The sequence below is a fragment of the Coffea arabica genome, chromosome 5c, assembly GCF_036785885.1.
Source record: "Coffea arabica cultivar ET-39 chromosome 5c, Coffea Arabica ET-39 HiFi, whole genome shotgun sequence".
Taxonomy (NCBI): domain Eukaryota; kingdom Viridiplantae; phylum Streptophyta; class Magnoliopsida; order Gentianales; family Rubiaceae; genus Coffea; species Coffea arabica.
Genome location: NC_092319.1, coordinates 33502889 through 33574977, shown reverse-complemented (window position 1 = coordinate 33574977; position 72089 = coordinate 33502889). Strand labels below are relative to the sequence as shown.

At 36.5% G+C, this 72089-nt stretch overlaps 1 protein-coding gene, 1 long non-coding RNA gene and 2 pseudogenes across 2 annotated transcripts; 1 reads left to right on the top strand and 3 right to left on the bottom strand.

Annotated features, from left to right (window-relative positions):
- Positions 1-7410: 7410 nt before the first annotated feature.
- Positions 7411-8002, bottom strand: LOC113689299 (ribonuclease S-4-like; annotated as a pseudogene).
- A 29305-nt stretch (positions 8003-37307) lies between these two features.
- Positions 37308-38096, bottom strand: LOC113690299 (ribonuclease S-2-like; annotated as a pseudogene).
- Positions 38097-40631: 2535 nt separating this feature from the next.
- LOC113689298 (F-box/kelch-repeat protein At3g23880-like) lies at positions 40632-41234 on the bottom strand. The gene has a single exon (XM_027207090.1). The coding sequence runs from the start codon at positions 41232-41234 to the stop codon at positions 40632-40634; it is 603 nt and encodes a 200-aa protein (XP_027062891.1).
- Positions 41235-43710: 2476 nt separating this feature from the next.
- LOC113689862 (uncharacterized) lies at positions 43711-45788 on the top strand. Its single transcript, XR_003448250.2, has 2 exons — positions 43711-44070; positions 44447-45788. It is a non-coding gene; the product is annotated as an uncharacterized lncRNA (long non-coding RNA).
- Positions 45789-72089: the final 26301 nt, after the last annotated feature.

Here is a 72089-nt window from a genome sequence, read left to right as displayed (position 1 = left end):
TGGTGACGGTTTAAAGGCTGAGATTTGGAGTAAAAATAGACTGATATAATGACTCAAAAGACACTAACGATATGCTGAAAATTTCCAGATTTGTTGGCTAAAGACAACTCAAGAATTTGGAAAGTATTGACTTAGATAAGGAAAACTCAAATTAGGAAACTAGTGACTCAACTTAGGAAACTTTATAGACTCTTGGACTCCAAGCTGATTTGGACTCTCTTCGGAACCTCTTAGATATGATTTATAGACTAAAAGGACTCAAATGATTGGAATATAATGGCTGGAGAGATTGATAACCATGGCTGGAACAACAAACAATTGGCAGAAATTTTGAAAGCCTAGAAATTACTCTACCCGCATGTATGTGTGGCTAAAGTTTGGAAACTTGCTTAGGTGACGACGTCTGGAAATTTGTTTTGGGCAGCAGCTTGAGTTCACTATTGGAAAGCAAGATGTGGTTTTTAGTAACTTTCCTAAGTGTATGCTTGTGCAGCTCAACCCGAACCAGATTGCTCAAGGATTGATTGACTAGTTTTGGTAACAATCCAAGTTAAGGTAGGTTTGCAATTGCCAGCTGTTCTTGATCCGTTTCCTTTTTCTTCCTTTTTTTTCATTTTTTTCTTCCTTTTTTTCTTCTTCTTCATGAATTAAATTCTCTTTCTTTTTCTTTTGTTCAAGCTCGCTCAATCAAAACACAACAACAGTTGCATGTTATCAGCTTCAAGAAGATGAACCAAGGTTCAAGATTTGGAGAGTTTATGTTTCAGATATTCAAGAACCCAAATAACAGCCTAAAATTTTCAAGATTTTTCTATAAATTAGTCATGACAACTCAAGAATTCAAGATTATTTTCCAGATTTTAAGCACTTCAAATGACTCCCAAGAAAACAAGCAAGGTAGCCAAGGTTCAACAATAAAACGAGTAACAGCCACGGAATTTCCCAACAAGGTAATGACCAAATTTTTTTTTTTGATGCTAAATAGTTTCAAGACTCAAGAACAAGACAACAAGACACAAATAAGGCCATGAAACACGGCACCAACAAGAAATATGATTTGGACAGCAAGTAAAGAACATGGATAACAAAGGAAAAATTGCGGACAGTAAGGAACAACAAGAAACCCTAGCAACACAATTTTTTTTGACACAAGAATCTGAATTGGATAACAAGAAGATCTGACTCAAACACAAAAGCAAAAAGGGATATAACCTGGTATTTGTCAACTAGCTTTGCTTACTAGATGATACGAACCCCGTCGAAGACGAAACCTGTATTCTCAAGCCCCGGACCTAGACGATTAATACCGACCGACGGCTGGGCAATGGAAAACTTGACCCTAATTAACTCTAGAAGTCATGTACAATATTGATACGATCTCAACCTATAACTAATCGAATTAACGAACCAAAGTTGTAAGGTACAGGAGCACCACAATCAAGGTGAATACTTGATTGATAAGTTCAATTGAATACTCTCAAGAACTCTCAAGTATTCAAAAAAGGCTCTCTTGGAGAGAGAGAAAGTGAATAAGTTCACACAATTTCTGTAAAATTCTCATTAACTAAAAACATTGGAAAAGACTAGGCTATTTATAGCCTTACAATAACTCAAACCCTAATGCTATTTGGACTTGGTAACCCTTAACTAAGAAGGCAGATTTATAGCCTTCTTAGGCAAATTTATAGCCTTCTATAGCCTTCTTAGCCTTAACTAAGAATTTAAAAATTCTCATTAACTAAAAATATTGGAAAAGACTAGACTATTTATAGCCTTACAATAACTCAAACCCTAATGCTATTTGGACTTGGTAACCCTTAAATAAGAAGGCAGATTTCATCCCTCAACAAGAGAACTACACTGGCCGTCTTTTAACACCTAATTTAACTAACTAAATGACTAACCAAACAACTAGAATCTCGGCCTTCATGAAGTCAAAGTTGGCCGATTTATTACTCAACACAAATCAGCAAGAAAGAAATGATAATTAAGCCCTTGCTCTACAAGACTTTAATCAAATAACTAAATTAGCTATCAAGGTACAATTTAACTTGCTTCTAATGCTTCATAGATTGAGAAGGGAGCCAGCTTTTCATGTTTACATCATCTACTGTCCTAATTCCCAAGGTAGGTTCTCCTCAAGATTTCTCACAATAGCGACTTATTAGTCTTTGTACCTTCATAAATAAGATTATTTCTAAACTATTGGCGAAGGTTTTGCCGCTTTTGATTTTAGATAACCAGAGTGGGTTTGTTCAGGGTCGGCAAATCTCGAATAACTTTCTATTGGCCCAAGAACTAGTTTCTGGGATTCAAAGGGCGAATAGAGGAGGTAATACGGTCCTTAAGTTAGATATGGCGAAAGCTTATGATATGGTCTCCTAGAATTTTTTGATGCAAGTGATGTGTAGATTTGATTTTGGGGAGAGATGGATTGATATGATGTGGTGGCTAGTGGCTAATGTGTGATTTTCAGTGATTATTAATGCGACACCAAAAGGGTTCTTTAAATCTTCAAGGGGGTTGCGTCAAGGGGATCCCATCTCTCCATCTTTGTTTATTTTGGGGGTAGAGGCTTTGTCCCGTTTGCTAAATACTGCTTTACTAGGAGACCAAGGCTTTGCTCCTTTCAAAGTTCCCAGAGGCAACCCTAACATTTCTCATTTACCTTATGCAAATAATGTGATGATTTTCAAAAGCGGTCTAAGAGCTCATTAAAGATGGTCATTCGCTCTGTGGAAGCATATTGCAACGTGTCTAGACAATAGGTGAACCTCCAGAAAAGTTATTTTTTAGTACATCGAAAGCTTAATTCAACAACAAAGCATGTCATCTCTCAAGTTACAGGCTTCCAATAGAAGTCGTTCCCCATTAAATATCTTGGTTGCCCACTCTCCGTTGGAAGGGGTAAGATGTACTACTTCTCTGGTATTGCTGACTCGGTGTCCAAACGGGTGCTTTCACGGAATAATAAGATGTTATCTTATGGTGGGAAGCTGACTCTTATTAAAAATGTGCTTGCCTCAATATCGATTCATATATTGGCAGTTGCGTTACCCCCGAAGGGTCTGTTTCAAAGTCTTGAAAAACTCTTTGGTGAATTCCTATGGGACAGCTCCGAGTATGGCATGCGGTTCCATTGGATTAAATGGACTCCATTTGTAAGTTGGTGGAGGAAGGTGGAGTGGGGATACGTTTGCTACAATTGGTCTATGACGCACTTTCAATGAAGTTATGATGGTTGTTTTGCCAAAATACTTCCTTATGGGCACGCTTTATGCAGGGCAAATATTTGCATGAGGGGTATCCTTGTGAAGCAAAACAAGTTCGGGTCAGTCCCCTATGGCGAAGGATGGTGATGGCCAAAGATCTAGCGGAGAAGCATATTAGATGGGTTTTAGAGAATGGGGAAATGGATTTCTAGCATGAAAATTGGATGGGGCCTAGTCCTGTGTGCAGTAGAGTGGAGAACTTTAGGGTGCGTTCAGTGGCAAATTTTGTAGACCAAGATCAGTGGAACATAAGTCTATTACAGCAATGGCTACCACGTGACATAGTGTTTGACGTCTTATGTATTCCTCCACCTACATCTCGGTGGCCGGATAGAATGGTGTCAAATTTAAGCTCCTCGGGTTCATTCACTGTGTCATCTGCGTATCAAGTGGTAAGCCAACCTATGCCTAGGTCATTTTTCTTGACAGTATATGGCACTCACTGATTCCTTCTAAGGTTTCCTTCTTTATGCTACACTTGCTGAAGTCCCGCCTGCCAGTTCTGAACATTCTTTACCATTTTCAAATACATGGTCCATCTCATTGTTGGTGTTGTAAGGAGCCAGACGTGGAGAGTCTAGATCATATATTTTGCACTGGAGAGCTCTCCCGACAGGTTTGGCAGTCTTTTAAAGGGATTGCTAGAGGCTTCACTCCAGCTTATACTGTGCGACATGCGCTGGCTAAATGGTGATTACGTTACAATGAATTTCAATTTGAAGCTAGTCTATCAGATTCTTCCTTGCCTAGTGCGTTGGCATCACTAGAGGGCTAGGAATTCTATGCTCTTTGAAGGCAAAGGGGTGATGGCGGACTTTATTCATTTGTGTATTCTAGGGGAGCTGCGAGGGATTTTGTGCGGTCGATTTCCTAATCTTGCTAATGGCGGTTTCTCTTGGTGTTCATTTTATGAATTGGTGGTCAAGAGGGGCAAGCCTCATAAGCTCTCCTGGCAGAAATGGAGCAGGTCGCAGCTATTAATTCCTAAGCTGAATGTTGATGGGTGCTCTAGGGGTAATCCTAGAAGGTTAGGCGGGGGTGGTATTCTAAGGCATTTTATTTTTGCCTTCTTTCGTGTTTTTGGGGTAGCTAATAGTTTGCAGGCAGAACTGAATGTGATGCTTGCGAGGGTGAGGCTTTGTGTGCAACAAGGTTTTTTGGCTGTGCATGTGGAGTCGGATTCTTTACCTCTGATTCGAATGGTTCATGGTGAGTTAGGGGTCCCTTGGTGGCTAATGCGTGATTTTGAGGAGCTATTAGTTTTCCGACATCATGTGCAAGTGATAACAGACTGTTTTTGTGAGGCAAATAGTCTGCTGATAGTCTAGTTGGGTTTGGCATAAACCTGGGTGTCAACAATGTGTACGAGTCATTGGATCAACTCCCGCTAGAGGTTAGATGTTAGATTACTATGGAATGGTTAGGTATCCCTTCTATTAGATTTGAAGGGTGATATCCGGAGATAGTTCAATAGGTCTTGGAAGTAAGGTGTAGCCCACTCCTTGTATTCTGTCATTTCCCCATTATTAATAAAAGAAAGTAGGATCTTAAAAAAATCTAGATATTATAAAGGTGGTTAAAAAAATATCTAGATATTAAAAAAAAACCTAGAAAGTTGGATAAAAATATCTTAGATATTATGAAGCTGGTTAAAAAATAGAAAAATCTAGAGAATATACCATGAAATATTCTAGAATATACTTCTAGAATATGGTAGGAAGAATGTGCATAAGAAGAATCTAGAACACATATTTTATGACTCCACCTCCTCAAGACTACTATAAATAGAGATGGAGACATTGTAGATATGTGATGAGCGCAGGGTATCCATATAACAATTAGGTTCAATTTACAGTCAAGTTTTGTATTTATAAAATTCTAAATATCCCACACGTGATTTCTCACAAGTATACGGGTCAATATTGAGTACAGGGTATTAAGGGTCGAACCCATAGAGAAGAATAGACAACTACTGGTACTACTGAAGTTTCTCTATTATTTAGACAATCAACAAATTTAAGAAAATAAAACTAAACTAAATTATGCAAGAAAATAGCAAATGAAAACTCTTTAGGCTATCATATCCTAACTATTCATGCAAGTGCAATTTTTTTATCATTGAATACTACTATTTTAGTTAATTATGGTATAATTTTCTCATGCATGTGAAACCTACTCGCGTAGTAAATCAACTATACTTATAACTAATCCATACCTACTTTCGTGGTTATGAAATTAATACAAGTCTATTACCTTTATGAAATTACATGAAATAAATCACTAAAATCACAAAGGTGCACCTCTACCCTCATAATGTACTCTCTAGGTTTAGCACTTCCTGAACTAGTGTTAAATCCCAATTTTCATTGAAGCAACAATACCTTTAGATAATCACAATTAATGGTACCAAGTTAATCATGATTTAGAGGAACAAAAGTGCTAAATAATTTGCTCAAAATAATAGCATCAAATAGCCAAGAAATCAATACAATACATTCATAGAATGTTCAACCAAAATCCAAGGTATAAACTTTAGAAACACATAATGAACAAAAAATCAAAAACCTGCATATTAACCATGTTTAAGAATCCAATACAAAAGAGAAAGAGTTAGAGAAGAGATAACCCCTATCACTTGAGTTTCAACTCCTCATTCTTTATCTCCATCTTCATCCTAATCTAGCCAATATACAAAAGTGGATAAATTAACTAAAACTAAACTATTCTATACTATTCTAAACTAAATAGCTAAGAAACTACATTTTTGTGGTGTTTCTTGTCCCTTTTCTTCCCACCAACCTCTCTTCTTATGATTCTTACATATATAGTAGTAAAAGAGTCAAAAAATGCCAAATGAAATGACATAAAGTTTCCTTTGCACTTTCCTAAAGATTCTTGGGCATGTGCAGCCGAAAATTTGTACTGAAAGTGAGCTGGAAAGAGGTGTGAATGCATGGCAAGTTGCAAAACAAGTTGCAAAAAAATAGGGGAGAATATGCGACCTATGAATACGTGACCCGATCCCGCGTATTCAGAGGTCACATTTTCTCTTCAATCGCATTTCCTTGTTTCGTTTTTGCTCCAATTTAATACTAAGATCACAACCAAGGTAACCATGTTCTTGTTCATGCGTTGCACCAATAATACTTGCAAATCATGTCCACATTTGATGCTCTTTTACTTTCCAAATCATCGTTGAATCATGCACTAAACGAGTTTAAATAAATCCGTCTCGATCCAACGTTAATAATTCTGCTCAAATCTTACAAATATAACCAAATTGCACATTACATTGCTTAAGTGAAACTCACAAAATTTAGAAGTTTAGAGAGCAAGTTACACTGTAAAAACCCGATTTTATACCAAAAATAAACACATAATACCACTAATAAATATATATAATAAACACTTATCAATATGATGTATGAAGAGGAGTGAAGAAGTTGTGAAAAAACAAAGTGTTGTAAGTGTTGAGTCATATAATAAAAGTTTTGTTTGTGCCTTCCAATCTCTCCAAAAAGAGTTTCTATAGAGTCTCCTTTAACCTCTTCATAGTTATCATCAAATCATCTCCAACAAATAAGTATCAGAGCTGGTACCATTTTTGAAGTTGCAAAGATTATGTCAGCTTCAATGTTTCAAGTTCCTAGTCTTACCAAGGACAACTACAATCGATAGAGCATCCAAATGATGGCTTATCTTGGAGGAGAAGGTGCATGAAAATTTTTTGAAGAAGGCTATCAAGAGTCCGAAGACATATCATCTCTCACTCAAGTACAAAAAAAGGATCTCAAAGAAAGTAAGATAAAAGATCAAAAGACTTTCTCTATCATTTTACAAAGTGTTGATGCAACTCTTGAGAAAATAGCAAATGCTACAACTGTCAAACAAGCATGGGGTATTCTTCAAATATTCATGAGGGCATTGATAAAGTGAAGAAGGTATGTCTTCAAACTCTTAGAAGCGAATTTGAAGGTTTACAAATGAAAGAATCCGAATCAATTTATCACTCCAATTGATAATTGAATCAATGAAACCTACAAGTCATGAAACTTTAACCATTTAGTTCTATAGAAATGCAATGTTTCTCCTTTTAACCACAAAATGTAAAACTTAAATAAAAATCTAGTTATTCGACTCAGGCAAAGATAGAAATGAACTTGTCTAGATTGCTGCCTGGATGTATATTGCCCAAGCCAATATAGCTCAAAAGATTATGTTTTTGACTTAGCTTAATAGTCCCATTGAAGTATGTAGCTTGGGGATACATGTTTTTCAAGCATCTCCCTTGCTTTTTCCATTCATGTTCCCAAAATGATTGAAACTTCGGCTGTTAAAGGTTTTCCAAGTTGCAATTGGCATGGTGAGGGTTGGCCACTGTAAGTTTCTGCTATTCCAAGCCTGGAGAGTCTGCTTACAACAATGATCATTACATTAGTGCACATATATAAGCAGATATTTCATTTACAAGACAATTGAAAATATTACAGAAATTACCTGTAGTACAGTACATCGAGAACCTGGGCAACTTGGCAAAAATTTGCGTGAAGTTGCCTGGCCAAAGACCATGGATTTTGAAAGTAGTTGGTATGGGGTTTCTTTGACATTTGGTACGATCAAAATAACAAAAGCCGTTCAGCCATTGTTGCGCAAAAGTAAATACAACTGCAATTGATTCTTACGGGACAAAGTATGAGAATCAAAACGATAAGTTTAAACGCTTTGCCCATGATCCCAACGACAATATAGTGATTATACTTCTACTAGTGATAACTGAGCCTATTTATAGAATTGCCGATAAAGTTTTATGATTTTTTCCCCTTCTCTCCACCATCGAATATTAGTAAGAAGTAAGAACATTAATTATTGATATCTCTTTGCTGGAATGGTAAAATGGTTCATGACAAAAAGGTTCTTCAATTGATGTAAAGTTCGAATTTGGCAAAACTTCATTTATGGTATTGCTGGATTTATTCCACATCAAAATTATTGATATCTCTTTGCTAGAATGGTTGATGAATCATGACAAAAGGTTCTTCAATGGATGTAAATTTCAAATTTGGTAAAACTTCATTGATCATATTGTTCGATTTATCCCACATCTAATGAGAAAGGGGCAAGATACTTGATTATAAGTATCTTGATTAATCCCACAGCTAGTTTTTGTGGTGGAAAAATCCCGTAGTACCCAACGTTAATTGAAAGACTCAAATGAAAAGTTGATGTTGGGCCAACCCATTGGCCGATGTGTGAGGAGGGAGATTTGTAATACCTGAGGTTAATGTTGTCACAGCCTAGTGTCCGATGTGTGGTCTCACTTCTTCAACTAATTTGCAATGTTTTAAAACCCGGACCGCCAATTGAACCGGTGAAGTGAAAGGGTGTGACGCCCCGAAAAAAAAGAGTTTGAGAACCCGTAAAAAAACCCTAATCTTTTCCGAGGGTTTTATTTCCTTTAATAGCATGTTTTCTGCATTTCCTGGCTTAGGAAATTTTCCTGAGGAATTTTTATGAGTAATTATAGTTTTTAGATGATTTTTCTAGCCTTGGAGAGTTTTTGGAAAATTAAGAGTGTATAATGGACGTGGGACCCACTAGTTCGAAAAGTTCAGAAAAATTCGGCCAATTAGGTTAAATTCCGGATACTGTGTAAGATTTATCGGGTGTTAAGAGATAAGTAGAGTGTGTGAAATGATTGATGTGAGAGGAAAAGGAAGTGATAAGATTGCATTAATGGTGTGACAAGTGTCACCCTCTTAGTGGTTCCAAGTTAAGATTTACTATTCCAATTTTTGACTTTTTTTGACCAAAGGGTAAATATCTTAAAAATTGCTCAAAAATTCACCATTTCTTCTCCTTGATGGCCGGCCCTCTTGTGCTAAGAAAGGAAGAGAACTTCATCAATTTTCAAGCTTCCATTTGCTTCAATCTTCCAAAACAAATGCCTAAACTAGATTCCACTCCATAAAATTCCTCCCTTGGGTGCTAGTAAGTAGTTTAGTGAAGTTTGTTTGAAGAGTTAAGGTGTCCAACATCTCTACCTCTCTTGTTACTAGGTGAGTGGTGTGTGAATTCCCTCTTGCACTTAATGAAGCTTAAGTTATGCTTATTAGTGATTAAAGTGCTGAAATTTCTGGTTTTCATCTTGGTTTGAAGTGATTTGGTGAAGTTTTTATTTTATTGATGATTTTTCTGGTTTAATTGGATTATGATGGTGTGGTTGTTTATGATAATTGGCAATGGCCTATAATGACACTAGTAGGTGTGAATTGTTGATATATGCAATCAATTTTGGGTTTGGAATGAATTGTGAAAAGTTAGGGTTCATAAACCCCTAATTCTGTCCGGTTTTAGATCATAGGGTTAGAGGCCGAATTAGACTTTACTCAAAACATGAAAGTTGTAGGTATTGATGAATTTGAAGTTCCTGCAAAATTTCAGGTCATTTGGATTAGTGTAGAGTGAGATATGTCTATTTTACTGTTGCTGATCTGGGTTGCTCAGAATGTGAAAACTGCGCTTGTAATCGTTTGTTTTGACTGGAATTGGTTTGGATTTTGTTGTTGGTGTCTTCTGAGGAAATGTATCTGGATGTCTTAGCTAACATATGCCTTTGGAATTTCGGCTTTTGGACCTGTATAGACTGAGTTGTGTTCATTACAGCATTGTGTGATTTGTAAACCTGTTTTTGGTGGTTCTGGTGTAGTATTTGGCATATTTGACCTAGTTGTGCTAGGATTTGGATTGAGTGGCCCTCTACATTGTTGTAGCCCTATTTCATAGCTTCAAAACGGTGGGTCTTACACCCCCATCCGATAATCATAGTGAAATTGACACCATTACCGCAAAATGACGTCAAAACTGTTTTTCTGGTTTTGAGCTTAACCTTCATTTCCGGACTTTTTCCTAGCTTGACTTGTACTAGTACTACTTGGAGCTTGCTGAATGGATATTAGATGAACTTATTTGTGTGACTTTGGGACTGGCTGAAGAAATAATGAAGCCATGATGGCTGGGAAAGTAAGCAAATTTAGGGGAAGTGCTATCCGAAGTTTTAAAGGACTTGTTTGCATTGAGTTTGTGATCTAAGACTTGGATTTGAGCAAGGCAATGTTATGTGATGGATGATTTCTGAGCCGTGGAGGTGAGTGACCTCAAACTACTTCTAAAGTTATTTATGAACCATTTCTTACATTATTTACTTTTGAACTGTTTTCAAAGTTACTTTTGAAATGTTTTCTTGCATATCATGCGTGCTGGCATGTGAGTGTGCCTTGTTTGCTATATTTCTTGACTTCATGACTTGTGTTTTGGTTGATAACGTGTTAAGCGCTTATAATGATTTTCAAAACGAGTTTTCGAGGCGAGTGTGTACTTTATTGCACTCGACCTCGATAAATGTGAAATTTTCGATTGAAATATTACTTGCGCATGAATGTAAGCCTTTTGGGCTGAACTGGCCATTGCCCCTTGTTACCGGTCGTCTTGAGCCAGAAGCGGACTCGGTCAGGCGATGAGGAACTTAGGTGAACGTTTGGTATACTCGAGTATTACCTATGTAGGTTGGTGGAGCCTGGCCAAAAGCCAGGGACGGGGTGAATGAAATGAAATGAATGACTAAATGAGCGAGGAAATGTCAGGAGAATGAATGTATCCTTTCATGAATGTTACTATCGCTTTCCATTGTAAATGTTTCTTGAATTATTGATAATCCATATTTACTGTTTTGCAAATGTTGTAGTTGTTCCGGATTTATCATTTCATTTATGACATCATTGCTATATGACATCATTGAAATGAACTATTGTGAAACCGATTTGATTACTGATTTTAATGGTTACTCGCTGAGCTTCTAACTCACCCCAAAAATGTTTTATTTCCCCCCCCGCAGGGCTCAAGGCGAAGAAAAGCTTGGAGTGCTTATTCACGTGACTGGATGGCTTATATCGTGTACAGTTTAAGTTTGGATCTATTTTATGTATGAGTTGGTCTTGTGTAAATATTTGAAATTGATATGGATGTAAGTATACGTTCCACGATTGGAATCAGTTTCCGCTGCATTTGTAATATGTAATCATTGGAGAATTTGATGTAATTTTGAGATTTATATTGTAATTGGGTTGAGAACTGTAGTGAGCGACTGAGTCCCGGCGAGAGCTGGGCAGGCGGTTCGCCGAACCCTCTGGTTCGCCTTAGGGGGAGGTGGGGCCGTTACAAAGGGTCGAGATCCAATCGGTCGGACCGGTTCAACCCCGGTTCAATAAATAAATAAATATATAAATATATATATAGACACACACACACCTATGCACAGAATAAGATATAAATGCTAAACCACAATTAACATAAGAGCAATATCTAACATGTAACACACACACAATTAACATAGTTATCCAACTTACATGTCCAATTGTGTAAATGTTAGAATTAACAAAAAAAATACAAGTCTAGAAAACAATCAAAAGGTCCAAACAAGTCCAATTTTTGAGGCTTCTATAATCTTTCATCATTCTGGGACAACAAAGCTTAAAAAAAACCATTTTGACAAGTCGTCATTATCATCCAAGACCATTATATGAATCACTGACAAGTGATAAAAGTATAAAATCATATTAGTTCACTTAGCTTATGATTTGAGGACAAACCAAAAATCATAAAAGTATAAAATCTTATCTAATTTGAGGACAAACAAAAAAAAATACATTGATTTAGGCTGATCAGCTTATAATATAATCATTTAGGCTGCTGCTGCAATGACAAGTCAATAAGGATCATATGCCCAACAAACAAATTGTATAATTAGACATTTCATTACCGAACAAACCAATTCATTACCGATATTTCATTTCCTGAGATTGAGTTGGGCATACAATTTTGTGCCCTACAAACCAATTCATTACCAAACAAACAAACAAATTGCATGCAAATTTCATTACCGAATATCAGGAAGTACCGTAAACCAATTCATAGTGAAAAAAAGAAGATAGAAGCGCAGCAGGCGTATGAAGTAAAATACCTGAGGAAGATCGGTTGCTGTCAGTGAACTTCTTTTGAAAGATTTGATGCCAGCTCGTGAAATCAAGACTTCGAGCAGAACCTCTCCTTTCAGTCTAGCTCTCCTTTCTACCCTCAATCAAAAATTATACGCCGGAGAGAAGTACAAGCCTCAAAATTAGCCCCTTCGCACCTTCTTGCTTCAGCTGAAGGGAACTCGGTGCCTTAGTTCGCTTCGCCCCTTCTCTTAGTTCGCTCAGCCTCTACTCAGTGCCTAAAGGCAGGGCTCAGGACTGGGCTTAGAGTTTGGAGTTTGGAAAAGGAATTAGGGTTAAGCCATTAAGTCGGGAGAAGGAAATAGAGACGGCAGGCAAGGCAATTTCGGCAATTGTAGAGGAAGGCAGGAAGCAGGAAGACCGAAGCGAAGTGTGAAGAGACTGACCTGAAGATTAGGTTTAGATAATTTCGGTCAAAATTGAAAATTCAATCAATTTTGACTCAAAATTGAAAAACCGCAGTTTATGGTTTGATCCGATTTCAACGGTTTGAACGGGTTTGACCGGTTCTTGATCCAAGTCAACACAAGCTGTGAACCGGATCGGACACATGACCGGTTCGGGTCGAATCGGTCGAACCAGCCGGTCCGATCCGAGTTTGAAAACATTGCTAATTTGGGAAGGCCTAATATGATTGCCCCCATGTGAGGAGAAATATAGTGGATTTATACCAAATCCTAGTGCTTAATTATGAAGTTGAGAGAAAGCATCACTTTAACTAACCACGTCACTTCAACTAACGTTGGGTTGGGAAGGCCCAAGATGTTTACATAGGCCCAATTTTAGTAAGAATATGCTAGTAACACATTAACTATATTCATGATGTCTACAGAGGTATGTGATTAAGGACTTTTTTTAACTGGGCCGTCCACCAATGTCCTCTAAAAAAAATAAGACGTCTAAAATTAAAAAGCAATCCAACTTGCTTGATCAAGCTATGTAAATCTGCCTTTAGGATCATTAATTCTAGTAGCCATTGTTGGATGTCGATTGATGACGATGCAAAGAATTTATCCACCAATTTCAGATTTTCAATACGCCAGTCTGGGCATCTACAAATCAACAATTTTTAGCATGCTAGTAATATTGTTGCTTTAATGTAGTTATTCTTCTAGTAAATGACATTGCAATGGTAGGCCAGGGTAAGTCTCATGTAATTGATTATCGTCCCTGTGCTCTTAGCTGTTCATATTTTAGAAAGTTCCATTTGGGGTTCTTTTAATAGTCTCTTGTTGAACTTGTTTAGTACCTCATTTACATCCAGCTTAGTACTTAATGTGTGACAGTCCTACTTTCCCCCTAAGGAGTACCAGAGGGTTAGTGGACTGTCTGTCCAACTCTCGCCAGGACTACTAAAACAGTTATACACTATCTAAGATGTATTGAAGTAAAATAGCGCGCTTACACGATTCAAAATTTCCAAGTGAAATGAAAACGAAAATCGAAACTGTAAATGAATAGTGACTGCCACGTCACTATCCAGCCAGACTCTAATCAAATACAGATAATGTTATATAGCTCAGGAGAAAACATTTCCAAACCAAATAGGATACATGAGCATAGTTAGACAGTTTTATACACACACGTTTGAAATTTACCAATCAAAAGGAAAATATTTGGATCAAGGTACATTTAGGGTTTTCCATCTTCGAAGGAGCTATACAAAAGGGGTATTTATACAAGCTCAATACATTCCTCAAAATGATCATTGGTGCAAAAGATGGTTCCCTATAAGGAAAACAAGGATAACAGAACGGGGTGAACTAGAAACTCAATGAGGTACCAAAAGTATAAATAGTAGAAACAGTAGAACTCATAAGAAATTTCTCTTAAGGCACATATGCACGTCAAATATGAGAAATGAATAAACACCACAATGTAAAGGATACAGGTGGCTCTCAGGAGCCAAATCCCCGTTGCAATACTTGATCCAGTCTCGTTGACCCTCCGTCAACGTTCAAATAAAGAAATCAGTCCAGTAGAACACCACTTTAACGCCAAAATCCCATTTACCAAACATACCCTGCACCGGGCCCGAATGCCAAACAGGAACAGGAATGGTAATACTCGAGTATACCGGAATCAAGAGTCTCAATACCCAAAGATTTCCCAGGAACAGGAACAGGTACCCATGGATTGTCAATTATCTTGACCAAGCCCTTGCTGGCTCAATTTAATTAACTCCCCATGAGGTTGAGCTCAAGTTTAACAGGAAGATCGTTGGACACACTTCCAAACGATCTCATAACAAGTTCAAGTACATAACAAGTACATGTAATAGATTCCAATTCATTCAATACAAGCAAGAGAACTAGTGTGATAAAGTACACCCTCATCTCATACAAAATAAACAGTCGGGAAAGACATTCTAATAGCATTTTGCAAGTATAGATAACCAGTTTAGCAATAATTCAGGGAAGCGGTACACTCACCAATTCAAACAAGGATAACTTCAAAAGTTTCCTTCCCAAGTATGGCTTTAATTGCCGGCATTTCCTAGAACAATCAAGGAAAAACACTTAAGACTCGACTCCGATGCTTAGTAAGTGGAAATTGCAGGTGAGATTCGTTTGCGAGTCATATGCCTAGCCACATGAACCATTAATACAACACAAAGATGTAGCTTTGAAGTGAAAAAATAATAATTAGCCCTAAAGGCATGAACGACCTCAAACCCCTTCACCTCTACCCAAAACCATACCCTCAATGCTTTACCAACACCAAATATGAAATGGAAAATGGGAGTAAGAACAATTCTAGGAGAACAGGTTTTTTTTCCAGTTTTGCGCAACCCTAAATGAAAAATCATATCTCAAGCTCCTTAAGTCCAAAATTGATAAAATTTATACCTTTGGCAAATAGATTCAAAGAACGACAACTTTCCAGAAGACACCATTACAGGATTTAGAAAACAAGTCAGTCAAATTCGAGCCTCAAGTTGCTGCTTCAACCATCACAAGACAGAACAGACATGCAGTTTTCAGTTAACTTTGGAAAATCACCATAAATCATACAGACAGAAACAAGGTCTGAAATTTTTACGGTTTGTAGTTCTATGAATTGAGTTTCAAATGCAACAAATGGAACTCAATTCTGACATTTCTACATCAAGATATAGTAAATTTCCCGAGACTACGCAGAAGCTCTTACGAAAATTTTGACAGCACTTCCTTTGTCTTTCTTTACTTTTCCAACCAAACATCAACCCCCAATCACAAGCTATCAAACACCTTTAATTAGAGCCACAATACCCTTCAAAACAACCAAGCAGTAGCTCAACAAAGAAACCCTAGAAAAGCCCCAATTATAAACCCTAAATCTGAAATTTTCCGTACAAAGCGAAAATTTTCCGCAAATAGCTACAATTAACACTCCATAAGTTCATTCTAAGCCATACCAAGCCATCATCCATGGCCAACCAACATTGAACATATGAAAATAGAAAATTATGAATAAAAATAAAAACTCCACAATCTCTACCAAAAGTCATGAAATTCACCACAAAATCACGTAACTAGCCACCACACGTTCTGAATTCACCATTATTGGAAACAAACTATGAATCTTTACACACCATACCTTGGTACCTCACAAAAGGTAGTAGATTAGGTCTCTTGCTTCCAAAATAACTCCACCAACTTCCTCAATTCTACCTAGTTAGGGTTTTTTATGGAGTAATTTCAAGTTTGGATGGTTGGATTGCAAGATTGAGGCAAGAATTGAAGACACAAAATGAAGTCTCTCTATCTTTTATCTCCCTAGATGGTTCGGCCAAGAAGCTTGAAAGAAAGATGATTTTTGGGTCAATTTTGTTATATGGTAAAGGTAAAGTTAAATGGTCAAAGTCCAAGATGATATCACAAGGTGGCACTTGTCACCTTTTGGTTTATAGCTATCCCATTGTCTCTCTAATACTAATCCATCTAGGTAACCTCTAATTATCTCTTAGCACCTAGTAAATTACTCCCTGTACACGAAACTTAACCCAATTGGCCGAATTTTATCGAACTTACCGCACTAGTGGGTTTCACATCCGGTATACACTTTTAAAACCTCATGAACTAACTTATACTAGAAAAATACTTTATTTACTCATAAAATTATTTAGAAAATTTTTCCTAATAAAGAAAATGCATAAAAGGCGTGTAATTAAATAAAATAAAGCCTAGAAAATAAGAAAATTCACGGGTTCTCACTTGCTCTCCCCCTTAAAAGAATTTCGTCCTCGAAATTCCTTATCATCGCCTTTTTCGGAATACAAAAATTTTACTACTTCCTTCTCACGGTTAAATTGGGCATCATACTTAGCTAACCAATCTGTGCCCCAAATCTTACCTTCCACGTCCTCATACGGGTCAGGGACTTGATATTGCTTTAGGGAATACACCCGGGTTGACACCTTTGGTCTATTCTTTTTTCCCTTCGACTGGTCAGGGTTGGTCGTGGTTTGCTATCGGTTTCCACTCCTTTCTTGAGGTCGGGTTGGACAATTAGCGATTTGATGATCTGAACTTCTGTAACGCAGACATTTTCTTCCTTTCTTCCAGTAGATATCCTCCGTGTGATTTGGCTTCTCACAGTACCTGCAGGGGCTACGGGAATCGGAGACTGAGCCTCTCGGTGATGCACCACTTGATATCCCTGGTAGTTGTACTCCCCCGTTTCCCCTTCCAATCTTAGGAGATGTACTTTTATCCCCTTGCTCCGAACTACTTCCAGGAAATCCCCTTTTCTTGGTTTGGAAGTTCTTAACTTGTAACCTCGCATTTTCAACTCGTTGGGCTTTCTCCACAGCATCACTAAAGGTATTGAGTTGGGCCACAGCAAGTCCTTCTGTATCTCAACATTTAATCCTTGAACAAAATGTCTTATCTTCCTTTGCTCAGTCACAATTAGTTTGGGAGCAAACTTAGACAACCTAGTGAACTGGCTTTCATATTCTACGACAGTTTGAGTTCCCTGGCGAAACCTAATGAACTCATCTTCTTTCTTTTCCTGAATTAAAGGTGGAAAATACTTAGTGCTGAACTCTCTCATGAAATTTACCCACATCCTCGGTGTTTGTTCCCTTTCCCATTTCAGTCTTATGATATTCCACCAAGAACGGGCCACTCCCTCCAGTTGGAAGACGACGAATGTCACCTGTCGCTCCTCAGTGTAGTGTAACGCGACAAAGATATCAATCATCTTTTCTAGCCACCTCTCGGCCACGTCAGGGTCTGGTTCCCCAAGGAATTTTGATGGCGAGAATTTCTGAAATCGTTCAAGGGCTCTATCCTCACCCTCGATATGATTACTAGGATTCCCCTGCTGATTAATAGGATTTTGGCCCTGATGTTCTACCACGTGAACCTAAAGGTCGGTTATACGTTGGATAGCAGCAGCCACCTGAATGATAGGATCCATTCCAGGTTCAAGATTAGGTCCAGGTATTGGTTCCCGGTTTCCTCCTTCATTTGAGGTTCCACGGCCCCGGCCCCGTCCACTACAAGTACCCTCCATTTGGCTTAACCAGTCTAGGGTTGAAGCGCGAATACAATATTAAAATAAGGTATGCCGGTACAAGTGATAAAAGCAGACAATATACATATAACATATCTTTAGCAGATAAATCACACAGTAGCAGTCAGTCAGATACAAGCAGAAGGAATCACATAAAAGTCATTAAAAGAACTATATACTAGCTAGGCCAATGGTACACAAGCAACTAACCAACAGCTTTCTCTCTCTAGGCTCTGTCCACAATCTATGAGAATAACACAATTTAGATCTTAGACAGGGTCAATCATCCTTAATGATACCCTAACACATCGCATGAAGTCCCGTAGAATCAAATTCTAGTTAGTCCAAGTCACTTCTAACCTATGCTCTCATCTCTTTAGTAACAGGGTACAAGAATCCCAAAGAAAATAATTCACAACTCGAGCCGGCCGGTCCTAAGCGTAAATCATCACCATTAAAGATTCCTACCCGACATACATATCTATCTTTCGTAAATACCACAATAAGGGATTTACACTTATAATAGACACGATTTATAGCCTACGCCCAAAACAACACTAATTCCTTTACACTTATTCACACAATTGGGACCATAACACCACTTGGCCCAAACTCACTCCACGCAGAGATCACGTGAAATGGCTCTGATACCACCTGTGACAGCCCCACTTTCCCCCTAAGGTGTACCAAAGGGTTAGCGGACTGCCTACCCAATTCTCGCCAGGACTACTAAGACAGTTATACACGATCTAAGACGTACCGAAGTAAAATAGCATGCTTACACGATTCAAAATTTCCAAGCGAAATGAAAACGAAAATCGAAACCGCAAATGAATAGTGACTGCCACGTCACTATCCAGCCAAACTCTAATCAAATACAGATAATGTTATATAGCTCAGGAGAAAACATTTCCAAACCAAATAGGATACATGAGCATGGGTAAATAGTTTTATACACATACGTTTGAAATTTACCAATCAAAAGGAAAATATTTGGATCAAGGTACATTTAGGGTTTTCCATCTTCGAAGGAGCTATACAAAAGGGGTTTTTATACAAGCTCAATACATTCCTCAAAATGATCATTGGTACAAAAGATGGTTCCTTGTAAGGAAAACAAGGATAATAAAACGGGGTGAGTTAGAAGCTCAATGAGGTACCAAAAGTATAAATAGTAGAAACAGTTGAACTCATAAGAAATTTCTCTTAAGGCACATATGCACGTCAAATACGAGAAATGAATAAATACCACAATGTAAAGGATACAGGTGGCTCTCAGGAGCCAAATCTCCGTTGCAATACTTGATCCAGTCTCGTTGACCCTCTATCAACGTTCAAGTAAATAAATCAGTTCAGTAGAACACCACTTTAACGCCAAAATCCCGTTCACCAAACATATACCGTACCGGGCCCAAACGCCAAATAGGAATAGGAATGGTAATACTCGAGTATACCGGAATCAAGAGTCTCAATACCCAAAGATTTCCCAGGAACAGGTACCCATGGATTGTTAATTATCTCGACCAAGCCCTTGCCGGCTCAATTTAATTAACTCCCCATGAGGTTGAGCTCAAGTTTAACGGGAAGATTGTTGGACACACTTCCAAACGATCTCATAACAAGAGCAAGTAACAAGTTCAAGTACATAACAAGTACAAGTAACAGATTCCAGTTCATTCAGTACAGGCAAGAGAATGAGTGTAATAAAGTACACCCTCATCTCATACAAAATAAACAGTCGGGAAAGACATTCAAATAGCATTTTGTAAGTATAGATAACCAATTTAGCAATAATTCAGGGGAGTGGTACACTCACCAATTCAAGCAAGGAAAACTTCAAAAGTTTCCTTCCCAAGTATGGCTTTAATCACCGGCACTTCCTAGAACAATCAAGGAAAAACACTTAAGACTCGACTCCGATGCTTAGTAAGTGGAAATTGCAGGTGAGACTCGTTTGCGAGTCATATGCCTAGCCACATGAACCATTAATACAACACAAAGATGTAGCTTTGAAGTGAAAAGATAATAATTAGCCCTAAAGGCATGAACGACCTCAAACCCCTTCACCTCTACCCAAAACCATACCCTCAACGCTTTACCAACACCAAATATGAAATGGAAAATGAGAGTAAGAACAATTCTAAGAGAACAGGTTTTTTTTCCAGTTTTGCGCAACCCTAAATGAAAAATCATATCTCAAGTTCTTTAAGTCCAAAATTGATAAAATTTATACCGTTGGAAAATACATTCAAAGAGCGACAACTTTCCAGAAGACACCATTATAGCATTCAAAAAACAAGTCAGTCAAATTCGAGCCTCAAATTACTGCTTCAACCATCACAAGACAGAACAGGCATGCAGTTTTCAGTTAAATTTGGAAAATCACCATAAATCGTACAGATAGAAATAGGGTCTGAAATTTTAAGGTTTGTAGTTCTATAAATCTAGTTTCAAACGCAACAAACGGAACTCAATTCCGACATTTCTACATCAAGATATAGCAAATTTCCTGAGACTGCGCAGAAACTCCCACAAAAATTTTGACAGCACTTCCCCTTGTCTTTCTTTACTTTTCCAACCAAATCTCAACCCCCAATCACAAGCTATCAAACACCTTTAATTAGAGCCACAATACCCTTCAAAACAACCAAGTGGTAGCTCAACAAAGAAACCCTAGAAAAGCCCCAATTATAAACCCTAAATCTGAAATTCCGTACAAAGCGGAAATTTTCCGCAAATAGTTACAATTAACACTCCATAAGTTCATTCTAAGCCATACCAAGCCATCATCCATGGCCAACCAATATTGAACATTTAAAAACAGAAAATTATGAATAAAAATAAACCAAAAGATATGTAAGGTTTTATTTCGTACTTCGATATTTGCATACATGTATACGGAACCATATATGATTTTTGAAGTTATTGATTCTTGAGGGCTTTTACTATCTATTTTGAAAGATTAGTAGGGTTAAGATCCAGTAGGGCAAAACTTGTGTGCTAATAAGATCTTATCGAAATTGATCTGGGAGATATGCAAAGTGCATTGCGTATACCAATTTAAAAGGGGCTATTACATCATTTGTTCTTGAATTGACAAATTTCTTGAGGCAATTGAATCTGTGAACCGCATGAAAGAATTGTTATCTCGCTCGTCGTGAACAGATTAAGAATACAAGACTTACGTGATATTTAATGCGGAATAAGTTTTACAATTCGTAAGAGTGGGATGCAAAAGTGACATCTGGAGTTTTTGAATTAAGGTATGAATTTCGAGGACGATATTCTCTTAAGGGAGAGAGGATGTGAGGACCCATAATTTTATTATTTCAAAATATTGTTAAATTGGTCATTTTAAAAATATTTCGTACTCGAGTTACCCAAAAAAAAATACTAAAGTACATGAATTTCTCGAAAATAAATTTTACCGATTGGTTCTTTACGCGCATATTATTTTAATGCCCAAATTTATTCAAGATGAATTGCTTATCGTGATTTTTATTGTTATATATATATATATATATATATATATATATATATATATATATATATATATATATATATATATATATATATATATATATATATATATATACTTGGATTATCATATTTTAGAGTTTTAGAATCGAATAAGTTGAATTTCCAAGTTCAAACGAGAAAACCCTTAAGTTTGACCTTTATACGCGCACGTGCCGAAAAGGTCCCGACAGGCACATTAATTTGATTAATTGGAGATTTTAAGAACATGATATTAGACTACTAGTAATGTACTATTAATGTACTAGGGAAATTATCTCAGAGGTTTAGTGCACAAAAGTTGCAAACGAGCGCGAAAATTGGACACACGAAGACCCTAAATGAACCTAGCATGAGTTGACACTTAGACTTAACCATTAAGTCACCAATTCTCTCCGCTTTCATTACAACATCTGATTGCACTCTTTCTCCTCTCTTCACTCTCTCTGTCTGGCCGAAAATAGGAAGAAAAAGGGAAGAAAAATCTAGCCAAAATCCTTACAAAATTACTTCAATCCACTTCCAAATTTCATCATCCATTAGAGGGCTTTGATCCTAGCTTGGAAGAGGGGCCTGTTCATTGGTTTTCTTGGAGGAATTTCGGTCTAAATTTCTGCCCTAAAGCTGTCCAACTAAGTTCTTGAGGTAACTCACTCACCCACACTTCAATCTTGCAAAATTATAGCTCAAATGGAGCAAAGGTAGCATGGGTTTGCAATCTATGGCAGAATTTTGGTTGATTGGTTGAGTAATTATTTGATTGCAATTTCATGACATGCTGGACGGCTTGAGAATGCTTATTGGTGGCTGATTTGATGAATTAACATGTTGTGGTTGCTGATATTGTGCTATGTTACATGTATATAGAATGATTGTGCTATGCCCTGGTTTGGATGGCAGCTTTGCACCTTGCTACCTTTTAGCCTCAAAGTCTTTAGTTTGGAAATCTTTTGGACACAATCTTGCTGACTTTACTTGCTAAAATCTTGAAAAACAATTGTATGTTGAATTGGAATGAATATCATAACCTAAAGAGATGCATTACCACATTTCTTTTCATTATTTTGCTGCTGGAAATTTCCGGCCATGAAACGAAATGAACTCTTTGGTTTTTCATGTTCTCGGGTCCTAATGTTTTCTTTTCACTCTAAAGCCATATTTGCATCTTTGAACTGGTAGCTACTTGGGTTTTCTTTGGTTCATCTAAGTTTTGAATGGTTGAACCATAATATTTGATCTTGGTTATTCTTAGGGTTTGTCGGTGATCACCCGGATGCGAACTGTTGATGTTGTTTTTCCTTGAACTAGTGAGTGTACCACTCACATGACTTGTTGCTTAACTGATTTACTTGTGCTTGAAATTTATGACTTGAATGACTGTAAATTTAGTTTATCCTGGATGGGACGCGGGTGTACTTTATCACACTTGTTTCCCTTGATTGTTGGGCTGGTTTACTGTGCAATTTGGATCTGTTACTTGTGCATGAATTGATGTCGTTTGGAGGCTAATATCCAACGACCTTACTATGAAATTTGAGGTCAAACCTCACTGATAGTCAATCGAATCGAGCCAGTAAGGGCTTGGTCCAGATAGAATGACAAACCATGAGAAAACTGTTACTGATTCACTGGATATTTCTGATATCTGGTATACTCGAGTATTACCGCCACTGTTTTTGTTTGGTGTTTAGGCCCTGTAAGGGGTATGTTTGGTGGACTGAAATTGGTGTAAGGTAGGATCTACGGTCATGGTTTTGCTCCTTTAAACGTTGACGAAGTGTCAACGGGTTTGGATCAAGTTAATGCAATGGAAAACTTGGCTCGTGAGAGCCATCTGTATCCTTTTACTTGAACTACTCTGTTTAAGTTGTGGTGTTTACTTATATCTTTATTTAATACTTATATTTGATCGATTAAAACTGTAATTGTGTGATTATTGACTGCATAACTCTTTTGGTACCTCATTGGGTGAAAGCTCACCCTGTTACCTTTGTTTTCCTTACAAAGGGCGAAATTTTGGGAGCATGAATTTTGGGGAAAGAGTTGAGCTAGTGTAGTTGTTTCTTGTTTAAGCTCCTCTGTATTAGTAAACCTCACTTGTATTTGTATAAGTTTGGATACTCTGACTTGTACTTTAAGTTGAATCATTAGAGACTCCATTGTATAGAGTATGAATTGATTATTCGAAGTTAAATTGCGCATTTTGTTGTGGTAAATGTGAATTTTGGCTCAGTAGTTCTGGTGAGAGTTGGGCAGGCAATCCGCTAACCTTTAGGATACGCCCTAAAGAAAGGTGGGGCTGTCACAAAGATCAAGTATTTCAAGTTTACAGAGGTCGAGCGCACATAGGACACACTCGCCTAGCCAAAATCAAGTCACCAGTAAGATAAACATGTCACGTTTTTCAAGCATTTCAAATCAAGATATGGATCACATGTAAATCGAGTTACTTGTACATGTATGAATGAGATATCAAGTGTTTAGTCAAGTTAGGTCAACCACGATAAAGTACACACTCGCCTATGAAATAACAAATCAAATGTCTACCAATTTCTAGCAACAAGTAGCATGGAACATGCAGTTGGAACACTCACCAATTCAAAGCAGAGTAACGATAACCATTTGTCTCCGAGTTATGCTCGTGTTTACCGTCAAAGTCTAAGAGCAACCAAGACAAAAATATTATGGTCCAACCATCCAAAGCATAGGTGAACCAAGTTCACATGTTAGGCTCAACTATGAGCTATGCACCTGTCGAAGTTTGGCCTCTTCAAAACACAAGGATCCAAAGACAAATTTGAAAGTACAAATCAAGGAAAATCCAAGTGTATTCTAGGGCAATGATTCAAGTAAGGTTTTGGAGTGAAATGATAGCATTTTGACCCAAGAAACATGAGTAACCAACGAGTTCCTCATTTCATTCTATGGCTGGAAATTTTCAGCAGCAAAACAGTGAAGAAATCAAGGCGGTTCACCCTTTTAAGTTATTGGATTCACTCTAATTCAACACACCTTTGTAGTCCAAGGTTTTAGCAAGTGATATGAGCAAGATTGAGCCCAAAAGGCCATCAAATAAGGGGACTTTAAGGCTATAATAGCAGGGCAACTAAACTGCCATCCAACCAGAATTTTTAGAAAAGAAACAAGCACAACATGAGGTTTTCACCTTCCAAAACTCATGGTTTTCACTCAATTCAACATACAAAAGTCTTAACCAGTGTTTGAAACAAGTTTTGGCCAAAATTCATCATGAAAAGGTTGGAGAAAAACAAGGTAAAAGGCTGCACTATCCATTCGGCCAACAAACAACAATTGCAGCTAACAAATTACAGAACATTACCAATGAAAACCCTCCATTTCATCTAAAATTCAACACATGAGTGAGGCTTGAAGGTTTACCAAGTATCTTAGCAAATTTATGACAAAATCACCCCTCTATCATCACTCATATCACAAGAAAGAAAGTAACAAAAATTTCAGCAACACTTCCCCTTATTTCCTTAATTTTTCCTTCCAAACTCAACACTTATTTTCATAGCAATCCAACCTCAATCACAACCACAGGTTATAGGCTTTAAGGGGCACTTGTTTAAGGCCACAAAGTCACCCAAAATAGCTAATTATATAGCTCAAACACAACCATAATAAAGCTAGAAAAATGGAAACTCTAAGCTGAAATTTACAACTACAGGCTGAAATTTTCTATAATGAAGCCAAAATAACATATAAAAGTTAGAAAATTTACATGGCAAAGCTAATAGATCATAGCCAAGCTAAAATCATCATATCAAAGCTGAAATTTCTCACTCAAGGCTGGAATTTTCCAACCACCACATAAACCATGAAATTTTCCATGTAAACTGCCAAAATCAAGCCTTAAATCCACTCATATGCAAGTAATAAAAAAAGATGGCTTCTTGATATAGTTACCTTGAAACCCTAAGAAGAAATGGAAACCAAGAGCTTCTTTCTCCCAAATCTCTCCACCGAAGTCCTTAATCCTTCCTAGATGTCACCTTTTATGGAGTAGTTTGCAAGATTAAAATGAATACTCAAGGATTCAAGCAAGATTGGAAGGTTGAAGATGAAGTTTTTCCCTCTCTTTTCTCCCTCAAATGGTTGGCCAAGAAGAAAAGAAAGATGATAGATTTGTTGTCAAATTTTTTTGTTAATTAAAGGTTAAGAAAGGTCTTAATCAAAATGAAAGCTCCATGGCTTTGGTGACACTTGGCTCTCCAAGGTTAATTCTCATCTATTTGTCTTCCAAATACCAAAATATATAGTCAACCTCTAATTATCCCTTAGCACCTTATAAAATAATATCTCTTTGCACAAAACTCCTCCTAATCTTCAAAAATTTATCGCACACACCTCATTAGTGGGTCCTACTACCATAATATATTACGAACTTAACATGTACTAACTTATAAAAGAAAAATGATTTAAAAACTTGACTCATTTATAAAAAATCTGGGAAATTAAAGCAATAAAGTAAAGTAAAGAAAAAATATTCAAAGAAATAAAATAAAATATAAAATAATTTTTAGGTCCTCACGCAACCCCTCCTTCTTGATCTCCATTTTCATCCTAATCTAGCCAATATAAGAGTGGATAACACACATTCCTACCTAAACTATACTATACTACACTACCTTTACTAATGCACTAAAGAAATTCGAGTAAAAGTCTACATTTTTGTGTAGTTTCTCTAGGCTCCAAAGCTATGAAACAAGTTTTCCATAGGCCTCTATTTATAGAAAATTTAAGATCACGATGAGTTGTTTCTAGTTAGCATTTTAGTCTCTTGAAATCACCAAAAGTTGCTTCTCGAAATCGCTATGCTTGTTAGCTCACATCCATCCGAAATTCTTGCAAATAAATTGGTCAAAAAACTTGTGTGAACAAAGCACAAGTTACAAAACAAGTTACAGCTGCAATTGAAGAATACGTGGGCTAAAAACCGTGGCCCTATGTCACATATTGACCCCACGTTTTCTTCTTTTGCAAGTTTTCTCAATTCTGGTCAGTCTTCAACCTTGCTCTGTTTTTGCACCAATTTCAATTGATATTTTCTTGATGATGGATGTTGAACTAACTCTTGTGCAAAACATGAAATTATAGCTTTTTGAGTTGGCTCTCTAATGCCTCCAGAATCATCCAATTTGGAGCTCTGTAGACTGATAAATAACCAAAATACCCTTAACTGGTCAAAACTCTATTTCAGTTTTTGACAATAGAAATGACCGAATGTATTTCTATATTTTGACTAGAAAAACTCATGAACTAGGTTTTGGTGTCTCATATGAAATGTAGATCTATGTGTTAGCTTCAAAATAACTCAAAAATCACCCCAATCCAATTTGGTTTGCTCAAGCAACAGCCAAAATACCAACTAGTGTCGAAGCTGTAAAACTTCCTTTCTTTAGGGTTTGATTGCATTTCCTTTTTTGCACTTCATATTCACTTTAAAACCTTTCAAATCATCAAAAATTATCCAATTATCTTCGCAACTCACTCCATTTGATGATTGAATCATTTAACCTACAAAAATATAAATTTTTCACCACTTTAATCCATAGAAATGCAATTTTTAACACTTAAACCACAAAATATATAATTCACTAGAAACCTAGTTAATTAGTTAAAAAATAATTAAAATACACCAAAGCTAAATAAGAAAACATACTTAAAACACACAAAATATGCACTTGTCATCGTTAATCCTAATAAAATAGATTAAGGCATTTTGCATCTTTGTGCTTCAAATGTGTTTTGGTGATCTAAATTTCATATTGGTATGATATGCTATCGCTTGACTTGTATGATTCTGAAAAGCAATGATAGTTTTATTATATGCTTGACTAGCCTATTTGAAGTTACATTATGTATATGATCTTCCTGGTTCATCGATATTGATAAGTGACATTTTGTGCTATATTTGGATGATATTTTATATTACTTTTAGTTACTTTTGCAATACTATAAAAAGTCCATTTTAGTTAGATTGGTTCTAAATGCTATTTAGTGTTTAAATGAGATTTTTGTCCCTTTTACTTGCATTATGTTTATGTTTTTGTAGGAGTTGGAAATGGACTTCATTTCAGACAAGATATACTTTTGCGTTATGTTGATTGAATTCCTAATGTTTGCAAGGATGGCGAGTTTCAAAGATAGTTCGAGTCACAAAAGCAAAATAATGAAGAAACTTGTCAAAGAAGAAAGTTGGCCGAATCTCTCCAAGAATCCATGAAGGGATTGCCGGAGGGATTTGAGGCAAAGAGTTGTGGTGTAGACACCAAAATTTCAAGTTTATTTAATTCAATTTTAGCTTTACTTTATTATTTATTCTTGCTTTTATTTGATTTGATTTGATTTTATTTTAGTTGATTAAATTTGCAAAATGATAATTAGTATTTATATTTGCTTATTTTAGTAAATTAGGTTTATCAATTTTCTTTTTAAGACATTTTTCCATTAAATTTCTAGAAAAAGAAAATTCTCACAAAAAAATTTGTTTTAATCTTTTTAAATTCAAGTGCTTCAAAAAAAATGAAAATTAGTAATGCATTTAACATTTTTTTTTACCCTAAACTTGTTTTCAAAAACAAAAAATAACAAAATAAAAGAAAAATAGGTGGAGACCATGCAAACTAGCTAAGTGTATAAGGTAGGGAATAGATAAGTATCTTATTTTCTTTGGACACCACAACACTTGTTAGATTAGGTGGTGGGACACTTGTTGATTTGGGCAAATTTGGAGAAAGAAGCAAAGAGAGGAAAAGGCTACGGGGACAAGGGAAAAAAGGAACCGAGAGAGGGTTTGGGCAAAAGCAAGGAAAAAGAAGAGTGGTTGTGAGAGAGTCTGGGGCTGAGGGAGAAAAAGAAAGCTAGGGGACAAGGTTTTCGGCTGAGAAAAGAGAGGAGGGGGGAAGAGCAGGAGAAAAACTGAACAGAAAAGCAAGAAAAAAAAAACCAGAGGGAAAGCTTCGGGTAAGGAAGCTGGGGAGGAAGAAAGAAAAAGCTACGAAGGCAGGGAAAAAGAAAGAAACCAGAAAGAGAAACTGGTGGAAGAGGAAAAACCTGAAAAAGCAAGAAAAAAAGAAAAGGGAGAGGAGCCGCGGGAAAACAGCAAGAAGAGAGGAGAAACGAGCAAAAGGGTTGGAAGGGATAGGAAGAGAGCATCTGAGGAGAGTGAGAGAGGAAGGAGGAGACCGTGGAGAGTGAAGGAAATCTAGGAAAAAACAGAAAAAAGGGAAAAGAGGGTTTCGGGCAAGAAAAAAGAGGAGGAAAGGGAAAAAAGGGAGAAAAGGGGGAAGGAAAAAGAAGAAACCAGCAAAGAAAAAACCTGGGGAGAGTCTGGAGGGAATCAGAGGAGAAAACAGCAAAGGAAACGAAGGGCAAAAAGAAAGAAAGGAAATTTTTCCAGAAACCCTTTTCGGATCAGGCTGATTTTCTCCTGATTGGGCTACAATTTTCTCAATCAAACCGATTTCTTTTGGGTAGTTTAAGCGTTCTGGGATATCTACGAAGTGAAGCAAAGAATTTTCATTCAGAGATTTTTCTGAAATAACACTAGAAACGCATCTAAATCGAGGCTCCAAAACAAAAGCCCATCATCTCTTACAATCTTCTGGAGTTGCGGGTCAAAAGAATTTCACACCTTTTTTCACGCTCTCTCGGGATTATTTCATGTTTGATCTTCTTCACAAAGGTCCCAAGGTAATTGTAGCTTTTTCTTTTTGTTGCTTTAACACCATTCTTTTTTTAGAATCCAAGTAAGTTGGGATCTTGAGTTGTTTTTGCTTGTGGTTTCTTGTTTTATCATTCGGATGCCCATTGTTGTGACTTATGTTGATGAATTTTATTTGTAGATGTGATCTCCTGTTCTTGCTCTTAGCCCCCTTTATGATAGTTGAGTCCATCAAGGTTTTAAAAAGGAAAACTGAGCATCAAATTTTGCTGCAACAAGCTCGAGCCTCCTGGCTTGTTGCAGCAGTGTTGACAGATGCATTGTTTGATCGCATAAAGCCTTGGTTTGCTTGAAATTTTTGGTTTGTTTGCTGTTTGAATGCGATATTATGTATAACTTGCAGCAATGTGTGAGATAACATCAGGCTGCAATATGTCCATTCCTTCTGCTGCAGCAATAGCAATAGTCATTGTTTTGCAATCTTGAAATCACAGTTGCTCTAACTGAAGTCTAGGCTCACGTCCATTTGTTCTAGTTATAGCATTTGTTTAGTATTTGTATCATCTCTTCTCTTTTCTCTTACTTTGAGTTCAGCGCTTGGTAATGGGGTGAGTTTGTTTGCAAAAGTTGTTAACCAGAGATTTGGAAGGAACTTGGGGTTTTTCCTTGGTTTTCTTTCCTTGTATTCTGTTATGCTTCCGGATCTGACCAACTCAAACTGTTGGAGCTTAATTTGATGCAAGTTGAAGCTGTATGATTTGGTTTGTGGGTCTAGATAATGCTGATTTTCTTTGCTTGAATAAAGAACTGAGGAAGTTGCAAGAAAGCTTCAAAAGAAAATGTTGGGATATCAAGTGTGAATCAATGTCCCACATCGGAAAGAGATGAGTAGAATGAGGAACATATAAGTGAGAATGATCCATAGATCCAATGCCTTAAGGTTTTGGGTTGGATGTGGTGTCAAACCCATGGTTGTGGTTCCCATTCTAGCTCATGATTAAATTCTCCCCGAATTTGGCTCTCTTTGAGCCCAACAAGTGGTATCAGAGCCGATGGTTCGGCTGGGCAATGACTCCAGGGCAAAAAGCGGGTGGGAGTGGTAAGGTGTGGCTTGGATAAGAGCGGGGAAAAAAAAATCATGCAGACCTGCAGTGAGGCAAGGGCATGTGAGCTCTTGAGCAAGAATCGTACACTCCAGATTGAAGTGGGCTTGATGGAGTGGATAAGTTAGGGAGAGAGGTCTGATGTGGAAGAGATTCACAATTGAGGGGGAGATTGTTGGGATATCAAATGTGAATCAATGTCCCACATCGGAAAGAGATGAGTAGAATGAGAAATATATAAGTGGGAATGATCCATAGATCCAATGCCTTAAGGTTTTGGGTTGGATGTGGTGTCAAACCCATGGTTGTGGTTCCCATTCTAGCTCATGGTTAAATTCTCCCTGAGTTTGGCTCTCTCTGAGCCCAACAGAAAAAAAAGCCTCTGCGAAACATATGCATGGAAATTTTTTAGAAATTGCACTCTAACCCTTAATTTTTCAAGTAATGCTGCTATGGCCCGAAATTTGAGAAAATATAATCAATTTTGTCCATTCAAAACATTATTTTCTTTGATATGTTTTAATGTGCTTTTTGGATAGATTTTTAGTGAATTTTAGAATGAAATTTGAAAATTTAATAATTTTTTATAGATTCATGATTTTCGATTTGGATTTTTGTAAAAATGGTTTAGATTTGGATAATATTTTTTGATTGGGGTTTGGTGAAGGGGTTTTGATTTATTTTTGTGAATTTTGGTATTTAGTTTTGATAGGCTTCATCTTAAGCCCTTGATTTTTATTTTAATTTTGACCCCTTAATATTTGTAATAATAATAAATTGACCCCTCAAACTTCTTTAATTCTTCCAATCAAGCCCCCACTTGTTTTAAATTTCTTGAATATGGGTTGTTTGCTTTTATTTAAATACTTTAATTGACTCAATTTCATGTTTATTTCCATCTTTTACGATTATTTGTTAATTAAAGTGGTACCTTAATCATTTTTTTTCCCTATTGGAGGGTAATAAGAGAGAAATTTCATTTTATTAGGTCACCAATTCAAAGGAGGTACACTCTACTCTTTTATTCCGATTTTACTTGATCCTATGTGCTCCTCTGTGATTTTGTGTGTGTAATTGCATGTTTTTATTTCATTTAGTTATGTAGTCACTTTATTTCTTTTAATTTCGGGTATTCATTTTAATTATTGTTTGATTATTTAAGATGCATTTAAATATCAAATTGTAATAGTTAGGGGACTCAAGACATGTATTTAGATAGAATATGTAATAGTTAGGTATTTATTTTATTATTTATTTTATTCCTTCGCCCTTTAGATTGTAGTTAGGGCCCTAAATGTAATAGTTAAGTCTTTATTTGTTTTGTGTGTTTTGCATGCTTATGTATTTACGTGTTACTCACTTTCTTAGGGTCTTTGTGTAAGGATCGAAGACAACCAAGTGGAAGAGATCAATAATGTAAAGATCACAAACGTAGTAATAAGTAAATAAAAAGGAAAGAATTGCAAACCAATTAACTACCCAACTCCTCTTGAGCTTGTAGATTAATTCAAACAAGTTTCTTCAAATTGATGAATTACAATCACTCTTGTGTACAAAGGAAGGTTCATCTCCTCCTTGCCCCGAACTCCACTCGATCAAGTTAGGACGTTTTACTATCCCTCAGGACAACCCTCGCAGAGCTACACTTATGAAGTATTCACTCACAAATGAAAAGCTTATAATGAACCTACCACTAAGACTACAAATCTTCATTGGAGAGTATTTTCTCACTAAAATCACTCTAGATCTTTTGTATCTTCAGTGTGCAAAAGTTATTTGAAGATTCTGACCATGCTCTATTTATAGGAGACAAAGAAAGTGCTTCATTAATGCTTCCAACGGATAGAAAGTAGCTGAACAGTCAACTAGCCGTTGGAGTATCGGATGTCCGGTACTCCTATTTTTTGCGTCCGACAGCAGGCAGTGAGTTTGAGAAATTTTCTTCAATTCTATCGGACGTCCGATGCAAGCTCTTTGTGCGTCCGACAGCAAACAAAGAGATTTGAGAAATCGTCTTGTTTCTATCGGATGTCCGGTGGAGACATATTTAGCGTCCGAAATTACGCAATGATTATCGGACGTCCGATCCAAGCGTCCGACAGCTTTCAGCAGCCTTTGTCCCTTTCAATTGCACTTGATCTTTGAATCTGATTTGCTTCACAACTGAAAATATTTCTTGAAAATATATTAGTATTATCCATTGTTTTGTAAACATCAAAAGTTAGGGACCAAGGTCAACACTTTGCATCTAGATATCATGCTTATGTGCTATGTGTTTTATGTGATATTATGTGTTTACTTGCTTTTATTATATTTTATATGATTTATTTGATTATAATAAATGCATCACGTCACCACACTAGTCCAACGCTAGTTGTGGCCTTTTGTTCTGATTTTTCACTAGTCCAATGCTAGTAAGAACTTGTAGACATGGGCTAATCCAACGCTAGACCCTTAAGGACCCTCTATACGCTAGATCATGTTTGTATGATAAATCACTACATTTCATGCATATTTTCTACTTTTTAGATTTTTGCATGATATTTCCCCTATATGTATACGCCCCATTCCCATGCATGAAACATGACGTGAAGACTTGCATTCCATTTAAGAATTAGAACTAGATTAGTACATTTTGCTTGATTAGATTAGAGAAATTAACCCTTGAATATGGGATATGGACGAGTATGGTTTTCTAGCCTTAGCACGCTCATATTCCCTCTATAAAAGGGAAAATTGAAGTCACAAGTGTTAGTTCCTCGCACCCGTTATGTCGCATTGATCCTTTGAGGGCATACATGCATGATTTTCTCTTTTCTTCTAAAATACATCTTTTAAACCCTAATTTCCCTTTCCCTTTAAAAATTCATTTTCCCAAACACTAATCTCTTTTTGCCTCTAAATTTCAATCAATTGCATCTTTAAAATCCTAATTTTACTCTTTTTTCCTCCGAGTCTCATCATTTGCATTTATTGTGACCTCTTCGAGGAATCAATTTTGGCCGTCACAATTAATATGATCAATGCCGATCAAACCTCAAAGAGATATTTTGCCCCACTCGACCCACCATTAGGTCTAGGTTTGCATTCATATAGTGATATCCAAATGTGATAAATTTTTAGGTTAAAATAAGAAAATTTTTGACTAAATCACGCAACTAACCTTGGCTAGATTGAAAGGGTGCTTTGGATTTTATCCTTGCCTTCCCTTTCTTCAACCGTGACTCCCGAGCTCTTTTCTCTTGATTTTCGTAGACTTGGAGTCGTTTAAAAAGGGTTTTTTCTATTTTTTTTCTTTAAAAATTCATTTTAGGTGATTTGGTACACCTTAACTCAATACCAAGTGGCGACTCCTATTGTTTATTAAAAACCCTTTTTAAACTATTATTTTGTGCTAAAATCGTCGCATTTTTGAGTCCCATTTAGGCCCATTTTCTTTATTTATTTTCTAAAAAATCAAAAACTCATTGTTTCAAATCAAAATTCATTTTTATAAACTCGGAATTTTATTTTTCATTAAAAATGGGGCGCAACATGTGGCTTGAAGCAAAAATGTGCAAAGGAAACAAGGGAGGAATCCCTCCCAGAATCTGGCTTGATTGCCAGAGGGATTCAGATCAAATGTTGCGGTTGCAACTTGCGCAACTTGGTTTCAACTCTATTATTTCATATCTTTTGAGGGATGAATTTATAGATTTTTTAGCTATAAAAATGGAGGATCTAGAATGCTCTTTTGGACCAATCTTTTTCTATAAAAACACACGAGTTGCAAGAATCAAAGGAGAGCTTAGAGAGTGCAAGAATACACCACAAAAATGTAACTCTTACACTTTCTTAGTTGTAGGTTAGTATAGTATAGTCTAGATAGAAATGTGTGTTATCAACTCTCGCATATTGGTTAAACTAGGATGAAGATAGGGATGAAGAAGGAGGGGATGAAACTCATCTGACAAGGGTTCTCTCTTCTCTAACTCTTTATCTTTGTATTGGATTCTTACGTGCAGTTAATATTCAAGTTTTGAATTTCTGTTTCATTATATATTTCTAAAATTTCATGTCTTGGGTTTTGGTTGAACTTTCTATGATTGTATTGTATTGATTTCTTGACTATTTAATGCTATTATTTTGAGCAAGTTATTTAGCACTTTTGCCCCTCTAATCATGATTAATTTGGTACTATTAATTGTGATTATCTAAAAATGTTTCTTCAATGAAAATTGGGAGTTAAAACTAGTTCAAGAAAGTGCTAAATCTAGGGAGTACACTCACGAGAGTAAAGGTACATCTTTGTGGTTTTAGTGATTTATTTCATGTAATTTCATAGAAACTAATGAAATTATAGCTAATTTTACAACCACAAGAGTAAGTATGGATTAGTTATAGGTATAGTTGATTCACTATAAGAATAGGTTTTACATACATAAGAAAATTATACCATAGCTAGCCAGGATAGTAGTACTCAAAGATTCGAAATCAAATATCATAATCAAAATTTACATGACCAATCGACTTTGGATATAAAAATTGAGTAAATCTTATATACACTGACAATGTATACACACTATGATCATTAGATCCATGACATATATGCAAAAGTTGAATTTAATTCAAATTTTGCATAGTTGTCATTCATCCAACGTTGATAGTATATACACAGTCAGTATAGGAAAAATTAATACATAAAAATTTGGTGAAGTTTTAACATTGTTTTGTGGTAGGTGACCGGACGATCAACGATGGTTGCGGCAGAGGTCGGTGGTGGTGGCTTTCGCTTTGCTACATTGGAGGAGAAGAAAAACAAATGAAAAAAACTAAAAGAAAAAGGAAAACAAATGAGTTTTGGTTCAAGAGAAGGGACGAGTAAACAAAAATAGAAAAAGAAAAGAACAAAATCTCTATAAAAATTCCTAAAATGTGAAATAAAACTAAATGCATGACAAGTGTGTTTTAAAATCCTTATAAAAATTTCTAAAAGCACTTCACATTGACATAACACTATCTTCTAGCCAAAAAAATCTCTTTGTTAAATTAATCACAATTGAAAAATAATACACAAAATATATATTAAAATGTTAGTGAAAAGTGGAGAATTATAATTTTAGTATATAACTTTATTATACCACTATTGTATAAATTATTCCATGATTTGTGTATTAGGTTATGGTTAGAAATTGTGATTACTTTAGTAAGGAAAGGTGATTACTTTGGTAATAGTGTTAGAATAAACTTATATACTAAAATTAGGATTCTCCACTTTTAACTATTTTCTTAATATATTTTCCATGTATTATTTTTCAATTGGAATTACTTTAACAAAGGAAATTTATCGGGTAAAAGGCTGTGTTGTGCCAATGTGAAATGGTTTTAAGAATTTTATAGGGATTTTAGAACACATTTGTTATGCATTTAATTTTAGTTCACATTTTGCTTCATTTGAAAACCTTAAATATAAGTATTTAAAAAATAAAGGACCATATTGCTCAAAATTTTAAAAATTATGGACCAAAAATGTAAAATTAAAACTTTTGCCTAATCCCAATTTGTTTTTCACCATTAAATATTGTAATATTTAGTTGTCCTAAATTGACCTAAAATTAGAAACTCTGGGCATTTCATTTGTATTGGTTGAAATATTAGGATCCAGTTCGCACATCAACTGAACATTAGGACCAAAACTATAGTTTTCTCTTATATTTAGGCCAAATAGATTAATAGAATATCATACAAAGTTGAGCCTTGATTTTTTTTTCTTTTTTTTTCTCTTCTCAAAAGAAGCCAATAGTAAACACGAGTTTTATGCTAAATTGTAATTGTTTTAATCTTAAAAGTAAAGGTTGAAAAGCAAATTGGTATTTGAGCAATTTTTTTAGATCAGTTATCTTTTTTTTTTTTAAATCTCTTAGATATGAATGTTGATAAAGGAATTGGTATTTTAGCGAATAGTTTTTTATTTTTGGATAGATTATCTTTTAACATGAAAACTACTTATATGCTATACCATCTTTTGTTTTTAATCGCAAACCATGTAGATGGGGTGAGATGTCAAATCAAATTTTATTAAGATAATACAGGGTGGCATATACCTAACCTCTTGGAAATTACATTTGAATGTAGAAGCAACAAAATTTAAACAATGGTTACTACTCCCATCCAAGCTAATTGAGGATTACAAAAATCAAGGGATTCTATCCAATTTACCATGCCTCTAACCAGCTTTGTAAATTGAGATGATTGTACGTTTTACTTGTCTGGGTAGAGCTAGTTAGATTTGCCAAAGCATCGACCACAGATATTGTTAATCTTAATGTCCGAGTAAAAGCGAAGTTTCTTTCCTTGAATCATACTCTTAATTTGGTGGAGAATGGTACTGACCTTCTACGGAACTATTGTCTTGCCCCTATCATTTGCACCAAAATCTTGGAGCCTATGTCCACCCCCATCTGATAGTAACTTGATTGAGGCAAATGCTGCAGACACCATCTAAAAGTGCTAGACATTCAGCCTCTGCATTAGTTTTAAGGTTGAAGAAAATTGAAAGCCCTAATAATTTATTACCAAAATTGTCGAGTATAATCCCCACTTCTTCTAAAAGTCTTGGATTACCCAAAGAAGATCCATCTACATTCAGCTTTAGAGCATGAACTATTTATTGTTCATGTTATTTCTAGCACGATCTAAACTGGTTAACAAGGGAGGAACAATTGATGTGCATAAGTCCTCCATTAAGTTCAATCTGAACGCAGTGTAAACTGATTACATCTCATAGAACTATAAAAGTCTTTTTTTTTTTACAACTTTTGGGTGCAATTGTTCTGCACACATTGTTTGTCGCCCCAAACCTAAAAATTTGTTTCAAGGCATGGTCATATAGACGAATGTTGACACAAACTTATATTTAAGTAACGAAAACAAACTAAATTTAGTGATTGAATTTAGTTTAATGCTTCTGCTTGAAATCTAAAAGCTGACAAATGAATGAAATCCCATAGCAAGTCGGTAATACTATAATAGCTCTCTTGTAATGTAGTAACTTTTATTTGCCTTCATTGTTCTCATTTCATACACTTCATCTCAGAATTCATTTTATTTGCTACATGATCTTCCACCACAATAATGATGCTCAATATCATTTTTAGTGGGGAAGTACTAAGTGTGGTTGAAATGGTGAGATGATTTATGCAGGGAAACTTATCGTACCAGTGCCACAACTCCCAGTTCGTAGAAATTGTGAAGGACAATCAATAATCGTCATCATGGTAATAGTGAAACAAATTCCAATTTCTACCAAGACTGCAGTTTGCTGGGGAGGAGTCACGCACATCAAATCTGGCACGTGGTTACTGATAGCTCTGTAAAAAGTAGAATTCACTGAACTTATGGTAGGATTGCTGCCGGGATGTATATTGCCCATGGCAAGATAGTTCAAAATATTATGTCCTTGACTTAGCTGAATAGTCCTGCTGAAGTATGTAGCTTGGGGATACACGTTTTCTGAGCACGTCCCATGCGTGTTCCATTCATGTCTCCAAAACGATTAAAACTTCGGCTGTCGAAAGGTTTGTACAGTTGGTGATGGTTTGTTGAGGTCTGGCCACCGTATGTTTCTGTTGTTCCAATCCTGGAAATTCTGCTTACAAGAATGATCATTACATTAGTGAACCTGTGCAAGTGCATATTTCATGTTCAAGACATTTGAAAGACCTGTAGAAATTACCCGTAGTCGAGTATATTGAGAACCATTGCAACTTTGCAAAATTTTGGTGAAGTTGCCCGGCCAAAGACCATGGATTGTGAAAACAGTTGGCAGAGGGTTTCTTTGACATCTGTTTGGATTAGCTAGATTAACAGTATAATAGCCTCTCGGCCATTGTTGCACAAAAGTAAGGTACTGAAAGCTTGAGTTGATTGTCAGGGGGCAAAGCATGAGAATGGGAAGGATAAGTTTAAACACTATGCCCATCATCCCAACGACAGTATAGCGATTAGCACATAAAAATTTTGGTTGTGGAGAGTGGAAGATTATACTTCTATTAGTGATAACTAAGCCCATTTATAGAACTGCTGATTAAATTTTACTCCCTCTGTCCTGCTTTGATAGGTTTATTTTCCTTTTTCATTCTTCTAAGTTACAATCCACTATTCAATTGAAAAATGTAGTTAACTTATAATTTCTTTAAAATGCTCTTTTTTAATGTAAGTTGTTACTGAGTATAACTTAACTTATTTAATGTAAACCTAATTAGTCATATTCCATTTAATGTAAGGGAAATTTAGGAAGATAATAACCTAGATTTATTCTTCCAACAAAATTAGCTAACTTTTCTTAAATTGTGTGTTAAAAAAAAAACCAAACCTATAAAGTTCGAAAGCAGTAGTACTAAATCTATTGATGTTATTGGTCCATAGGGTCATATTATTTGGGAGGGGTTTCTATGGCATAAATTGACAGGAGAAAGGAAAAATATGCAAAAGAAAAACCATTAAACCATGTATCAACTATTTGCAAACATGTATTTGATACCCAAGAAATTTTAATGACTAATCCGCCATTCCATAAGACTGGAAAAATTGGTGATAGTTTGATAAATTGATTTCTATTGTTGAGTTGGGAAAGTAAAAGGTGTAATAGCATTTGTATTTTATTTAATTTTAAACATGCAACATATTATGGTCAACATGTTCACTTTTTCTGTGGTCAAGTATACAACATGTGAATTGTTTGATTAAAATAAAAAGAAAAAAAATGGTACCATACATGAGCTATGTTGCTCATGTGCTAAGTTGCAAAGTCTGCTTTAGTGCCCAAGAACTTATAGGCTAGAGAATCAAACAATTTACAACTCGTGTAAATCATTCATATTCCTGTTGAGGTTTAGGCAATCTATTGCTAAAGGTTTGACATATTCATTCCGGTAAGTAGTATAGCTTCACTATAATATGATTTGATTACGGATTGATACTAGAATCTTAAACAAATATTTTGTTTTCTATTACTTTTTTATACGAAAAATGATAATGAGCTTTGTTGGACTAACTTGTGTAGCTTACAGTGACCTATGATCTAAGGACATGCCTGATATGTGGTGGTGATCTGAACCGAACCTATCCAAATTTTACTTAAAAAAAAAAAAAAGGCATACCATCTTGTTACAAAATCTCTTCAATATGTTATGTAATACTGCCTTCATTTTCCAGAGTTTCAAGCACGCTATTCATTTTTCAAAATAATTACTTTGATTTTCTAGTTAGAGTGACACAAAATCACAACTTACATATATGCTATGACGTGTGTGGGGCAGGGCATGCATATACAATTAGTTCATTCATAATCAAGTTTTATATTTATAATTCTTAAATACCCCACAAGCTATTTTTTGCAAGTATACGAGTGGAGAATGAGTATAGGGTATTAAAGATCAAACCCACAGAGAATATTTTTAATTACCGGTGCTTTTCAAACGCTCAAAGTCACGTGTTTGGTATGTGGTCGTTACGTAAAAACAATTTCTTAGTCAAAATTAACAGTCACATCGGCCTTCTCCATCCAAATTGAATATTTTTCTGTTTTTAGATTAAATGTGACGTGTGTCTAACTCAAAATTTAAGGATGAAAAGTGAATTTTTTCCATTTTAAACAAGCAACATTTTATGGTCAAGATGCTTACTTTTTCTTTGGCCAAGTATATAACACGTGGCTCGTTTGATAAAAATAAAAAGAAAAAAAAGGTATCATGCATGAGCCGTGTTGCTTATGTACTGCGACAATGTTGCGGCAGACACAGGCACATGTTGAAAAGGAACTTAGTCCATAGTTTCCAAATTCCCTCGACAGAATCATAAAGAAGCACAAGTTGAAAGCTTTCACTCTTGAAAAAACTGAAGTCCAGCAGGACTCATGCAGCTGACTCCAGAATGCTAAAAACCTAGGTTGAATATTAGTTTTTTTTGGAATTGAACTTAACATTCAAAATCCCTTTTCCGTTGTCCATACAATTTACTAAATTAAGTTACCTTTTTTTTAAGTGTACATGGGAGGGTTCAACTCCGGACCTCTCATGCTCTCTTTCTTGGTATCATCCAACTTATTCCCCTATTAAATTAAGTTACTTGATTCTTCATTTTGCTTCATTTTGCCAGTTGCAAATTCCGGTTCCTAAAGTAATCCAAAGCAAATGTAAGGGATAAATATTTCATTCCATTGCTACAACTCCCATCTCTTTCAAAAACAAAAGGATCACCAGCAATAAGGACAGAATAATTGTATAATGAGAAACCAGGGGGAACTCATTCTTCTCCTCTTTAACTTTGATATAACAAGAATAAAGAAGGCTCAGAGATCAAACATGCACCTAGTAATAATCATAAAGCTCAAATTTCTAACATATGATTCGAAGAAAAAACTTATTGTAAAAGCTAAGACATGAAACCAAGAAAATGCGAGCAATAAAAAGCACATCTAATGAGCATGATTGTTCCAAGTCCTCATTTGATCTCCAGTTCAGTTCATTCGACGACCGCATAGTTCACCAAGATCAACCAAACTTTCATGATAAATATCTGCTTGCAGAGTCGTTGGAAACCCATGAATGTTGTATTTTGTAAGACTTCCTTGATTATCACCTAGGACAGCACATGAAGCCAACTGTCCATTGCTCATTTCCCAAAGCAGTTTATCAGTGTTCCATGAAGATAATGGGCCCTCGATCCTTGAGAGTGGTCCTATGGAAAACTTTTTATCCCAAGACTCCTGCACACCGAACTCCTTCATCACCCATATATCAAAATATTTATCCGAAATTTGCGTCTCTGGATTAGCATAGCATATCATGGCAAGTGAATTGTCCAAGTCAATGAGTTTCTGCATGCCAAATTCTCCTACTTCAAGGTCTACTGCTCCATCAGGGTATTGAATTTCTAGAAATTGCTCAATGCTCATGTCAAAAGAAAGGATCTTGAAGACAAAAGAATCAGTTAACAGTGTGCACCAATGGAAGCAGCCATTAAATTGAACAGAGAAGCGCGGGTTGTTATATACCATTTCCGGCAGGGAGACGTTTATATCGAGTTCTCTCCAAGAATTAGTTGAGACTGTACATTTCATCTCTGTAGGAATAAAGGAGAAATTTCCAATTTGACGATGAATTTTAAAAAGTTTCTACAAAATGAGTGTTTTAAGTGTAGACTTCCGTCAAGGGGTCTTCGCATTTGTAAAATGCGAACTGAATGCATTCGCATTTGACAAATGCGATGTCGCCTTGAATTTTCAATCCAAAAAAGGGAAAAAAAAAAAAAGAGTTACTTCAGACCTCGCATTTGGCAAATGCGAGGTCAAGTAACCTCGCATTTGTCAGGCGCGAGGTCATGGAACTCGCATTTAACCTATGCGAGGCAGGGAGCCCTTTATATTTCAATCCAAGGCTCTTGCGTTTCTTTTCTTTTCTTTTCTTTTTTACAAAATTAAGCAAGCTGTTTTTTTTAGAGTGTGAATTTTGTTTTTTGTTTTGTAAAATTATGGAGGACGAATTTGTAGGTTATTAAGTGATTGGCAAAAAAAAAATCCATTAATCTTGAATTTCACGTTAAAACCATACTGAATGATGATTGATATAATCAAGAGTAAAGCATTATTTTAGCATTTATGTAATGTTTAAAGAAGATATTAACTAAGCACTAATATTAATTAATTGGACAGATGCTTCCACATACTTCAGTAATTCAACAAAATTGGCACCCCAAATGCGCAACGGATCTTCTGTACCACACCCTGTCTCACATCCTATCCCATTCCTTATAATCTTGCCAAGTGTCTCTTAATAAATCAAACCCTCAGACAACCCAACTCGAACCATGTTAATTGATTAATCGATTAATTGGACAGAAAACTTAGGGTCCGTTTGGATTAGCTGTTTTTGGGGTTGTTTTTCAAAAACAGCACTGTAGCATTTCGTTTTTCAAATACAAGTCCGTTTGGATTAGTTGTTTTTGGGGTTGTTTTTCAAAAACTATATGAAAAACTTTTACTGTAGATTTTTTTGGATTATTTTTAGAGGTATTTTTAAAACATATTTTTGAGTATTTTTATAATTTTTTATTTTTATATTTATATACATTTATGCATTTATAATACATTTATAAATACTTATAAATAAATATATTTATATAAAAATATATAAATGCATTATATTATATATAATACATAATATAAATATATTTATAAATGTATAAATTATAAATGAATATTATATAAATGTTTATTATAATTTAAAATTTAAAATTTTTATATATTTATATTTATATACATTTATGCATTTATAATATATTTATAAATAAATATATTTATATATTTAAATAAATATATAAATGTATTATATTATATATAATACATAATATAAATATATTTATAAATGTATAACTGTATATTATTATAAATTATAAATTATAATAAATATCATATAAATGTATAATTTATAACTTATAATTTATATATTTTTATATTTTTATACATTTATGCATTTATAATACATTTATAAATATTTATAAATGAATATATTTATATATTTATATAAAAATATATAAATGTATTATATTATATATAATAGATAATTTAAATATATTAATAAATGTATAAATGTATATTATTATAAATGTGTATAAATTATAAATGAATATTATATAAATGTATAAATTAATATATTATAAATATTTATTAATATTATGTATAAATGTATGAATATAATTAATATAAATGTATTAATATTATGTATAAATGTATAATTAATATTATGTATATTATTATAAATGTATAAATGTATTATATTATATATAATACATAATATAATGTATTTTATAAATATACATATATATATTATGTATAAATGTATAATATATAAAATATATATTATGTATATATTAAATATATAATATATAATATACAATATTTATATAAATGTATAGTTACATATTTATATTATATATAATTTATATAATATATAATATTTATATAAATATATTATAAATGTATACAAATATATTTTATATAAAATAAAATATTTATAAAATGTATAAATAAATATATAAATATATAATATTACAAATATATAATATATATAATATTAATTAATATTAATATAATTTATATATAATATACATAATTGAAATATACATATTATATATATTAATATCTATTATAAAACAAAATTGCATAAATATATTTATAAATTTATATATATATAAATAAATGTATTTATATAAAATATAATATTTATTTCAATTGATATAATATATAATATTATACATAATTGGAATAAATATATTTAAATTAATATAATATATATATCCTATATTTAATTGAAATAAACATATTAAATATGTATTTGGAGTTGTTTTTGATATATTGTTTGGATATGTGTTTTTGAAATTGTTTTTGAAATACACATTTACTGTAGCATTTGGAATGTGAAAAACAGTTTTTCAAAAACAGTCCCAAAAACAAGAATCCAAACGGACCCTTAATCTCTTTAACCAAAACCAAGTAAAATAAAAATTCTTTTAACCAAAATCCCAATTTATCAAATTTAAAAACCCTAAAACCCAAACAACCTCTGTCCTCTCTTCATCATCTTCACCATTCAAGCAGACAACTTGATGATCCATTGCGCAATTTAACATGCATCACTGACGCCCACAAACATTCCCGCACTAGACTATCTTTCTACCCCATTCACACACACAAATTTTGCAGATAAAATCTAGCAGGAAAATTCAAGATTTCTGAGAGGAACCCAAGTTTTATTTTCCTTTTTCCTTGCTGGGTTTCTTCGAGGAACCTTCTTTGCCTCCTTTTCTCTGTTTTGCCAACTTTCGGGGTTTCAAGTATTCAAGAACCACAATTTGAAAGCCAGAAAGAAGTAATATCATCAGGCTTCTCCGGCAGAAAGGTACTGAGGCTTGAACTGAGTGTACATATAATCCTAGTGAAGTTATAGCTAGCTTGATCATTTTGTACACCAGCAGCTTGACAAAATGCCTCCGAGAAGCTGAACCTGTAGTTTCTGAACGTAGGTTATACGGCTCAATCAGTTATCCACAACTAGTCTTTGAAAACCTGCATGCTGAAATGACGAAATGCTCTATTTTATTTTATTTTTTTTGCAATAAAAATTCCTCTAGTTCTTTGCCAGAACCTAGGAATTGTAGTTTAAAGATTCCTAATTTGCTAAGATATGAGGGTTCCTTTTTGTAGCTTTCTGTCTTATATGGTAGCTTAATTTTTGTCATGTATCTAATTCCAGAAATTTCTTTTTCCTCTTGTAGGAAGAGTCGAAATCAGAAGTTTTCTGATGGCTGCAAATAAGCCTCGAACGAGTAGTTTCTCTCGGAATGTTGCAGTTTCCTTGCTGGGTTTCTTCTTAGCTCTTTCTTCTTGTAGAAAAATATTTGGTTTTAGTGTAAATTTGCATCGGGTAATGGGTTTTTCCACTTCCGAAGTTTTGTTTTTGGATGCAAAGTTAATTTAGCTTCTGTTGTTTGGTCAAAGCTCATCAGATTTTGTGCTCTCAATGGGCAATTGGACGAAGCTCACCACCTGTTCGATCAAATGCCTAAAAGGAAGATGAACCAAACTGTTCTGGAAAAGTTAGGTAAAAGTCTTGTAGTTTGGATACAAATGCTTAATTAAGTTCTTGATAGATGCTGATTGCTTAGTTGCCCTTTCTCCTCTTTTAAACCAAGTCTAAACTCATTTAGATTATTCTATTCTTGTTCTTGAATATTTCAGCCAATGAATAAATTACTGATATTGGAAAAATAAAAGAAAAACATTTTCATTTCTTGAATTTGTTCTGCTTTGTGGAAAGTCGTTAGATTGGTTTTGGAGAAACCAAGAAAGATTCATGTTAATGCATCTTTCACTATGGAAGCCTATATCATTCTCGTGCAACCTTGATGATGGACAAGAAGAGCAGGAGAGGAAAAGGTTCTTGAGTTGGATGGCTGAATGTTGACTGTGTCTGACCATGAGAGCCAGTGTATGAGTTGGATGGCTGAATGTGCTAAAGAGAAGGGTGCAAAGGTGTATAGGGCCTGGTTTATGGACATATACTGATATACATGGTACAGCATCAGCAGCCAGGGAGGCTACCTTTTGATATCTTCTTTTGAATTTCAATAGTTTCTTTCAAACATTATGGGAAAAAGTCCAAAGGCTCTCTTACTTTGGCACAAATCAAATACAGCAACTATAGTCACAGTACTTCGGCACTCTTATTCCCTGCTGTGATGAGATGATGGAGCTGGTTCAAGTCATTTGCATATGTTTACGTCTCCAGATGTCAAAGTTCTATCTCTGTTTGTCAAAGGCCAACTAGATCAAAGTGGAATTGGAAAAGAATCAGAGACAGATGACAATTCTTGTGCAGTGTTCCTCATGTCAATTGCTTCGCATGGCCACGAAATACTAATTCTCCATAGAATCAAATGGAAGCTCAGATGCAATAAACAGATTCTCTACCACGGAACAAAGGCTGCACAACAGAAATTTGATTTTTACATTCTTTGAGTCTTTTATTAACTGATTTGCTGATTGGTGGTTTTACTCATTTACCAACTGTATACATCTTAAATCTAAAATGATAAGTTCATATGGTATTCTTTTGCATTATCATCTTCCTACCTGTCGATTTTAGAGCACTGATGTACCCGAAAACATGAAAAATGTGCAAGTAAACACATTGGTAAACAACGGTCAGCGGATCAAGCTTTAGCACACTTCTCAATTTGAATTGGTATAATGAGCAATGTAAATGATCATCTGTTTCATGAGTTGACAGAAAGAGAACCAGAAGAAAACACCATCAAAAACGCTTTCTTGTATGCATCAAGAATCCAGAGCACTTCATACCCGAGATTTACTTTTCCTTGGCCTTGAGCATTTTTCAATCTTCTATACCAACAAGTATCAGGTATATCTGGTGCTGAATGTATAAGCATCAATACAGAAACATTATGCTATTCAAATCCATTAACAAATAGAAACGCAATCTCTTGACTTGTTGCATCAACTAGTATATCTTCTCTTCTACAGTTTAGTCAAAAGAACGTTTATTAGCACAAACTTAAACAAAAATATCAAAATCAATTGAAGTATAAGCACAAAGTATTATTCCATTGAAAGGCCTAACTAATCTATGAATGCAATCCCACAATCTCGTCCTCCATTTCTTCAGAAGCATCTTTATTCAATTTTCCCATTTTCAATTTCATCTTTAGCAACTTGTTGATCAGTATCATCATTATTTTGAAGTTCTTGTGCCTACAAAAACAAATGCTAAGTCAGCAAATATATTGAATTATAATTGTAAATTATCAAACTAATATATATATAAGATTAAATAATTAATCAAGGTTTTTTCTTACTTGGGCAAAACTTATTGATGCATGTTGTTGTGCTATTAAACTTGAAGACATCAAATCATAGCCTTGGTAGAAGGGTCCAACGTCTGCCGGAAAAATAAGAAATAAAAGACCACACATACAAACAAACAGCTATAAACTTGCAAAACTATAATACTTGGAAAAAATTAAGATAAATAAGAAACAACATGCAACTAATGGTTGACATAATATCTACAAAAAGCATACTATTCACTTACTTGTAATAATTGTGTCATGTTCTTAATATTTTGCCTATTGCAGATGTCTTCTATTGGGATTCCAAAGTCCTGATATAATTAAAGAGAGACAACCACAAATTAAAAATATCAATGACAAAATATATCTTCAATGTAGTTTTATCATCTAAAGAATAAAATATTCAAATAAAAGTTTAGAATGAATTACTTCACGAGGTTAGAAGTTATGGCAAGTTACTTTTGGAAGGAAAAAAGAAATGTTTTTTAACAAACCTGAAGATCATCATGTTCCAGTTTACATTGCTCATGTTTTTATATCCCCCGTCCCAGTCATGCATATAGCTTTACTTTTCCTTCATCACCCACGAGGCAGAGCCAATATTGATAACTTAATCTAAATTTGGTTTACCAATCAACAAAATTATTATTTTCATAGTGGATATTTAATAAGCTAGCTGCTGCATTCTTGTTTTCAAGTCTACAATTTGACGAAGTACTCGTGTTTTTGTTCATATACCTGATGTGCGTTTGTCTAATGAGCACGCCGTGATCTTCAGGCTTTATCTCATCTTCGTTTAAAACAATGTTTCCCATGTGCAATGCCAATGCATGTTCCTGCAAACCCTTTTTGGTATGGAAAGGAAGTTCCTCGAAGAAACCCAGCAAGGAAAAAGGAAAATAAAACTTGGGTTCCTCTCAGAAATCTTGAATTTTCCTGCTAGATTTTAGTCTGCAAAATTTGTGTGTGTGAATGGGGTAGAAAGATAGTCTAGTGCGGGAATGTTTGTGGGCGTCAGTGATGCATGTTAAATTGCGCAACGGATCATCAAGTTGTCTGCTTGAATGGTGAAGATGATGAAGAGAGGACAGAGGTTGTTTGGGTTTTAGGGTTTTTTAATTTGATAAATTGTGATTTTGGTTAAAGAGTTTTTATTTTACTTGATTTTGGTTAAAGAGATTAAGTTTTCTGTCTGGTTAATCGATTAATCAATTTAACATAGTTCGAGTTGGGTTGTTTGAAGGTTTGGTTATTAAGGGACACTTTGCAAGATTATAAGGAGTGGGACAGGATGTGAGACAGGGTGTGGTACAGAAGATCCGTTGCGCCCCAAATGCCATAAACAAGCTCAATAGCTCCTTTTATCATACCAAGCTTTCTTAAAAGAAATTTCGGAGTTCAAATTTTCCTTCATGGAGGATTTTTTTTTTTAAACTTTGAACTAGGTATCATCCTCAATATCGCATAAAATACGACTAACAATCACTGAAGAAGTCATTGCTTTTCTTATCAATCTTCACTAAATTGTTTTCTTTTTCCACGGTTAAACAGAAAGGGACATTCTCTCTCTCTCTCTCTCTCTGCTTTTTTTTTTTTTTTTTTTTTTTAATGGCAAACTCCATTCATAGATGAGGGATGCTAACCTTTTATTTTATTAAACCATAAAGTAAATAAACATTACAAGAGTTTGGAATGAGCATACGTGACCTGAATATACTCATGACAACTACTACGAAATGGCTAGCTAAAAAGAATCTATGTAAACACATATGTACCATCTAATAGCACGCTTTCTGAAAGAAGTCATCTATGCTCTATCTAAAGAAAATGATCATCGAGCTAGAGCTAGAAGAGAGTCCACGGAAGTGTGTATCAGCTATGACAAGATTTCTTTTTTACGTAAAAGGGATTTTATTGAATAGAACATGAATGTACACAAGAGCAGAGGAATCTGCTACACAAAAGTACTTCTACAACCAATTAAGCTATACAATAATACTACTACAATGAACTAAACTCCAATTGAGCAGACTATAGAGCCTCTTGTGCATGAATAGTTTTGGCAGAGATATCCCAGAATTCTTTCTTATTTAACTCTTTTAATGCTGTCTTTACCTCTTTCAGTTTCAAACAGAAAGTCCTCATAGGGTCACCTTGAAATTCAGTACGCCATGCCTTATGAAGTAGCTGAGGGAAATCATTGTGAGACATCCAAAATCCATGAAATTTGAAAGGCTTAGCTATGAGAAGCCCTCTTAGATAAATGATCCGTGACATGATTAGCTCCCGGAAACATTGAGAAATTGATATAAATGCCTGGGAGAGTTGCCGTAGCTCCTCCATCTCCAACAATATGGATATGACAACTTGCTAAGCAGAGTGTTAACCAAAGCGAGTCAAGCTGTATATGGAACCTGTTATAAGTTCTGTTCAAACATTGATGTACACAAAACAACACAGCCTTGATCAATTTCCTGATATATGTACAGGAAGTGATCAGCTCAATTATCTTAAAAACCAACATAAACTTCCACCTACAAGCCTTGTGAAATTTCTGATCAAGTTAATATGTTTCTAGATGCTTATCCAACCATAAATTCCATTATAAGGAAAAGTCAAACACTTTAAGCATACAATTTACAATCACTTGCTTCAAACACCAGAAAATTCATGACAGCTATAAGAAATAAATTCTTCAATTTGGTTCAAGAATTTTGGATTGGATTGGCGTCCATGATGTACCAAGATCATTTTAACCCCTGTTGCTAAGGTAACATAAAGCAAGGCATTCTGCAATAATTTAACTAGGTGGCAGAACTAAAAGGCTAACTACGCAAGTGAGACCGAAAATGAATAGAATGCTAAGAAATCCAAGAGGTTAAGTTCGTTTCTAGCATATTCTCCATATGGCAAGAAGTCCTAGAGGTTAAGTTGGTTTCTAGAATATTCTCCATATGCCATCGTCAAGAACTAGAAATTATGCCATTGTTTCTTTTGCTTTTTAGAAACTAATATGCCATTGTCAAACTCAAACTTCATGGCATTAGAATTTCTTCAAAAAAGTGACCCTTATACAGGTTGTATGCCCCAATCCCCAACTCTTGCTTCTACCAAGATTGCAATTTTTTCCATGGTTGATTGTATGAACAGATTTAAAAAATAAAAATAAAAACAGAGGAGTTGTACAGTCCGGAATGGGTATATTCATTCTAGCTCCTCAACCAAGAAAAATTCACAGTTGCCCTCACAATTAACTAAGATTGGGATCAAAACTTCCATGCATTCATAAGCCTACATGCAAGTACAAAATATTTAGATTCTTCAAAATCTAATCATATTATGATGGACCCTACTGACTATACTCAATGATCAGATTTAGGATGGAAGACGGTTGATGTTGCAGAAAGAAAGACCACTGTGCCAGCAGTGTGTCTTGAAATAGCAAATGGACTGGGTACCTCAAGGTTTCTATTCATGCAAAACAGTTATTTAGGTGTATTACCTAAGCGAGCCTCATTATGCAAATGTTGATGATCTAGAATTGTTAACAGTGATAACTCAGAATTGTAAGACTAGATAAATGGTGCAAGGACCTACAGGTTGCATCTCAAAACTATACATAGTTTCTCAATAACAAGCAAAACTTCAAAACAAGTAGCTAATACATACCACTACTTAAAAAGGTAAAACAAATTGCATCGTTTAATAGTAAGTAGCTAATAGCAGTTTTTTTTTTGTGAGGGGGGGGGGGGGGGGGGGTTACAAAAGCATGAACTAGAACCTGAAAACCTTACTGGTCTGGTAGCATTACAACCCACAGCAATACAACAAAACTAAAAGATGGACAACTTAACTTAGCCACTAGAATGCCACAAACAGACGATTCACTAAGAGAATCCTAATTGATTCAGCATATTTTAAGCATTAACCGTATATTAAGCAGCCAGCTAGTTAACTTTCAAAATTGCCAAGTTATAAATAGCAATGCCAATACCGTGGATGCTAATCACGAAATCCAACATACGGGTATCATGCAAAAATGCCAAATGGCTGGTCACGTGAACACTAGAACCAAGTCAAAGTTATCCGTAACTCAAAAGAAAATGATGCAGGACTAGCTGTGAAGTTATATGCAAATACCACTAATTTTATCTACACCTGTCTCTGTGGTTTTCTTTCTGCATTTACGTTTACTCTGGCTCTGGGGTGCAGTGGGTCATTTGACCCAAGGATTTCCCTCCCAGAAGATATTTCCTCAGACTCGACAGAAAAAAATGGAAAAAGCAGCACAACCCACATGATATTTACATCCAAATTGACATCAAATCTGAACTTTACATCGGATTAAAGTATTAAATAAATATAAAACGCATAAAAATCAGACTTTGCAACAAAAGTTCATACCTTTTATGCTGTTTGTGAGCTACAGAGCACAGCCACGAATTTGAAAGCCATTTGCGAAGGGAAAAGAAAATGTGCAGCGCAAAGGGTCACAAAATTGGTTGGCGATGACTGCTGAGGCAGAAATGGCAGCTGGTTGGCGTGCAAATGGCGTCTGGTGGAAGCTCAACAATGGCGAACAACAACCGACGAGAAAGAAAGAGATTGAGGGATTTTGGGCAATTTCCTCTTGGAAGCTTGGACTGGTGTCTAGCTAAGCAAAAGACGAGAGAGTGAGCTGGATGTGCAAAGTTTCGTTCCAATTTCTGCCCCTCTGCTTATGGATTTGAATGCCGAATGTTTGATGTAAAGAACGGAGCTCTGTTTTTGGGTTTAGGTGAAAGAGACTGAGAAATGCGAGGTACCTTTTAAAAAAAAAAAACGTATCCTAGCCCGCATTTGCGGAATGCACGTGCTAAGTAAGTTCGCATTCAACAAATGCTAATAACCTCATTTTAGAAACGCCTTCAACAATAGCCTTGTAAAAACTCATTTTTTTTTTATCATAATTCAAGAATTTACTCAGGAATAAAGATCACCATTTTATTTGCGAGCTGCAATTTTTGTAAGAGTGATGATCGTGTAATCGTCACTAATTGCATCAAACCCAAACCCCAAATCAGCCAGCCGGCGTTGATACCCTTGTGGGCAATGTAAGGGACAATCCGGCCGTGTAAGAAACTCGCGAGTTGTAGGATTACACAAATAAATATCATAAGAATCATAACTTCTAAGACAAATTATGCCATGGCATGTGCTCACCAAATGCATATTGTAGCGCAACGAATCTTCTGTCCCACATCCTGCAGAGATAAAGATTCATAATGGAATGATAACACAGTTTTTCTCTCGCCCTTGATGAAACACTTCACCAAGATGACATCTTCCTGATTACCGCTTTTGGCTTGGCTGACATGCAAATCAGCGAAACCGAGGCTTTTGATCAAAGAGCACCAAGATTTGCTAACGTATTTGAATCGAAACAAACATTTCACGGGTAATCTTACCAAGATCTGCATCAAGACATCCTCTGGAAGAACATCCATTTGTCTAGTTGTTTGGTCAATAGATTGATAGCAGAGAAGCATAAAAATAAAAATAAGGCTGCGAAGATAAGGGTTCATCAAGAGGTCTCCTCATTTGCAGTTTTCATCAAGGCTATCCTTTCTTTAGTGTGATCGTTTCTCACCAGAAGTAGTGAGATGATTTATTGACTGGATTGCTAGTTACCCACTTGGGTCAAGGCCTCCCCTTGCAGCTTTCAGGGCTCTCCTTGCCTTAGTGGGATCATTTTCTTGCAACTCGTGAGAAGTAGCGAGAAGATTTATTGAATGGATTGCTACTTGTTCACTCTATGATTAATTGGGAATATGTGCAGTTTGTGAAGTGATCAACTAACCTAACATTCCTATTAATATCTATATGTTCTTGAGTACAAAGGATAAGCAAGCCAAATCAAAGTTTTAGTAAATTGTAATAAAACCAAAAAGAAAATAAAAAAAGAGATTTAATAAATCATTAAATGGTACAATGGACACTTTGTCCAAAATCCCATAATCGAATGATGTGTTTAGATACAAAAGTTATCTTAAATATTATTTTATTTGCATTACAAAATACATTTTTCAACCAATTTTTTTATATTTTCAATTTATTTTTATCTCATATGTATCAATCACAAAAAGTGTTGCACTAAAATATGGGTGAACTGGATATTTATGAAGTATACTTATACAACAAATCTAATTACATAGAAGGATCGGCATGGCCGAGAGTTTCTAATACCAGGAATGTGATAAAGCATGCCAACAATTATGAACCAAATCAAGGATTACTGAAGAAGAACCAACAAGTTGTGATTTGGACAGAGATGATTGAAGATAAACTATTTGATCTTTTGGAAAATAATAATAGTTTTTCCCTACTACATCATGAAGAAGTTGCTAGATTGATGGAACCAATCAATTTGTAGAACTTTCAAAATCGAAATTATTCTATAGATGCTATATTTATGCTTGTTCGAAATGCGAATTATAATATTCATTCTTAAAAGAATGGGAATGAAAAACAAGACGTACTCTTTGTCAAAATATGGACAAACAGAACTTTGCTACGTAGCTTTGCTAAATTTCGTAACTTTGCTAAATTTGGTAGGTGAGACAAATTCTACCTTTTCTATAATATAGCACTTTTAAATTTCTATTTGGTGTATTCTTTTGCATGAAATAACCTCTGTTTATTAACTGTCTGTTTTCTATTTGGTTTGTGTCTTGAAATCTTTTACTCCACAATGTAGGTAATTATTATAATCTTTCTCTGTATCACATTTGTAGCTATTGAAGAAGAGATCTGCGGTAAAAATTTCAAAAAATGCATCCTATTCAGAGCAGTTTCGACAATCACTTGAGCAGGAAACTTATTTAATTAAGCAAAGCTAGAATCGAGATACTGCTATTAAGTTTGCCCTTGGTGGAGGGGGATATGGATTTAGTCAGCTCGTTTTTATGTTGCTTGCATTCAAATGATCTCGTTCACTGTATCTCTTGTACTTGAAGCTTGACCCACAATTGTGCAGCATGATATCTATGCACCCTTTGCTTGCTTTAATTTGTGCATCAAATTGATGGTGTTTAGATGTCAAATGTTTTAGAGATCATTAATTTGTAGGAGTATAATTTAGAAGAAAGAGCATTTTTTTGTGCTTGTTTGTTGCCTTGTTTCTGATTTGATGCCTCTAGGGAAATTCTATTCACGAAAATCTCAATTCACAATTCGATGACATGCTGTGCTTTGCTTTAGTGCGAAACTATGCCATGTAATTTGCCTCATCAGTTCTAATAGGAAATGCTGGTGAATTGCAATTGAGACTCATAAAGGGTTGATTTCAGAAACCTCCTCTCAAGTATTGGACGGTTTTACTTAGCAACCTTGTAATATCAAATATTACACTGACCTATCTTCATAGTGTTATAATTGAAGGGAAATTTAAAACCACATAGATAATTACTATATAACCTTCTAACAATTTCTATTAACTTTCAACCCCACCAAAATAGAGAGAGAGAGAGAGAGAGAGAGAGGAATAACACCTCAACCGAACTACAACTTCTCCCAAACCACTGCTTTCTAATAACAAATAGGGGTGCAAAAGAATCGAAATTAATCGAGTAGCTCGCGAGTTTGCTCAGTCAAAACTCGAGCTCGAACTCACATTGATCGAGTTTGAACAGATCGAGCTACTTGATGAGTCGAGCTTGAGGTTAATATATGAAGCTTGGAACCTTGTCGAGCTTAATCGAGCTCAATCGAGTTACACATATATATGTTTTTTCTATTTTTTTATTTATTACTATAAAATGTCTATTTTGTCCCTTGGTTAAAATTTCTAAAATATAAATTTGTATTTCTTAAACTCATTTAGATTCGATTGGGCTCGATAAGCATGAGCTCGAGTTAGAATTCGAGTATTGCAAAATAAAATTGATTTTGAGTAGGGATGGCAATGGGGCGGGGGTGGGGCGGGGGATCCTTCCCTCGTCCCCCGCCCCATTGTCAAATAACTCCCCCCGTCCCCCGCCCCATCCCCCCTTCCCTTGCCTCCCATCCCCCGCCCCGCCCCCGCACCGTTTCCCCCGTGGTCCCCCGCGAGGAAAAAAATCAATTTACGAAAAGCAAAACTCTCCTCATATGTCCAAGCATTTTTTACAACTAACAGGAAAAATGAAGAATTCCCAAACACTAACCAAAAATACCAAGAACAGTTAAAATCCAGAAATAACAAAAGGCAAAGATCAATGGAAAACATAAAACAGAAAATCAGCAAAATTAAGGGAAAAACAAACCCATGATTTGTTGGAACTGCTTATTTCGCCCCCACCCCCGCGGGGCGGGCACCTGCGGGCACCCGCTCCCATTGCCATCCCTAATTTTGAGTTAGAGCTTAACTTTCAAGATTTCAACCTCTGAGTTCGAGTCCAAATATTTTAACTTGAGTCGAGCTCGAGTACTCAACTCGACTCGACTCGTTGCACCCGTAATTACAAAGCCTCTGGAAAAAGTTCAATCTCACCAATTCAATTGCACTGTCGTCTCATCTGAAGCCAACTTTCCCAGCCCCCTAAATCCGGACCACTGACGTCACTGCACTTCCAATTTTCCTCCTCCTTGTGAACTGCAGCTCTTGGCCTCTGTTGACTATTTTCTTAAGATAATTTGCAAGACGATGTGAAATTGAATAATTCTGTGCTTTTAGAGCCTGACAGATTGTTTGTTTGGTTGACGAACAGGTCAAATCAATTTTGTGGGAAGCAACTGACTTGGCTTTTAGAGCCTGACTATTTTCTTTATGTTTGGCATTTAGGGAGGAGTGTTACAGTGCAACAGAAGGCCAATAGTTGAGGACGGGTAATGGCTAGGCACAGTTTGTGGCCAATGAAGAGTTGGATCTTGGGATTTGGATGGTTAGGAGAGGAAGACTGGTGAAGATTGAATGTGGAACATTGGTGGGAAGGGGTGGTGATTAGCTGGAGGTAGGGAGAGAGATATAGGTCAGGGAGTTCTTTTTTCCTTTACTTTTTTTGTTTCTGATTTTGATAGAGATGAGGAAAGGGTGTTTTAGGATCTTCAGTGGGAATTTTGTGCTTTCGCCCTATTTTGATCAGCAGATTTTAGGTTCTGTCACGTTAACAGTGAAAATAAGGAGGTCAGTGTGATATTTGAACCCACAGTGGTGCTAAGGAAAGTTGTCTGAAACCTCTGGATAGGTTTCTGAATTATCCTAACCAAAATTGGGTTTTGAACAATAAGAAAGACTCCTGAATTTTTGGTCTATCATAAGAGGCTAGAACTTTGGGAACAGGGTGTAACCTAATCTTGAATGTTCTTTGTGATCTTAGAGAGAAAGAATAACTGAATGTACTCAGCCTGTATTTGCTGTAAACCTTGATTACTTGTTCCTCTACCATTGTCCATTTCTCAACTTAGAACAGGAAAAATTCCCATTTGAGATCTTTAATTTTCAAATGATCTGTTTGGCTTTAAATATCGTATGTGCACATAATGTCGACAGGTAGATGTGTGCTTATTTCTTTTGATACTTGTAGGTTCTTTTTGTTTTTTTTTTTTTGGTTCGAGGTTGAGAACACATTAGTTTAGAACTTTTGTCGAGTAAAAACTGTAAAGCGTCATGCTGAAAAAGCATTACATGGAAAATCCTTGGCATAGTGGGTGATGTATATTAAAGCCTCACTAGAATGTCCATTTGGTCTCAATTGATTTAACTACAATACCAAAGTCTACTATCAAGACACAGGCCCATTAGTTACTTTTCCATTTGCCTAAGTACACTTTGGATTCCGGTGGTTTATACCAGTGCCATTGATCAAGCCAAATACTTGATACTTACTGTTATGACTAGTGTTGTATATGATGTAACCTATGGAAATGCTTCATAGTAATGTATATTCAACTGGTGGTGAGGATGATGTAAACCTCATGCAGGAGTATTAGTTTTCACTATGATTTAGGCTCAAGCAATAGTTGTCTACGAATTGTTCTAAAAGCTGTTGCATGTGTGCTATGCATGTGCTTGATGAACGTTCTCTTGTCTTTTGGCAATAAGCGGAATCATAGTGTTTTGCAGCTCTATAAACAGTCTTTTAGTGTACTCTAGCAGGAGTTTTCCTCGTTTTCATGACTTAGATCATTATCAAACTTCAGAGCTCTTGCGTAGTGTTCTATTGTTGCGAAATGTGTGGGAAAGTGAGTTAAAGTTGGTTACTTTTCCTTTGTGCATTCATTTGCAAGACAAATCTTCAAGTGTTTCCCCCCACTTTCCTGCATTCTATGTCCTGCAAAATATGCAGGATTTTGCAGGAAAAATATCAGTGATACATTAATATCCTCAATAATGTACCACTACATATTTTCTCTGAAATTTTTGTCAAACGAACATGCATCAGAAATGAATTTCTCTCCTTTATCTCTCTCTCCTGCACTTGACATTCCCACGCAGGTCCATTTGCTTGCCCTAGAAGCTATTCTTGTACTTGACTACTGTATTTACTCATCAATCTTCATAGTTAATGCTGTGTTTTGCACCAAAATCTCACAGCATAAGGACACAAAGGGCTCATTGTGAGGGTCATTTTTGTAGAAACAATTTCCTTGTCACAGATTTGTCTCGGACTAATTTTCCATGATAATTCCTTATTCTGATTGATGTGAATCCTAGCATTGTTTCCATCCTCGCAAACAGCCATGAATTGATTCAGCTGTAGGCTAATTGATGTTCTAACATAGAATTCTTTCTTGGATTTTCTTGGGATGTTGTTATTGATAAGCTGGGTAACTAACTAAAATGGGTTGGTTTTAATGCCTTTTTTTTTTTTGTTTTGGGGGGGAGGGGTGATAGGTCATAATTTGCTGCTAAATTTATAACTATTTTCCCCTTGATTTTAAACAAATATTATTTTAATTGTCGGATTCTACTTATATTTGGTATTTTGTGCTTATTTCAGGAGCGTGAATGAAAAGTGCTTAAATGAAGATTTTCTAGTGAAAAACATCTAATGGTTGCACGTGGACGCGCCTAAACTCACTGCACAAAGCTGGAAAGTCGGGATTGATATTGGGCAGTCTCCCAATCCGAATCAACTTCCTAATTTGTTAGCTGTCAGGACTTTCCTTCTTTCGAGGGATCATTCTCAAGGGAAAGAAAAGCTGGAGGAAATTGATTTGTAATAAAAATCTTTTTAGGAGTTGGATTGGTATTAGGAAACCAATCAATTAGGTAATTGAGCCAAGTCAAATTTGGCAGACATCATCTTTTGGCTTGGGACGAAAAAAGCATTTTTGCTCTTGTCTTTACTTTTCCCTTGGACCGATTTTTGGAGAAGACAATTGTAAGCTTCTGGCATATGCTTTTTCACATGGCTTGTTCTCCATTAATGGAGAACTAATTTAGTATTTCTAGTCAAAGGGACAACTGAAGATTTGATTCAATAATAACTGTGAGATCTAAGTATTTTAGGTTAGTGTCGGGAAAACGTATAATCTAATTTAAATAAACCCCCATAGCATGTTTATTGTCAGATCGTATCGACAGTTAAAAACCTGCTTATTAATGAATGTTGTAATTATATTTGTATCAATGATCAATTGCATGAACCATCTCTGAAATGTATCCTTGGCTAAAGTTTTCTCATTATTTCTGTCTTAATTATTTTTTGCAGTCGATTAATTTAGTTAATAATTCATTAACTTTTAATTCTCAGAACCCCTCCTTTTATCCTTGACTTGAAAAGGAGCAAATTTTTCCCAGTCCCTGAGGATACGATCCTACTTGCTCTATATACAAATTAACAAATTCTCATGAATAAATTCTGGTATATCGGATCTAGCAAACTCTTCGGAGTTAGGGTGAATCTAGTAACTCATTACACATCTAGAGTCCCTACTCCAGTACTAGAATTGACTTGGAACCGCTTTTGTTGGCAATTTAGGATTAACATTATTATTATTGCACAGACTTGATACTTGTCAATTTTTGGCACCGTTGTCGAGGACTGATGCCTAATTAATTTGTTTCTTTTTTAGTTCATCTTGTTTTCTTTTTTTTTTCTCTTATTTTTTATATATAGTTTATGGCTGCTAACATTCCGTATTTTGGTGATAGACTGGATTTAATTTGTGGAAAGGGTTATGAGACTCATGCTTTTTCTAATGATCAATTGGCTGTTACAAATTGTGGAAGTTATTTTGCCTCAGATCATTCAACCGACATATACACCCGCATTTCAAGATGGCTTAAGTGCTCCAATCGATACTTTTGGAGATTTTTCACCTCAATATCAAGCGTGGTATGACCCTTATTTAAACGGGTATGATCAAGGATCGTGGGATATTTCCAATCTTAATTATTCAAAAGGGCCAATGGGTTTTCAACAGCAAGAGTCTCAACAACCATCATCTATGTCAGGTATATCTCTTGAAAAAATGATTGAATCACTAACTTCTAACACATATCGGTTTCATTAGGAGACAAGCGAGCATTCATAACCTAGCAGATCAAGTGAATCAATTGACATCTAAGATAATGCAATTGACTTCTCCAACTTATGAAGAATAGACCAACGTCGACCTTAAAGAAGATAAGAGTGTAATTATCCTGATAAATGACTTGGAACTGCAAGAGTCTCAAAAAGAAGGATCTAAAGATGCAGTTGAAAAAAGAATTGAAGTGCAAGAAATGGGGGTCCCAATATCAAATTGTTCAAGTGAATGAATCTGGTGAACAATCTCCAACTGCGGTGACATCTCCTCCATTCTTTAATCAATATTCTCCTGATTCTTGTTCTTTAATGCTTGTTAGTGATATTGATTTTATTACATCAGATAATTTTGAGTTTCATGACAGGAATAAATTAAGAGTTACGATGACAAAATATCTCGAACCAGTAAGTGCTCGTAATGGAGGAGTGAGTGAAGAATTAAGGTCATTACTTGTTTGTTTGGAGCCATCTACTAATCCATGGAAGACCGTACCTCGTGTATTCAATGATTACTCTATTTATGAGGGATATTAGGACTACATAAAATATAAAGTGATACGGTCCTCGATCAACTTGTTTCGAGACACGTAGCACGTTTGCCCAAAGATCTAGCGAGGTTGTCCAATACTTGGATGGCGGAACCTAGAATCAAACGGACGACACGATTTGATTATAGGCGGTAGAACGACGACTCCGCAGAGGTGATTACTCTAATGGATAGGTTGGTAGAACAATTTAGGACAAGACGTAAGATTACTTACAACCCTTGCCAGAGCAAGTAAAGGCTCGAATTCTCTCTCAAGAAGAAGAATTGAAAATAACATACTTTATTAATAAAACGTCTTCCCTTTATGCTTACAAAGCAAGCCTTTATTTAGGCAAAACTAATGGAACCCTAATAAACTAGATAAGGAAGGTCAGCCACTCCTTGGACAAGGTGGGCCGGCCCATGACTCAAATAAACTAATCTAATCCAATTCTAAATAATTGAACCTAACACTAAGGCCTAGGGTCTAGTCGACCAACCCTTCATGGACTCTCTTCGTGGGGTTGGATCATCATGTAGACAACTTGATTATCATCCTTCAAGCCTTTAATGTCTCTATGAAAGCCTTGAGTCAAGGTCGCCATTCGTGCACACATCAGTCCCCTCCACTTGAGAAGGATTTGTCCTCAAATCTGGATGAAAATGGATGATACTACAAGAGTTGGTAGTATGAATGCCAGATCTAATGCCACCACATATTGGCCCTCTTAGACTGAATGATACTTGCATACGTCATGATTACTATGATTCGGTGCTCATGTTCAGCTAAGAAAAACTCATGGCTTTACTCCAATGGCTCCTCGATCAACTTGTTTCGAGACACGTAGCATGTTTGCCCAAGGATCTAGCGAGGTTGTCCAACGCTTGGATTGCGGAAAGTTAGAATCAAACGGATAACACGATTTGATTGTAGGCGGTAGAACGACGACTCCAATCGAAGTGGTTACTCAAGTGGATAGGTCGGTAGAACAATCATGAATAAGACGCAAGATTGCTCAATAACCCTTGCCAAAGCAAGTAGAAGGCTCGAATCTCTCTTAACAGGAAGAAACAAAAATAATCAAACTTTATTGATAAAACGTCTACCTTCAAACCTTACAAAGCAGGCCTTTTTATAGGCTAAGAGTTACTAAAACCCTAAGGGAAACAGGAAAGGGAAATCCGGCCATCTTGGTGTCAAGATGGGCCGGCCCATGCTTTACTAAATAAACTAATCCAACTCTATTAAACACTAAGGCCTAAAGCCCTACTCGGCCAACTCTCTTGGAGGTCCACTTGTCTCTTCATGGGCTTGGATCATGGTATAGATAACTTGATTGTCTCCTTCTAAACCTTCAATATCTCTATGGACTCCATGTTGGATTTGGACAATTCGGACAAGGCTTTGGAGGGATTCTTTGAAGAGCTTGACCCGTTCACATGTGACTGGGTCCAATGGAACTCGGACAGGATTATTGCGTGGGCCAAGATCCGTGCACACATCAGTCCCCTCCACTTGAGAAGGATTTGTCCTCAAATCTGGATGGAGATGAATGATACTAATGAGAATGGGTAGTGTGACACCTAAGTCTCCATATATTGGCCCTCTTAGATTGAAGGATACTTGCATATGTTATGATTAAGATAATTCGGTACACATGTCTCTTGGTCAGCTTTAAGGACATTCGCCAAGGTAGGAAGGAACGTGTATAAGGCTTGTGAACGTTCCAGGTTGCAACCCAAAGCTCGCTAATTAGCTTTCGGACACGGACATTCACATGCACTTCATAACGATGTTCATTGAAACTAGAAAAGCCTCGAACCTAGTTGTGCAAGGTGGTGTAATTCGGCCCTAAACACTAAATCGGCACAACTTGCCACTCTGGAGGTGGGACACTGAGCCACCCATGTTGCATGTCCGTAGAAACACGAACCAGTGAGGTAAGAATAGCACTCGGATCTTGATTGACACCCTTGCGTGCATCACCCAACATAAGCGGCAGGAATGAAGTGAAGTTCACCCCATACGAATCACATGCATTCGTGCAACATGTAGCTGGAACAAGCATGAAATCAGGTTGCAATTCTTTAGTCATAGTTGAAAAATTTTGGGCAGCTTTACAACCTGTAAAAACAAAATAACCGTCAACTTGAAACAATTCCGAAATTGGATAAAGAACTAATGGTACATTATTAACTAAATGGTAAGAAAATGTAGAACAAGATTTAAATGTGAAAACTCCCTTTGACACTTTAATATTCCTTCTACCAATTGATTCAACTTGAGGTTCCAGTACTAGTCCTTTACACTTCTCATCAAAATCAACACAAGAACAATAAGGGTTAGGGCTAGTAACATGTTCAAAATAAGGCAAAGATGAGGAATGAACCGCAGGTAGAGAACAAGCAATAGAATCTAGAATTTCTCTTTTAAGATGAGCTCGAACAAATCCTCCAATGGCGCGGACAGGTTTAAATGGGCTTTGTTCCATGAATTGATACCAATGAGATTTAGTTCCTAGAAGACAAACTTCATGGAAACTCGTAAAGTATCCAAGTGTTTTCGGAATGGAACATGTCATGACTAGCTCTACTTGATTTTGTGTAATATTTTTGCTCAACATCAACCCACTTTCTCTCTTCTCTTCCTTTTGATCACCCATCTCATCAGATTTGTCCATTTTTTTTTCTAGTTCAACAGCTGACCCTTTTATCTCATTGCTTTCAACTCCCTCGGATTTTACCTCTTCAGGCTCAATTTCCTCATCTAGCTTTTTCTCCATCCTATAACGCTCAAACTCCCTTTTCATGGATAATAAATCAATATAAAGCTAGTCATAAGTAAGTGCTACAAGTACTAAATGACGACCATTAAATACGAAGGAATACTTATTAGTATGTCCGTCATATTTAACTTCTCGCCTCGACATCCATGCTTTGCCCAACAACACATGTGTCACTTGAATTGGGACTACATCACACAACACCTCATCCACATATTTGCCAATTTGAATAGGTACAAGTGTGTGCTTAGTAACCCAAACATCACCATGAGTACTCATCAACTTGTACGGTTGAAGATGATCAATGGTTGGAAGATTTAATTTCTCAACCATGATAGCGCTTGCAAGGTTGACTTCACAACTCCCGTCAATGGCCAAGCTGCAGATTTTATCTTTGACACCACAACGGGTATAAAACCAACCAAGCAACTGAGATTTGACGATATCTAATTGCTCATCTACACCACGTAAGGCCACTTCTTTGACTCCCTTAGGATCAGGAAGACAATGTTGTGAGTTAGCTTTTATGCGTCTTGTACTCGCCATGAATGTATGAGGGAACCTGCAAACAGTTAGCAACGAAATCGAAAATATTGCCTTTCACGCTCCCTTATATGTATCCACTCGCACTCGTTATATGGATGTCACTCTAATGCTCTCATGACACTTCTCAAGTCACAGATTGTTCACCTTAAAGAAATGGAATTCCTCAAAGAGTTTTCAATCAACTTCTCTCCAAGTACTCCAAGATGGCAATGTTTAAGTGGCTGGAATTTGAAGGGAAGTTTTGGACAGATTTGATGGATGTGCTAGTGTGAATGGAATCTCAATGAAAACTTAGCTTTCTAAAATTTAGGAGTGTGTTCCTAAAATGTAGGAGAGAATGTAAGAGAGTGTTCCTAAAATATAGGAGAGAATATAGGAGAGTGTCCAAGTGAGAAAAGAGTCATTCAAGTGCTTTACTTAGTCTCCTAATTGACTTTGAAAAATTTAGTAAACAATTTAGATGAAGCAAGCAATACTTGGACAGATTTGAAACAAAGAAACCCTAGCGTAAATGAAACCCTAGCCGCAAGTAGACATCCTAGCCGCAAGTAGAAACCCTAGCAAGATAAGGAAACCCTAGCAAAAGAAGGAAACCTTAACAAGATAAGAAAACCCTAGCAGCCGTCACATTATTGTTCTTGCTGCCCAAGCGACAACCAACTAACGAGACAAATTTGGGAGCAACGTTGAAACATCAACGATCAGAATTTTTGATGCAACAAACGACTCAATACCAAGAAACAATTTGCGGACAGAAATTATCAACAAACTAGACACAAACACAAAGGAGATAACACACCAACAGATTTTGTATTCGAATGAATAGTAACATGAGCAGTGTCGGTAAACAGTACGATGAACAGTATCACTGAACAGTACGATGAACAGTGACTTTTTTTTTTAAAAAACAAGGCAGCGAACAAAACACAAAAATCCTACGACACAACTACGAATAACAAGAATATAACGAAAGATACCTCCACCTAAGTTCTGAAGCCAATTGGTACGGTCCTCGATCAATTCGTTTCGAGACACGTAGCACGTTTGCTCAATGATCTAGTGAGATTGTCCAACGCTTGGATTGCGGGATCTAAAACCAATACGGACGACATGAATTGGTAGAAGGCGGTAGAACAACGACTCCAACAGAAGTGATTATTCTAATGGATAGGTCGGTAGAACAATCAAGAACAAAACGCAAGATTGCTCAAACACCCTTGCCAAGAGCAAGTAAATGCTCGAAATTCTCACAAAGAAGAAAGTCAAAAAACTAAACAATTTTATTCATAAAACGTCTTCCCTAAAACCTTACAAACCACGCCCTTTTATAGGCTAAGAGCTAATAAAACCTAAGGGAAATAGGGAAGGGAAGTTCGGCCATCTTGGAGGCAAGATGGATCGGCCCATGCTCTTCTAAAGCAACTACCTCTTGAGAAGGATTTGCCCTCAAATCTAGATCCTTCTCGTTAAGAAACGGGCTCAAATCCGCGACATTGAAGGTTGCGCTAACATTGTACTCTCCAGGTAGCTCCAATTTGTAAGCGTTGTCATTAATTCGTTGGAGCACTTGGAAGGGTCCATCACCTCTTGGGGACAATTTGCTTTGTCGCTGCTTGGGGAATCTCTCCTTTCGCAAGTGTAGCGAAACCCAATCTCCAGGTTCAAAAACCATCTTATGATGGTACTTGTTGGCTTGCTGGATGTATTGTTGAGTACGCCTCTCAATATTTGCCCGAACGGCTTCATGTAACCTGCGCACAAATTCAGCCTTCTTTTTTCCATCTAAACTTGTGTGCTCAGAGGAAGGTAAGAGTACTAAATCAAGGGGGTCAGTGGGTTAAAGCCATAAATAATCTCAAAAGGTGAGTAGCGTGTAGCACTGTGAAAAGTTCGATTGTAGGCAAATTCAACATGAGGTAAACACTCTTCCCAAGTTTTAAGATTTTTTTTAATCAAAACCCGAAGTAGTGTACCAAGTGTGCGATTGACAACTTCAGTTTGTCCATCGCTTTGTGAATGACTGGTGGTGGAGAATAACAATCTAGTTCCAAGTTTAGACCACAAAGTCTTCCAAAAGTAACTCAAGAACTTTACATCTCTGTCGCTAACAATGGTCTTAGGCATGTCATGTAGACGGACTATTTCTTTGAAAAACAAAATAGCAATGTGAGATGCATCGTCAGTTTTGTGACAAGGGATAAAATGTGCCATCTTAGAAAATTTATCAACGACGACAAAGATGGAATTATTACCCCTTGGAGATCTAAGGAGTTCTAAGACAAAGTCCATAGACAAGTCTACCCAAGGATAGTGCGGAATAGGCAATGGGGTATACAGGCCGTATGGATTTGTTTTGGACTTCGCCTTATGACAAGGGACACATCTACCAACCATGCATTTAACATCCCGATGCATGTGAGGCCAGTAAAAGTGTTTTTGTAACATGGCTAGAGTCTTAACAATGCCAAAGTGTCCTATGAGACCACCACTATGTGCCTCCCTAACCAAAAGATCACGGATGGAAGAATTAGGCACACACAGCTTATCCACATGAAATAGAAATTCATCATGCAAAAAGTACTTTTCATGTGGGTTCTTAACACAAGCAGCATATATGTCACCAAAGTCATGATTATGCGTGTAGAGTTCCTTAATTATTTCGAACCCTAATAACTTAGCATCAAGAAAGACAAGCAAGGAATGTCTACGTGATAAGGCATCAGTTACCACATTCGTTTTGCCAGTCTTGTACTTAATCACATAGGAGAAGGTGTCAATGAAGTTTACCCATTTGGCATGTCTCTTGCTCAACTTAGGTTGCCCATTGAGAAACTTCAGTAACTCATGATCAGTGTGTATCACGAACTCTCGAGGGCGAAGATACTGTTACCAGGTCTCCAAGGCCCTCATCAGTGCGTACAACTCCTTGTCATACGTAGGGTAGTTTAAGGCAACTCCTCCCAGTTTTTCGCTAAAGAAGGCATAAGGCCTTTTGTCTTGTATGAGGACAGCGCCAATACTTACACCAGAAGCATCACATTCGATTTCAAAAGTCTTATTAAAATTTGGTAATGCTAAAACAGGTGCATATGTGAGTTTATTTTTTAGGGTAAGAAATGCTTGTTTTTGGGCTTCCCCCCAATGGAACTTGTCATTCTTCTTGGTCACGGCGGTCATTGGGGCGGCAATGGTGCTGAAGTTCTTGACAAAGCACCGGTAGAAGCTCACCAATCCAAGAAAGCTGCGCACCTCAGGGACGGATGTAGGAGTTGGCCATTGCTTGATGGCCTCAATTTTAGACTTGTCTACTTTGATACCCTGCAAACTCACTACATAGCCCAAAAACACAAGTTCATTAGTACAAAAGGTGCACTTCTTGAGGTTAGCGTATAAACGCGCCTGTCGAAATGTCTCAAGAACTAATCGCACATGCTCCAGGTGCTCTTGTTCATTGCGGTTATATATGAGAATATCATCAAAGTAAACAATGACAAATTTTTCAATGAAATTTCTCAAAACATGGTTCATTAATCTCATGAACGTGCTAGGGGCGTTAGTCAGTTCAAAAGGCATGACTAGCCACTCATAGAGACCATGTTTAGTTTTGAAAGCCGTTTTCCATTCATCGCCTTCTTTCATCCGAATTTGATGATAGCCAGTCCTTAAATCAATTTTGGTGAATATTATAACACCATCGAGTTCATCAAGCATATCATCTAATTTAGGAATGGGATGACGATATTTCACAGTGATGGCATTAACGACCTTACAGTCAGTGCACATGCGCCAAGTACCACCTTTTTGGGGACAAGTACCACAGGCACACCACAAGGACTTAGGCTCTCTTTTACCCAACTCTTATCTAGTAGTCCATCAATTTGCCGTTGAAACTCCTTTGTCTCTTCAGGACCCATGCGGTAAGCAGGTTTGTTGGGTAGTGGTGCTCCAGGAATGAGGTCGATTTGGTGCTCAATCCCTCGAATAGGTGGTAAGCCATCAGGGACCTCGTCAGGGAAAACATCCTCAAATTTCTACAAAAGATCAACCATACTTGAAGGCAATGCCTTATCGAACTCAGCAATATCTAAGAGCACATGTTTGCAAATCATAAGAAGTAAAGGCTGATCAGAATTTATAACTTTTCTAACATCCTTAGCCTTAATGATCATGTTTTGCTTCCTAGTGGGTGGTTTATTGGGTGAATGATCATGCGTGTGCTCACTTGAATCTTGATCGATTGCTTACTTGTGGAAGTGGAGCGTTTGCCAGGGTCAACCTCCTTTTGTTTCCTCTTTTGGCGATCTTGTTCACACTTTCTTTGTAACTTAAGTTGGTTCTCATACACTTGTGTAGGTGTGAGTGGTATGAGGACCAGGCGCTTGCCATTGTGCAAGAGTGTACTTATTTGCCCTACCATCAAATGTGACGTATTTATCAAACTGTCAAGGTCTCCCTAGAATGACATGTGTCGCATACATAGGCGCAACATCACACACAACTTCATCAATGTAATTGCCAATGGAGAAAGGGATGCATACCTATTTGTAGACATGTACCTCACCTTCTTCACTTAGCCATTGGAGTCAGTACGGGTGCGGATGCCTAGTGGTAGGAAGGCCTAGACTCTCAACCATGAGTAGGCTCGCCACATTCGTGCAACTTTCACCATCGATGATGAGGCTACATACTTTGTCACTTACTTTACAACGGGTGTAAAATAAGTTCTCCCTTTGTAGTTGCTCATCCTCTTTAACGCGAGTGGTTAATACTCGTCGTGCCACCAAGCACCCTATTTCTTCTTGTGTAGGAGAGCATTCTTCCCCAGCCGAGTCTCCTTCTACGCAATCATTCGTGTGCAATTTGGGCATCTCCTCACAATTGTCATCATCGGACACGACTTCACCATTGTGAGTGATTAGCATGACCTTTGGGTTTAGGAGTCCAAACCCTTGGCACTTGAAGCACTTGATGTCCCTACTCCTAATTTTAGGAGTCTCGTGCGGTACCTTTGAAGTGGACCTGGAGATATCGGTAACTTTTTTAGGGGTAGAATAAGAATTTCGGTTAGGAGCATCACCTTGAATTCGGCTAGAAGAAATTGGTGTGGCCGAATATCCAGTTTCATGGGTCGCTCTCCGTGGTTGGTTGCTCTTTCATGAGGTCAAACTGGAAGATTGGAAGGTACGGGCTCCTCGCCTCAATTTCTTTCCTCGCTCGGCCTTGATAGCAAGTTCAAGAAGATCATGCATGTCCACATAATGTTGGAGTTCTAAAACTTCTTGAAGGTCAGGGTTGAGACCTCGAAGAAACCTAGCCATGGTTGCTTCACTATCTTCTTGAAGGTTCGCCCTCATCATGGCCATTTCGATTTCCTTGTGGTAATCTTCCACACTCATGTTACCTTGATTGAGGGTTTGAAGTTTGGCGTGGAGATCCCGATTGTAATAGCTCAGAACGAATCTCATACCCATCAATGCCTTAAGTTCTCGTCAAGTTCAGACTCGCGGTTCTCCCATTCGCCTTCTATGGGTCCTCACTTGGTCCCACCAAACTAGAGCGTAGTCGGTGAACTCAACAGTGGCGACGTTAACCTTTTGTTCCTCACTATAGTCATAACAGTCGAAGACCATCTCGATACGGCCTTCCCATTCCAAATAAGCTTCAGGGTCACTCTTGCCCTTGAACGCGGGCACTTGAATTTTAAGCCCCTTCAGTTCGTTCTTAGACGTGTCCCTTCTAGGCTTCTCGAGTCGCTCCTCATCCTCACTAGCGGAGTAGTCCTCGCTATTCGCCTCTTTGGGGTCATGGTTACTCCAATTGTGGGATCTTGAACGAGAGTCTCATGTGAGACTCTTGGATAGCTCGTCAAATCGAGTGTGCAACTCCTCCATTTGTTGCTCACTAATTCACCTGAGCTCGTTCTTCATGGCGGTGAACATCAAGGAGTAGTCTGTGGTTGGTTGATGTTGCTCCATGTCTCTCCTTTTATGTCCTGTAAAAGGTTAGTAGCAAGAAAATAATGCAAATATATCCTTACTTCACTTCCTTAGTGTATCACTCACGCTCGTGTATAGTTCTCAAATAACTGTATTAAACTTACCAAGTACCTTTACCTGTGGGGTTAGGTAGTTCAGAAATGTTGCTCAAGTCCAATAATTGGTCACCAACTTATCCACAAGAGTAATCAAAAAAGCAGGAAACAATTGGGTGTGCAATTTGAAGTGGACTGTCCGGATTTTGGAGGGCCGAGGGCGGCCAGGAATGGCGCTAATTTGGGAACACAATGGACGAATTCCTAGTTTCCTAAAGTGTAGAAGTGGTTTCCTAAAGTATAGGAGAGAAGGTAGGAGTGGTTTCCTAATACAAGGGAGTTATCCAAGTGTCCTACTTAGTTTCCTAAAGTGATTTGGAAAACAAGTTGGATTTGAAAACTTCTTTGAAGATCTCTCTTGAACAACCTTTAGCAACTTCCAAACTCCTCTCCAAAACAGATTCGGCTCCTTTCCTCTTGTTAACCGAAAATTTTCAGAATTTTTTTCTTCTTAAACCCTTCCCTAAAGTTGGCTACTTCCCTATAAAATCCCTCTCTTCACAGCCGCACTTTACTCCCAAGAAATTCGGCTCTCTTACTCTCAAGACCCAAGCAACTCGGCTCTCCCCCTTTCTTTGTAAGGCAAGGCAGTTTTGGTTCTTATTTCAAGACAATGGCTTCCCAAGATAATGTGAGCAATGTCACTCAAGGATCCCCCAAACGGCCTGCTCAAGAAACTCTCAAGAAATTTATTCTGAAACCAAGAAAGCCCTTTATGGATGCGAGAGCGTACAAGAAACTTTTTATTCGAAGGGAGGTGCAAGTTTTCAAGGCTGAAGATGATCAAAAACCACAAGAACCTCAAAAAGTGGTACAAGTGATCAAGGCTCAAGGTGATCAAGATTTTCAAGAAGAGGTAGGCCAAACTTTTGAGATCTACCTTCTTGTTGTAATTTTCTGGTTTGGTTAGAACAAGAGGCAACAAAACAGATTTGGCAATAAAGGAACTCGATTTTTTTTCTCTTTCTCGTTTGTTCTCTTGTTCTTCCTCCTTCTTTCTCTTTTCCATTTCTGTTTTCTCTTTTTTTTTTTTACTTAAGGACAATTCAAATACTTGGCCGATTGGTCAAACCACATTCGGTTAGGCCCCCTTTTTTTCAGACAAGAAACGTTCAACCCCACAAGTTCATGCAAGAATTCTCCAAGAAACTTTCAAGAGTGTCAAGAGTTTCAAAATTAGTTTCAAGAACCTCAAGAAACCTAAAATTCTTGTAGATTTCCTTCAAGATTCACAACACCAACAAGTTTAAACTCCAAATCAGTTTAGAAAATTAACTAAAACAACTTGGATAACACCATATAAACTTGGACAGATTTGACAACAAAAAGAACCCTAGCCGCCAAGACAAAACCCTAGCCGTCGCCTAATTGCTATCTTATTGCTTCGGCTTGGACTAACGTCTTGGACAGATTTGGGCAAGGCGATGAGCAAGACTACGGGTAGATTTGCCGACAATAAAACGACTCACTAGCAAAGGTAGATTGCGGACAGATTGTGGTCCTCAAAGCGCAACAATAACCGCGGCTGATTAGCCCCCCCTTTTTTTGAATGGGAAAGAATGCAAATGACACACGAACTGCTTAACAACAACACAAAAAAGGAATTTCGGACAAATCAGAAACAAGGCTCAAACGACAAGAACAAACACGACGCAAACAGAAATTTTTTTTTTTGTAAAACAAGGTAGTGGAAACAAGGAAAACTAAGACAAAAAAATAAGACAAACAATGGATATAACGGAAGATACCTCAACCACAGCTCTGAAGCCAACTGATACGTTCCCCAATCAACTTGTTTCGAGACACGTAGCACGTTTGCCCAAGGATCTAGCGAGGTTGTCCTACGCTTGGATTGCGGGACCTTAAATCAACACAGACGACACAAGTTGGTTTAAAGTAGCTGAACGACGACTCCAATCGAGGTGGTTACTCAAGTGGATAAGTCGATAGAACAATCATGGACAAGACGCAAGATTGCTCAATAACCCCTGCCAAAGCAAATAGAAGGCTCGAATCTCTTTTAACAAGAAGAAACGAAAATAATCAAACTTTATTGATAAAACATCTTCCTTAAACCTTACAAAGCTAGCCTTTTTATAGGCTAAAGGTAACAAGAAAAACCCTAAGAAAACCCTCAAAGAGCAGTCGGCCATCTTGGTGTCAAGATGGACCGGCCCATGCTTCTACTACGCAGTTAATCTAACCCTAAGCAACCTTAAAGCCTAAAGACCCTTTTCGGCCCAATCACTTGGAGGCCCGCTTGACTCTCCATGGGTTTGGATCATGGTGTAGATGATTTGCTTGTCTCCTTCTAGGCCTTTAATATCTCTATGGACTCCATGTTGGTCTTGGACCATTCGAACAAGGTCTTGGAGGGATTCCTTGAAGAGTTTGGCTCGTGCACGTGTGACTGGGCCCAATGAAATTCAGACCGGGTCATTGCTTGTCTCGAAGCAAGTAGAAGGCTCGAATCTCTCTTAACAAGAAGAATCGAAAATAATCAAACTTTATTGATAAAACGTCTACACTTTATGCTTACAAAGCAAGCCTTTATATAGGCAAAACTAATGGAACCCTAATAAACTAGATAAGAAAGGTCGGCCATTCCTTGGACAAGGTGGGCCGGCCCATGACTCAAATAATCTAATCTAATCCAACTCTAAACAATTGAACTTAACACTAAGGCCTAGGGCCTAGTCGACCAACCCTTCATGGACTCTTTTCGTGGGTTTGGATCATCATGTAGACAATTTGATTATCATCCTTCAAGCCTTCAATGTCTCTATGAAAGCCTTGAGTCAAGACTGCCATTCGTGCACACATCATAAAGCACTAAAACAAGCTACACAATTTTATCCTCTGTAAATAAGTATAGCAATGTCTAGCCAAAAATATTAAAGAAATGCGCTTATTGGGAGGCAATCCAATCCATTTTTTTCAGTTTTTTGTTTATTTTATTTTATTTTATTTTATCATTTATTATGTGTTTCAATATGTTTCTCTTAGACTTTTCATATTTGGTGGCTTAATTTTTCATTATTGATGGTTAGTAGACTTTTCAATAGTTAGACTTGCTCATGCCAGGTGGTCACACCTAAAGAAGATAATTTTT

What these genes read in the sequence shown, in the direction of transcription:
- LOC113689298 (XM_027207090.1), bottom strand. Translation starts at nt 41,234, where the DNA reads ATGAAATGTACAGTCTCAACTAATTCTTGGAGAGAACTCGATATAAAC.